The sequence below is a fragment of the Castanea sativa genome, chromosome 10, assembly GCF_040712315.1.
Source record: "Castanea sativa cultivar Marrone di Chiusa Pesio chromosome 10, ASM4071231v1".
In the NCBI taxonomy this organism is placed as follows: Eukaryota; Viridiplantae; Streptophyta; class Magnoliopsida; order Fagales; family Fagaceae; genus Castanea; species Castanea sativa.
Window position 1 is genome coordinate 140,785 of NC_134022.1, and position 72,089 is coordinate 212,873.

Here is a 72,089-nt window from a genome sequence, read left to right on the forward strand (position 1 = left end):
TTGCCGACACAACATTGGTTCTAGTATCTAGGATAACAAATTGAGGGAATCAATGGCACACTAAATACCCCAGGATTAGGAAGGTACTATAAAAGGGGGATCAAGCCATCAGCAAATGACAATCAGCAACACTTAATTAGAGCAAAAAAAGCCTTTAAAAGACCCATTTGAATCTCAGAAAATAGAGAAAAGAGGGAAATACTGTGAGGGATCCTGAGATAAGTGTTAGAGAATACATTTGAATTTAAGGGGATTCAAACCTCACAAGTCTTGAAAGCCTACAAAGAGCTATCCAAGTCTGTAACTTTTGAACTTATTTGAACCTCGTGGCATATCCCAGCAAGGAGTAGGACCCAATGTACTAAAACTCAAAATAATGACATATCACTTTATTTTCTGAGGATTCTTAACGTCCTTACATGCTTTTTTTTTTCTTTATTTCATTGCTGTTCTTTAGCTATTTATTTTACAATATGTATATGTTTGCATGTATGGATATGTATGTGTTGTAGAGCCCATGCTTTGAGCACAATTTGGTTCGTAATTAGCCCAATATAACTGCGGTGAACCAAGCCCAGTCCACCAAATAACAAGTAAAAGACCTAAGATCTTTGTTCCTACTTGAGCCTAGATACTGTCAAAAATAAGAACCCACATGCATTTAGAAAAATGATTTATTTTCCTAAAAACATTCTCCATTGAAATGAACTGAACACTATAATAAATTAATTATAATTATTTTTTATGCTTTCACTTTAATAATTGAACTAGTCAAAAATACTCGTAATGCATTAGCAAGTTTAAACATATATATATATATATATATATATATATATATATATATATATATATATATATATTTGTGAATACCCAAATTTATTATAGCCTTGTGAATACCCAAATTAATATAGCCTTGTAGGGGGGAAAGGTTTGAGCTATAGGGTTAGAAAACATTGTAACTATCTCAAAAAATAAAAATAAAAAACATTAAACCCATGTCAATAAATGTATTAAGCAACATTAAATGTGGTAGCAATATATAGAGAGAGATAGATATGTAGAAACTTATTTCTTCTTTTTTTTGTTATATACAAGATAGAAATTCTACTCTAGCCTAATTTAAGTGTATATATATATATATATGAAGCTCACTCCTAGGGACTGGGGACTGGGGACTAGAACCTTGCCCTTTGCCCCCCTACCCCATCACTTATACTGATGGCGTAATTATTGCGCTAAAGTGTGCGGTGATATGTAAAAACTTATTTTAGTTGCAAGCAACCCATATTTCTATCTTGACTGTAATAAACGTGAGCCACATGCGAGAAGGTGAAGTTTGAAGATTTGCACTAGCAAGTATGAAGTGTCAGCAACTAAAAAAGTTTGCAAAAATAGCTCCCACAACTTGAGAGAATTAGACGTTAGCTCCAATAAATAAGAGAAATAGAGAGTAATGAGTTGAAGGAGAGTATCTATATCTGTGTGCTCAAGAACTCTAGCTTGTTTTATACACCTATTGAATGTAATCAAGTGTTCCAAGATGCATGGCAAATTAAGGGGCTTCAAGTTGTAGAGTCTATTATGGAGATAATTGCACTCTGCCCTCATGATTCTGGGTCTCCTTGCATTTATAGTGATGTTAGAATCAATTTAAAACTTGCTGTAGTAGCCACTGGGAATTGGCCTGGTTTATTTTTCAGCAAGTGTTCCTCCTCAAAAGGAGTCGATGTTGTTGTTTTACCAGTGAACATGGCTGACCTAAATGCCTTAAAACCACTTCCATAAGAGGAAAGATCATCACTGAAATTTGTTGGCTCCAGTAGCCCTTCATTAATTGCTATTTGATCTTTGATTTAAGGAAGAAGTGATGGTGTAGGGTGGAACCAAATTGCACAAGAAGTAGAGCTTTGTTTGTTTTTATGAGTTCTTTGTTTACACATGACATAAAAGAACGAGTTCAATGGTCCCACAAGTGTTCAAAGATCTCTTGTTAGTTAGACTTTGTCGAGTGGACCCAAATTGACGTAGTAGAATGACCCATGCATGGTTGCAGTTTGCCTCTTCCTAATTTGCTTGTTTCAAATTCAATCAGAGGTATAAGGCTAATTTGTTGTTGTGGGCCTTAGCAAGTCAATTTCAGCAAGTGTGGCCTTATTGCTTTGACACTTAAAATTTTCGTTGTCCTTGCTTCTAATATTATGTGTGTTGGCATAAAGCCAATGCTGATGGCTTTTAGGGCCATTTATCTAATATTTAAGTGCCCACACCACACTTGCTAGTTTTGCTAATTCCATGGGCCATGTTGACCTTTTGGTCTTAATTGAGAGATTATTGTGAGACTTGATGAGTCACACCCACACGGGTGAAGCTCACAGCACAGGTTGTGGGCTTTGTTTCATGACCGATTTTAAGGCCTAATTTTAAACATGGGCAATGGGCCATGGGTCTGGGGTTGCCAATTTGGTTCTTTAAATGGGCAAAAATTGGTAAAGTCCTATAGGTGAATCTCACTATCAAAGGCTCTGCTAGTTTGGGCAATTGTCTCCAACAATGAGTAATGGTGGAACTCAAAAGTAAAAAAAGTATTAGGCTTCATATTCACATCATAATAATTAATGATACTTGAAAAATCCTTGACTAATAAGGCTTTAATTATTTTAGCTATGCATGTATTTTATCTTATTGGCTTAGTCGTCTAATAAAATCATAACAACAAAAAACTCCAACTAACCCACCCACCACTATAACCCTTACCCAACCTAAAACCAAGGCCCAGCCATCAATTTAGTAAAAATGTGAATGATTTCCCTATGACTTCCTAGCAAAGCAAAGTTATTCTTTAAACAAGACCCTTTTATATATTTTAGCTGAGCTCACTCGGTCTCCCTAAACTTTTTTATATAAAAAAAAATAAAAAAAAAATGGTGCAGTTGATGAGAGCCTTATCCGCAACCTTTATTCTTTCCCTCCTCCTCCTCCGCCTCAGTTTCATTCCACTGAGCAATTCATCTGTCATTGAAGTTGGTGCAGTTGATCACCTGCATCATGTCAAAGGAACTTCATCATCATGGCGAAGGAAGCTGCGGATCAATCATGGAAGCTTTCGTGGCCCCCGAAAGCACCTTGTCAACCCAACAGTCCAGCATCCATTTCAAGCACGCGACTTCCCAGTTTAGCTTAATTTTTATTATTGCAATGAAATTAGTTTCAATACTTTATGTTAATTATGTTTGTCATTATAAAAATATCTTGTAATGGTTAATATGTTCAACTACTTGTTTGTGAAATTGTAAGTTATAGTTGGTACAAGTGGATTTTTTTTTTTTTTTTTAGTTGTCTGTTCTATTATGTGTTTGTGGAGAGAGATAATTGGATCAAAGATGGTCAAGATTCAAGAGTAATACTAATTTATATTGAGAGAAAAAGGAATATAATTCAACAAAAGAATGATTGTGAAATTGCATAATAATATATTATATGCATTTGCAGGGTTACAAGTTACAAACACATTGATTTTCCAGGCTCTAATGGGGGCACTCCAAAGATGAAAATAAATAAACAGATACATGAACCCTTTTTTTTATTTTTTATTTAGAAGAGCAGATAGATACATGAGTTTGAATGTGCTTTCACGAATAGAATAATATCCATGATTTATTAACAAATTTTTGGTAATACCTTATATTTATCAAATCCAGTCTTAAGTCTATGTTTGATTGTTTTTTGTATGATATGCATCATTAAGAAAGTCTATTATTTCTATCTAAAAGATTGAGTGACTACATTCCTCACATGATATTGCGCCCCCTTTTTTTTTTAAATCACATACTATGCCAATAATCAAATTTTCTCTCTCAATTTTAAGAGCTAAATTTCTTTTGACATTCACTGTCTACTATTTCTTCATACCAGGTTTTGAGGTAGAAGCCCTGGCTATTCTATTTCTTTCATGCCTAACGATTTACAGTGATGCACGTTAAGCTACCAATATATAAGTAAATTACAACGTATCCCAAACTTTCAATTGCAACATTTGACTTCTCTGGGGTTCAGATTAACGTGAAATATTTAATTCCATTCAAAATAAACATTTTTTCACACGCGTGGGGCATGTGACCCCTTTACAATTTTATTATAATCTAAACTTTAAAAAATAAATCATGTAAGAATCGAAAAGTTTGTGATACTAAACAAGACTCCGTTTAGGAACAACTTATTTAATTGAAATTGAAAACTTTTTGTTGAAAGTATTGAAAATAAAACTAAAAGGGAACTAAAATAGTACAGTAGAGCCTACAAATAGTACCAAAAAGTGCAATGAAACTCATGAATAGTAGCAAAATAAGCTAAATAGTAAAAAAAAAAAACAGACTTTTTAAGCCAATGTCAAATGCAACCTAAATTTCAAAAAGACCCAATGACTACGAGCATAAATTGTAATTTATCCTATCAGCAAATTCAAGGGTAAATTTGCCCACATTATGCAAAATTTATTAATTTATGTGGGGGGTAAAAAGACCCTGATGGGGATGTGGGTCTTTGGGACATGTTAAAGAAGGCCGACCTGCTCTTGGGTTTAGAATTTGTTAGTACTACGGGTCGGCCCATACGCCGAGGATCCGAGGATCCAGCCGAGGGTGAATTTCTCCTCGGACGGACATTGGAGAACCAGGGACTTCATGGTAAAGGTTAGGGAATGACACGGTCAAGACCAATGGTTAAAAGGGGTGAACCCTTGAATGTCCTGGAAGCACCGATGTTAGAGAAATACAAAAGATAAAGGCTGCCACCTCCACATTAAAGACCCTGCACCTACCACCCTGGCCGCATTAATGGGGAAGTGACACCTAAACAGTGGAAGGGAAACTTCTGGTTACTATTCAAAGGCACTGAGAAAAGAAATATCTAGGCTAAGGGGGAGTTGGGGCAACACGTGTACAAAGTATCAAAAAGAGGAGTATTTAAGGGGCAACCTAGAACAGGAAGAGATATTCCCTTTTTTTTGTAATCTAAAGGAAAAAGAAAAAAGAGAAAGAGATAATATAAGAACAGCTCTCGGCTTGCGTCCGAGCAGGTTGATTTACAATATTCCTTGTTGTTTTCAAGTGTTAGCAATCTTTGACTTGTCATTTAATCCTTAGTCACTTCTAACCTGGGTTTCGAGCCCACACTCTACAAATTCATATTGTTTAAGGTTCATTGGGTCTGAGCCCGTAACTGTTCTTGGGGCCAGGTGCAATTGTGCGCTTACAATTTAGATAAATAAATTATAAAAAAACCTAAGGTTTTGATTGGTTAGGGGTAAAAAAGTAAGACGATAGAGTTTTTTCCTCATGTGTATTTGGTTAAAACTTTTTTATTTGATTGAAAAGAAAAATAAAAGGATAAAAAATGGTGTTTGTATAAATTTACTCCTATGCCCGGCCCCAATGGCATAAAAGAAAATTTCTCGTAATAGTTTATAAGGGGGGGAAAAAACTAAACATTAACATTGAAAGGGGGGAAAAATTGAGAGGCAGATGGATAAATACTCATCGAAATAAACCCCTTATTTCTCCCTTATTTTCTCTCTCTCCAATTTGGGGAGACACCAAAATAGTGGGTCTCATCCAAGGTCCACCAACATCACCTCAACCAAACAATCCCACTAGGGCTGTCCAGAAGACCCGGCAACCTGTTCAACCTGACCACTTGATTTGACGACTCCGGCAGTCAGACGCGAGTTTTGGACTTGCTAACTTGACCCCACGCAGGTCAATTGTCGATTTTTCATTTCGAAACCCGTGACACCCAACCTGAACCGAATCCTTTATTATTTTCAACGAATTATTACCAATTTCGGACCAAATCCAGCGAGATCTCGCTATTATCCAACAAAATCTAGGCCAGATTTTAATGGATCTAGCCATATCTCGACAGATCCGGCCAGATTTTGGCCAAATCTCACCGGATCAAGCCAGATTTCGACCCCAGTGACCTAAGACCAACCCAAAACCAATGAGACCCAAACCGAAAAATCCGACCAGATCTCCGGATCTATTTTTGGTCAAATTTTTATCCACCTGCCTCATTTGGGTCGAGTCCGAGTTGGGCACAAAACCCGACCCGGCCCGTGGATAGCCCTAAATCCCACTATTCAAAATCCCCCTCTATTTTCTCCTTTCCATTTTTCATCCCTCACAAATCATCCCAACCAAACACACTAAAGATTTCATTTTAATCCAAAATTTAGGGATCTTATGTAACAATTGAAAATTAATGAAATTTAATGGAGAAAATTGTGATAGAATCATGCCACAAGGTATATTGTAACAGAAAATAGTGGATCACACTGATGATCTTGATGTGCAGGGGAAAAAGTTAAGATTCCCATTGTTCAGGAAAATCTTGTTACACTTCAACTAATAAATATGCTGCGATACAGAAACTAAAAATCCAATGAGAATTTAAAATCATGTGTATATTGACACTTTAATATAATTCATTAATAGACATATACAAAGTGTGACTTGGCTATGACACCTTTAGAAATACATATATTTAAGCAATAATATAAAAAGGGGAAATAAGATATTACAAGTAAAAAAAAAAACGCATTTGAAATTGTATATGACTAAATGGAATTGACAATTCCAATCAAGAAACAAAACCATGTTTTAAATCCCAGATGGATTACACTCTTCAAGTAAGTTAAGAAGATTATGTTCAGGAGCACTAAGAGATGGTAGGATCAAGCGATTGGACTGAGTTGACCTTTGTTTTGTCTCAGCAGCTTCAGGTTCAAGAGCAACACCTTCCTTCATCACTGGCAAGTCAGCTCTCCTTCGTACACTTGCAGATACTCGCTCCTTCCAAATTCTTCCATCCTGATAACCATGAAAGTAAATTTCAGAATCTTAGAATTTAGAATGCAACTGTTTTCATTGATAAGTTTTATTTACCAAGTCAACCCACCCACAAACTTCATGCAAAACCTACTCCATTGATTCGATTCAACCATCATGTCATAGTTCTATACTAACTCCAAAACTGTCTTGGTTTTAAGAAGCAATATTACCTGACCAATGCAAAGTACTCATGAGTACAACAATTTAATATAATACCAGAAGTATGAGGGAACAGGATGAATTATATATTAGCCTTTTCTCATCTTCTTAATGACAGCTATGCCCATTATGTCTTTTCAAATCCTAATTTTAATGTGTGTATGCAGCACCAAGATGACCTCCCAAATGGTACCAACTCAATTTGATCTAGTGCTTTTCTCAGGTCATGGCAAATGGTATTGAGGCCAATTAAGTGACGACATGCTCAAGGGCAATATAATGCAACATGAGCCTTGATGAAGACATCAAAATTTTAAGTATGGGAGATTATGACCCCAGATTATGATTCCCTAGATTGTGTGGACCAGATTTTATTAATTTGCATGTGTGTTGTGTGGGTTTTGCTGAGTCCCACATTGGAAATGTACTAGGTAGTTCTAGACCATACAAGCGATTACAAAGAGCTCTAATTGTAAATAGAATAGTCCTTTTAGGGTATAGTTTCAGATGTGGCAAGTGCTTCCTTATGCCCTTCATTTGCCATGTATACACGATGCCTCATGTACATCATGAAACAATGAACATTTTAAAAATAAAAAAAGGAAAAAAAAATAATAGAGACATTCAAATTTTAGGTTACAATTTACAATTTAGAGCTATTGACCTAAACCTCTACATGGTACCCCTTAATCTCCTTCTAGTTAATAGACACAAACACGCATCTTAAAGGCAAGGTAAGAACAGCTCCACTGTTCTCATTTTGTGCATAATGACAAATGGAATCCACAATTTCAAAGCAATAATGACTCATTAGGCAAGAGAATAAGAAAGAGAAAGATATATACCTTTCCTTCATTGCATGGTTACAAATGGGCTTTGTCTAAGTTTTAGGTCTATAGAAATAGATACCACAGACTTCAACTTTTTATAACTGAGATTGGACTTGGCCCCAGGTGGAGAGTGTATTTATTAGATTCTTGTGAAGATGGCTAAACCAAGGGAAGAGGTTTGAGATAACTTGGAAGGGCATTGGATAGAAGAATTGAAAGAAATGTGAGAAAATATCCAAAAGGTCAGTCTATGAGTAGCTTAAGCGATTGCAACTTTGCAAAATGATGATCTTTCCACCAATCAAATATGACATACTTTGACAGCTTGTCACATGCACACAACCAACTTCAACATTGTTGCAATAACCACTTCAAAATAAGAAAGAGAAATATCTGCTACACATCTCTCACAAAGGGAAACTAGGGCCTACTGACTAGGAGTGAAATTAATCATACCTTCCAAAGGTAAATGGTAGTTAACTAACCTTTTAGCATATGAATTTTGAGTCAAATAATTAAAACATGAAAATACTTAGTTCAGTGACCATCCACCTAAACCAATAATCCAAGAATAGTAACTTTTTGTTTATTTTAGAATGGTACCTAAGGTTTTCTCTAATAGTATTTTAAGTTTGTTGAATGCGTACCTAAAGTTTCATTAAATGTACATTCTTTATGTTGGAATCAGAAGATGGAGTGTTATCATCAGTTTATTGCTGAGCAAAAAAGATATCACCTGTTTATTAGAAAGGTAATTACAGTTACCTCTAGTGGTACCTTCAATTATTGGACATGAGAAGCAGTACCATCTATCTATTAGAAGCAGTATCTAAGGCTGTCTCTAGTAGTACACACATAATATTGGACATCTACCTAAGTTTAATTAAACAGAACTTTCTTTGTATTGGATATGAGAAGATGGGAGTGATACCATCTGTTTATCAGGGGATACCTACAGTTAAGTCCAGTGGTATTCCCAATTTATTGGACATGTACCTAAAATGTTTTTTGGAGGTAACTTCTCTGTCTTGGAATGAGAAGTTACAGTGATACCATCTACTAATGAGTGCTACCTAAGGTTATCTCCAGAGGTACCTTTTGTAAATTGGATATGTGCCTAAGGTTGCCTCTAAAAGTACCTTCAGTATATTAAATGACCAATGAACTCCAGATTCTATTGTGTGAACTTAATCACAATTCAATTTCAAAAATTACCCTGAACTCTCATTATTTCTACTGCTGATCATTGAGCCCAAATTTTTCCTTACATAAAAATCTACACTTATTTTCAATTAATTTAAGCGAGATCCAGCAATAATTTATTTATCCTTAATTCATGAACAAAGAGACAATGACTCCTGGAAGTAACTAGCACAAAATTTTGTAGCTCTTCTCATATGCTTCATTCAAAATTGTAATAAATTAGGAACCAATCTAATTAATATTAGAAACTACACCTTTCTTAAGCATACAAAAATGAAGAAATGGTCTCATCAAATTTCCTCTTGTTCCTTTTGAATTTTACTTACTGATTGCATTAAAGAGAATGTCTATTCAAATATCAGTAAGCATCAATGAAAACTTGATCTGAGATATCAACACTATACTAAATCCAACAATATCACTTCCCAGAAATGTCTAACAATATCAATAAAAAACATAACATAGACAGCAGCGCAAGAAAATGGGTAGAATATGAAATGTGTGTAATGATCAGATATACACAACAAACACTGCTAAATAAGTTTTGGAAATACTATATTCAATATTTCAAATTTCACACTGATTAAGAAACCAAACATCATCCTTTTTCCTAGGCCGTTTTAAGTTCTTTTGGAAAAAAGTAAAATTGAAACTTCTTTAGTTAACACATTAGAAGATGTCTATCCAACAATTACACAAGCATTGCTCCACCTAGTGAGTTTATGTCTAATTGCCACTTGAAAAACACTGGTCTATCGTTCTTAAGAACGTGTTAATACTGGTCAATAACCTAGATTGGCAATACAAAAAATGCCAAGAGATACACTCAACGTGCTTGATTTACATCATTTGTACTTCCTTTTTTTTTTTTTTAATTTCTTTTGAATCGTATCTTGGAAAAAATATATAGTATAATTGGGGTATTAGAATGTTCATTGTTAGTTGTATATACAGTTTTTGAAATTACTATACTATTTTATTACATGGATAAAAATGATTGAGACCTAAAGTATAGGATAATTCATGCAACACCATGTTAACAATGTTGTGAATAGTAAAATGAAAAATATAGATAAATTTTTTTTTTAAAAAGAGCAAATGTTATTGTTCCAATTAGTAGACAGCAGCTAACACCGGTTTAAGAGTGTTTATGTTATTTCATATACACACACAAAAAAATTATAAAAATTTATTAAATTCTAGATTTTCTTTCAATTAATTATAGAATGATTGACAACAAAAATAATGGATTCAAATATGAAGCTACAAAAAATAATGTAAAGACACTATATATAATGAGTAAGAGGTGAATCAGCATAAATGCTTTAATTTTATTATATATGTATAATTATTATATGAAATTATAATATTTTATAAATTTTCAAAACGTCTGCACATTATGATGCACAATACCAAAAAAAAATTATAATAATAATAATTGATTCCCAATATGATTCTATATTTGACAACTACAATGCATTACACACACACACACACACACACACAAAGACACACAAATGCATCTATATTTGGAAATTCGTCTTACCATCTTTATTCATGTACTTTCTTTCATAAAATGTTCAAGAATATGTTTACCATACAAGAACTTCAAACAAAACAGAATGGACAAGTCATCTAATAATTCTTTCGTAGCGATGTTTATAAATTATTAATTGTTTCGTGGCAGTTTATTAATCCCCAGCAGTATATTTTTAAGAACCACATAAACAGGAAGAAAAATGACCAGTAGTTGCAAAAGTAAGTTTTAGGATAAAAATATATGATGAAGTTTTGGAATATAAAGTTTGTTATAAGCTTTATATGAACTATATTTCTAGTCCTTTGGGATTATTATAGTCAATATATTACATTATGTAATGCATTAATAATGTAAAAGTTGATTTTCTTAGCAAAAAATTTTGTTTTATGGCATAGGAGAGTATACTATACAACAATCTTTACTGTTAATCAAACTCCTACGAGCAACTGACCCCACCCGCTAGAACCATTTACAGGGTAATTCAGGGGCTTTTCACCCTTGATAGGCTAAGTAGTTTATCCTCATGCCCAGGAGACTTCTTAGCGAATTCTTCTACTACCTTAAAATTCCTTACCTGTACTGTGTTCTTGGATTCACAACAAATTTTAATGCTGAAGGAAAAAATGCTTTCTACAAAACTCTGATGATGCACAAAACAATAAGTAAATATGCATGCTGTTTTTAGTTTTCTTGACAATCTTTTGGTCAGATTTCCACTAGAGAATACTTCCTCTGCTAATAAGGATGACAAAAATGTCAAATTGAGACGCAAATAAAAAAAATGTATCTAATGTTAACTATCCAAACTAGTCTATCCAGAGCAAACCAAACCAACAAAGTGCCACAGACACACACACACACACATCTGCCTGCACCCTTTGCAATGTATAACAGAACATTCTAGAAGGCACACCAAGTTTTGAGCTTACATTAAGAATTGAAGGTTCAGGTAATGGACATTGAATTGGTTTATCAGTGTCAAGAGGTTCACTCGGATGCTCAACTGGCTTAAACTCCACTGCTACTTCAATCCCATGAGAAGCAGCAGTGACAGCAGTAGCTGCACCTGTAACCTCTGAATTTGGAGGCAAGACTTCCCTCTCATCCTGCACTAGATAATAGCAAATCATTATACAAATATATTTACTAAAACAAAGATGCAATCAAACGTGTGAATAAAGAAAAACAGCACCGATGAAAATAAACAAAGAAAACTGAGTTTACACAAAACTTAGATGGAATAAAAAGAAACATGGGATCCCAAGACCAATATAAGGTGTTAAACAAAAGATAACAAGACATAATAATTTCTCCACATATAAAATTGATGGGAAAAATATACAATTCAATAAATGGAAGCCACCGTCTTCAATTCTAGCAGACGAATACAAGGTCCGCAAACAGAGAAACAGCTCAAACCCAACCACCTGATGTAAGCTATAGCCAATAGTTAATTAACTACTAGCTCAATAGCACATTCATCATGCTAATTGTTCTTGCAAAATCCAATCCAGAATTTTTTTTTTTTTTTTGAGAACAATCCAATCCAGAATTAAATAGTCATATCCATAGAAAGTTTAAAAAAAAAAAAAATAGAAGCTAAATAACGATGGTCAGAATCAAATACAATCGTCAGATCCTGATAAAAAATCTCCAAACTTTAAAGACTAATTCCAACCCAACTTCACAAAAATCATAGGACCCACTAAAATGTTTTAATGGTCAACTCGAGTCCAACATCAACAATAAAATCTTCTACCAAAGAAACGCAAGATTATATAGGATTGCAAAATAAACATTAAAAGAGAAAGAGTGTGGTGTTAGTCTTACAAGTGCACTTTGTGTTCTTCGATGGCCAGCCCTGCTGGCAGAAAACCTTGAGAAAATTCCAACCATTTTTGCTTTTTTACTCAGAAACTAATAAATTCACACAAAAGGGTCCTCTGATCTTGGCTTTGTTTTACATATCTCTCTCTCTCTAGAATGCATGGACCATCCAAAGAATTGTTCACACGAAAGGGTATTCTATACTATTATTATTTTATTATTAATTCGTCCTATAATAAATAAACCACTCTCTCTGTTTCTCTTTGTAGACTAGAGAGAGAGAGTAGAAAAAAAAAAAGTGCGTAAGGTAAGGCAGTGGGTTTTTGTTTGCTTGGCGTGATGGGTTTTTGTTTGTTTGGATTCTTTTTTTTTTTTTTTTTTTAAAGGGTTTGTTTGGATTCTTTGTGTCTGTTGTTTGCAGTAAATTTATTGGATGAGTCAAACAGTGCAATAAAAGCTGTGATTGTGAATGAGAAGCAAAGGACGGTGCAGTAAGAACACTGTCTATCTACCAAATATTTTTTTAACTAAACCAAATAATAAATCCATCCAAATAATACTCCATTAATTAATTATTAAATTACAAGGTATGCACAACCCATTACAACAACAAGCATCTTTCTTGCCAATTGGTTATATAAAAAGAGGTAAGCCCCTAGCAAAGACTCTGACTTTTCACTTTATAGAGAGAGAGGTGTCACAAAATGCAAGAGTTGTGTCCCACCAGCCGAAGAAAAAAATACAATAATTTTATGAATAATGACACACAAAAATTGTATAAAATTTTAGAAAACTAGGTCTTTTTTTTCTTTTTTTTTTTGAGAAGTGTATCTTTAGGAACAATTTATTTAGCTGAAACTCAAAATTTTTTGTTAAAAGTATTATAGATAGAGTTAAAAGGTAGTTAAAATAGTACAATGTAACTCATGAATAGTATCAAAAAGTGCAATAGGACTGATGAATAGTATCAAAAATAAGGTGAATAATAAAAAAAGGTAACTGTTTGGGAACAACTTATTTAGCTGAAATTGAAAACTTTTTACTGAAAATACTGTAAATAAAATTAAAAGGTAACTGAAATAATGCAGTGGAACTTAAGAATAGTACCAAAAGTGTAACGAGGCTCATGAATAATAGCAAAAATAAGCTAAATAGTAAAAAAAATTATTTTTTAAGCCAATGACAGATGCACACTTATTCTTAAAATTTTAGCTTTAATTTAGAGTTATTTTTTAATCCTATAGGAGGAGAAAAAACTTTATGACAAAACTATCGAATTGGTGACAAATTATACTACTTTCTTTTCATTATAATAATTTCTTACATAGGAGGGATATAATAGTAATTAAAAAAAAACATATCTTTCTTTTTATTATTTCTTTAAATGAAACAAGTTATATTTATTTTTTACTAATCACTAACTCGTACGATGCATAGAAAAGTTATTATATATGAAGATTCAAATATTTTTTTTGTTTTTTCCTCTTTAATTGTACATTAGGATTCCAATCTCAAAAATTTCTATCCTTGATATGAAACATTAAATTACTAAATTAAGATACTAATTAAAATTAGGATTTCAGTCCTTAACATTCTCAATTATTCAATAGATGTATGAAAGACAAATTCAAAAAACAAATTAATCAATATTTCTAACAAACTAAAAGACAGGGATTGAAACTTACTGCATGTAGCTACTAAACAAAAACCAAATTAGACTCTTAAATTGCCAATTCAAGATGAACCACAACAATAGCAAATATGTTAAGCCATCCAAGAACAAAACCATAACCCATAAGTTTAAATTAAATCTAAACACAAACAAATGAAAAAAAGGTCTCGAATTAATACAAATAGAGCAAAAACTGGGAATTAAACTGTACATAGACAATTTCACTGCTTATTCAAATATTGTAAAATTGTAAACAAATTATTTTAGACATGTTTACACCCCTAGCATCTCAAGTAGTGACCTATTGGCTATACACATTTATGCCTTCATGGATAGCACACACTAAAACCGGTCTTGATCGAAACTCTAGAAACCAGAAGCAACCATCCCAAGATTTTGGTTGTTAGGAATTAATTATTTCACACCAAGAATCTAATGGCAAACCAAATTGTGCATAGACAATGTTACATAAATATTGGGTTTTAAGCTCCACAAAGTTCCAAATAAAACCAAATTAAACAACACAACAAAAATAAATAAGAACATGAAGAGAATTTTGTTTATAATCAGAATTTTTCAACCAACCTAAAACAAATAAAGAGAGCAATAAAAATTTAGAAATTTTCAGCCAATACAAACAAATAAAGAAGTTGCAATATAAATTCTGGAAAAGTTGGAATAGAAAACATAATGGGGTAGGTTAGGCGTTAACAATGTGAGACCATGCTAAAAACAAATACATACATACATACATCCTCTTTTATATATATATATATAAATAAAAGAGGATTCCCCTCTTTCTTTCTTTTTTTTCTTTTTTTTTATACAAAATAGAACTTTACTCTAGCCTAATCTAAGTGTATATGTGTATAAAATATATATATATATATACACACACACATATATATAAAGAGGATTCCCCTCTTTCTTTCTTTCTTTTTTTATTTTTTTTTATTTTTATACAAGATAAAATTTTACTCTAGCCTAATCTAAGTGTACATGTGCAATAACTCCCCACACCCCACAATCATTTATACTTATGGAGTGACCACCGTATGTCCGTACCAAGGGTGTGCGGTGATAGGATTTCCCTCTTTCAACTAGACTTTTATGTGATTAAAAAATACCTTCATTAATGAAGGGTAACTTTATTTAGAAATAAGGTCATAAATGTCAAATAACAAATTTTATTTTGAATTCGAAAAGAAAACTTCTAAAATTTAGGTTTTTTTTTTCCTTCACGTTCAAAAAAGAAATTACTGTCACTGTTTAATTTAAAATTTATCCTTTTTATTTGTTTGAAAAATAAAAATATATATTTCTAAATTATAATAGATTCAAATTATTAACCTTTACTCAAAAAAAAAATATTTCCTTCGCGTGTGAGCACGTGCTCAAATGCTCTTTTTTTGTAAAGGTTAATAATTTGGATCAATAATAATTTACAAATATTTTTTTCTCTCCCAAAAAAAGAAATATATATTTTTATTTTCAAACAAATAAAAATGATAAACTTCAAAAATAAGCAGTAACTGTAATTTCTTTTTTGAACACAAAGGGAAAAAAATTCTAAATTTTAGGAATTCTCTTTTTTAATTTAAAATAAAATTTGTTATTTGACATTTATAACTTATTTCTAAATGAAGTTACCCTTCATTAATAAGGATATATATATATATATATATGGTCGCAAATTCATATAAATGAATTTAAACTAATATATAAAAATTATTTTTATCAAACTAACTTGATCTCATTCAGATTCAGGTTTTAGCTGAAGAGGTTTTTTAGCATGGCCTTTTAATTCTAATGAAGCCAACTTTGTCTTCTCTCTAAGGACTTTAGCCAAATACATGTTCAGCAGCAAAGTCATGAATTTTTCTTATGGGGGACCAAGTTAAATATAACCAAAAACTAAAAATTATGTCTAACAAAATGTTTTATCTCATAATCTAATTTTTCCTCGATAAAGTCATCATGGAGTGGACCTTATAGCCTAATAAATTTGAAGTACTATTGTATCTAATAAAACTCTCTTCAAAAATATTTATAATTATTACTTCAATAAAATGAATAGATAAGTAAACTATTAAAAAATATAAATATATCATAAACTTACATATAAGTACAAACCAGTGAAACCACAATATATATTTATTTATGTGTGTTCAAAGAAACAAAACAAAAAACTAAATGTAAATTAAAGTTATAAAACTTTAATAGTGGTCATTGTAATCCACAAAACATATACACAGTTATTTATTAAAATCACTACTATCAAAAGAACTATCAAAAGAGATAGCACTATTATCAAAACTATTTATTTGTTTTTTAAATATTGTTGATGTGAAAAATTGTGGAAATTGCAAATCAGAAGCCAAGTAGTACAATTCATTTCCCAAGGTATAGGGAGTTAACAAGAAAAGAAAAATACCATAAATCATACTCTCTTCTCTAGGCTTTTTTCTTGACTCAGCCTCTTCTCTATGGTAGCCTTCACCCCTTTTATAAGCATTTTTCCTTCCCTTATCTTTCCAGCTGGTCCGCTCCCAACCGGACTTTTCGAAGATACTTGTCACATCCTCCGTTGCTTCTCTCCCTTTTTTCATCATGAAACATGACTTTTAGGGGTTGTTTGTATTGTTTTAGGTTATCCTATGTGTATTTAATGTGAAAAAAATTAGGTAGAGAACCTCTCATTAATGCAGAGATGACGATCTTTGTAATTCTTACCCTTTTAGGAGGTTTCCCGATGTGGTCTTGGTAAGAGTGTCACCTCGCCAAAAAATAAAAAGGGCAGGATTGATCACCTGTGGTACTTCTTTTGTTTACTGAGGGGTCACCCGTGCTTATGATCTCGGAAAGCGTCTCAAGGTTGGCGGCATACTTGGAACTCCGTAGGAATAGTCCTAGGAGGTTTCATGTTACTATTTATTGAGATGGGCTTGGCCATTTCCCCAAGCATGATCTTTTGAGCATTTGGGCTTCGGCCTTGAGTCAAGTTCACCGCCCCACCCCCCAACAATATATATATATATATAAATGTATATGTATATGTTAAAATATTATTTTAAGTCCTAAAGTTTGGTTGATATTCTTTTTTTTTTAGAAGGAAGTTGTAATTTATTAAGAAACATGAATCAAGTCGACTTGAAATTCAAACTAGATGTGTGTTGAGACATATTACATTCACGGAAGAAAACTTGTGACATAACTTGCACGTTTAGCAAAATTATGAGCTAAATTTCAATTTTGATGTACAATCGAAAAACTAATAGCAGGAAAAAAGTCTGCAATAAATTTTGCATTTTAAATTAAAAAAACCAAATAACGCCATCGAAATAGACTCATCCTAAAGAGCACTAATTGCTATCTCGAAAACACCTTCCAAAATAGTTGAAGCAATATTGATTTCCAGCGCCCTCACTACTGCAAAAGCTTCTAACTCCACCGCTAAGTGAGGTATAGTTATACTTTGGGACATTGAAGCAATTGCCATCCCCTTATAATCTCTAATAACAACCCCAATAATATTTTTATCTTCATCATTAAACACAACACCATCAAAATTAATTTGATGCAATGAGCAGGAGGCACTGTCCATGTATCTTGAGGTATGCTATGGTTGAGTTAAGGTCATGGCTAAGCATTTTGAAATTCTAATAGGCTTGTACTTGCTAGAAAAATTGATCAATGGGGAAGTCATGTAAAGAGGTTCTCTTTTGGATCGTCTCTATGATCTCTACACATCAATGAAGTCACCGAAGGAGATTTGGAATGCTTTGGAGGCAAAGTACAAATTGAGAAAGTAGGTATGAATAAGTTTATTATTCAAAAGCATTTTGATTATAAATTGCTTGATAATATCTCAGTTTTAAATCAAGTGCATGAGTTATAGATTTTGGTCAATGAACTCCGTGATTTGTCAATTAATATTCTTAAATCATTCTAAGTGGATGTAATCATTGTGAAACTCCCACCAAGTTGGAATAATTTTAGGAAGAAGCTTTTGCATATGTAGAAAGATTTCACTTTAGAACAATTCGGACAACATCTTCGAATTGAAGAGGAAAGTTGGGTTAGAGATGTGACTAACACCGATTCTAAAGTGAATGTGAACAATGTGAGCAATGTTCGAAGTGGAAGTTTGAGTAAAACCAATAAGTACTTGAAAGTAAACAAAAGTGGGAGTGATTTCCAGAAGAACAACTCCAAGAATCCCAACAAGGACAAGAAGAACTGGGCATGTTTCCATTGTGGAAAGAAATGTCATTACATTTGCGAATGTAAACTCTTAAAGAACAAGAAAAAGGATGAAGAAGGCAATGTCATTGAAACAAATTTCATTGAGGACATTGTTGCTATGGTAAGTGGTATACATATTGATATGATCACTGAAATTCAAATGACTGTGATTGCAAATCCTTTTGATTGGTGGTTCAATTCGAGTGCAATGGTGCATGTGTGCAACAACAAAGAGCAATTCAAGGCTTATGATGAGTCTTCCATTGAGCAACAAGTGCTGATGGGCAACCATAATATAGCAAATGTTCTTGGAAAGGGCACCGTTGAAGTGAAGATAAGTTTCAACAAGATGATGATCTTGACCAATGTTTTTCATGTACCCTATATTAAGAAGAATCTTGTGTTTGCCAATTTGTTATGTAAATGTGGTGTAAAAGTTGTACTTGAATTGAAAATCTTGTCCAAGAATGAGATATTTGTAGGAAAGGGATATGAAATTGATGGCATGTACAAACTAAATATTATTAATAAAGAAGTTTCTGTTTGTACTTATATTGTTAATTCATCATATTTGTGGCATGCTAAGTTAGGATATTTAAATTTCAAATATTTGAAATTTATGTCAAAGCATAGTATGATTTCATATAAGCATGATGATGAAAAGAAATGTGAAATTTGTATTCAAGCAAAGATGACAAAGAAACATATTTCTAAGTCAGATAGAAATTCTATTATGCTTGAACTTGTACATTCTGATGTATGTGAATTGAATGGTGTATTAACTAGAGAAGGTAAAAGATACTTCATTACATTCATTGATAATTTCTTTAGATTTACATATGTGTATTTAATCAAAAATAAAGATGAATCTTTTGACATGTTCAAACGCTATAAAACTGAAGTAGAAAATCAAAAGGATAGAAAAATAAAGATCCTACGAAGAGATAGATGTGGTGAATATTTTCTTAATGATTTTTCTAAGTTTTGTGAGGAATATGATATAATACACCAAATTTTAGCCCCTTATACACCCCAACAAAATGGTTTGGTTAAAAGAAAAAATAGGACTCTTGTAGACATGGCAAATGTCATGATCTTGAGTGCAGAATTTCCTTTTAATTTGTAGGGAGAGACATTGTTTCCAGCATGTCATGTGTACAATAGAGTACCTTCCAAGAAGATTAAAGTATTTCCATATGAGTTATGGAATGGAAGGAAACCAAACATTGATTATATCAAAGTGTGGGGGTGTTTAGCTTTTTATAGAGTTGTTGATCCGAAAAGAACAAAGTTAGGACCAAGAGTTATGAAAAGTGTGTTTGTAGGTTATGCTGAAAATTCAAAGGCATATAGATTATTAAACTTAAGCTCTAATATGGTGGTGGAATCAAGAGATGTTAAGTTTATTGAAGATAAATTTAGTAAAGATTCCATGGATGCTTTGATACCTACTCAAACACAACAAAGTGACTTTAATCCCAACACTACTTTGGGTGGTACTAAAAGAATTGAAAGTGGTTCACCAAGTGAACAAAGAAAGAATCAAAGGATAAGAAAAGTAAAGGATTTTGGTTCATATTTCATTTCTTATCAAGCTCAATTATACCTAGTTGAAGGTAATAGACAAGTGGTCCTAAATAAAATACCCATAATGTTTAACACAGTGGATGATCCTAAAACATTTGAGGAAGCTATGGTTTCTAGAGATTTAGCTTTCTAGAAAGAAGTCGTGATTGATGAGATAGACTCAATATTATCCAATAATACTTGGGTCCTAGTGGATTTACCTACTGGTTCTAAACCAATTGGTTGTAAATGGGTATTTAGAAAAAAAATATATAATATTAATGGATCAATACAAACCTGTAGACCAATGTTAGTGGCAAAAGGCTTTAAACAAAGGGAAGGAGCAGAGTACTTTGATACCTATGCATCGGTGGTTAGGATCACGTCTATTCGTGTATTGTTGGCAATTGCATCCATATATAAGTTGATTGTACATCAAATAGATGTTAAAACAGCTTTCCTAAATAGTGATCTTGATGAGGAAGTTTACATGGAACTACTTGAAGGTTTTGTACTTTCTAGAAACGAAAAGAAAGTTTGCAAGTTAGTCAAGTCTTTGTATGACTTGAAACAAGTTTCAAAATAATGACATGAGAAGTTTGACTCAGCAATTTTGTCGGATGACTTTGTGTACAATAGTTTTGACAAATGTATGTATTCCAAATTTACAAAGGAATATGGAGTCATTGTATGCCTTTATATGGATGATATGCTCATATTTGGTACAAATATGAAAGGTGTATGTGAAACCAAAAAGTATTTTCTTCTATATTTCAAATGAAAGATTTAAACGAAGTAGATACTATTTTGGAAATCAAAATTAAAAGACATAGTGAGAGATTTGCACTATGTCAATCTCATTATGTTGAGAAAGTGCTTCAAAGATTTGAACATCTTAATATAAAGGAAGCAAATATACCTTTTGATCGGAGCATAAAGTTGGATGAAATCACTAGAAGAGTAATAGCACGGCTTGAGTATGCTAGTGCTATTGGTAGCATGATGTATGCTATGCATTGTACAAGACCAGATATATCATTTTCAGTGGGCAAACTTTCTAGATTTACAAGTAATCCAAGTATAGATCACTAGAAAGCAATTGGTAGAGTTCTTGGTTATTTAAAGAAAACCATAAGTTTGAGACTCTTTTATTCCAAATTTTGAGCAGTGTTGGAAAGTTATTTGGATGCTAGTTGGATTACCAGTGTGAGTGATAACAAATCCACGTTTGGTTGGATATTCATTCTTGGTAGGGGTGTCATCTCTTGGGCATTAAAGAAACAAACGTGTATTTCTCACTCCACCATGAAATCAAAATTTATAGCCTTAGCGGCAGTAGCCAAGGAAGCAGAATAGCTAAGAAATATGTTGTTAGACATAAAGTTGTGGCCACAACCAATACCAGCTATTTCGGTGTACTGCGATAGTGAAGCCACCTTGGATAGAGCATACAATAAAATGTATAATGGTAAGTCTAGACATATAGGTCTAAGACATAATTACATAAGACAATTAATAGAATCTGGTACCATTTCAATTGTCTATGTAAGGTCAAATAATACTTTGACAGACCTTTTAATTAAAGCAGTGTCTCGAGATATGGTTGGGGTAATATCCATTGAGATGGGGCTAAAACCCTTCTATTAAGAGAATCACCAATAGTAGGAACCCAACCTCGAATTGATTTAATCTAAAGAGGTTTGAAGGGTAACAACAAGCTATTGATACGTGGTTAGTAAGAGCACTGATTTTGTATCTTATTTAGGATGGATTAGTGTAGAATGTTACGATATAATTGAGGATGAGTTTTAATACTCTTAATGAAGTTCATAAAATATAAATGTCTGTGTAATAGGGACATAAGAAGGAACTTCACCTTTGTAAACATAGAAGTGATGTCGCTTCTAGCAAGAGTAAAGAGTTTTCTCTTGTAAATGTTCACTAAACTAGGAAGAGCACAAGGCCATAATAGTACTAACAATAGTGGATTTCTAAATGTGTTGTGGATATTCTCATGTGTGTGTTGTTTCCGTTTTCAACACATAAGAGTTTTGGTTTAAGCACCAAGCCACCATTAACTCTGTTGATTTCTTGAACAACTATACTAAAGGGAAGTTTAAGTTGAAAGACATCTTCCATTATGCAAGATAGAATATCAATCAAGTGAGACATATATTATTACAACCTAGTGGGAGATTGTTGTATATACAAGTATATACATGGATAAGTTGTAATAATGATGTTTGAGTTTGGAAAATATTGTTTCATAAAGTGAAAATTCAAGTTTTGGAATTTTCTAAATGAAAATTTGAAATACAACATTTTTGATTGGTCGAGACTTTGGCTCAATTGATCGAAATGGTAAAGAAAAAATCCTAGAGTTTCTGGATGGTTTGATCGCTATTTGATTCATGTTTAATCGATCGAAAAGAGCATTTGATCGATCGAAAGGACCTCTCGACTAATCGAAACTCAAAAACTAAATTTTTTGCATAATTTTTCTGGTGACTGTTCGGAAAGGTCGAAGAGGTTGAAGAGGTTTCAAGCCTTGTGAATGGTTTTATGAAACATTTTAACTCTCCATACGTGCCTTTTGATGAAATATAACCTTATGGGTATAAATAGAGGCTTATTTGTAGAAACACAAGAAATTTTGTGGTTATTCTTCAGAATTGATATCTGTAGAACTCAACATCTTGGTTGTATTCTGAGGACAAATTTGCAATAACCCTTTAGCAACGATAATGTGAAGGGCAAATATTGTCTAAGGAAAACGATATAGTGCCTCCAAGTTATCTATTTTTTGTTTGTCTTTTGTTTTAACCTTGTTTTTTCATTATTACTTTGTATAATATCCCAACACATTCTTCTCTCTCGATATCCTTTCACTCTCAATCTCTCTCAAGTCTCACCCATTCATCATAGCATTGGATGATTGGACCTTTTTTGTTGAGTTCATATTTATTTAAACAATTTATTGTTGGGTCTGTAATTCATTCTATACTTGCTTTAGACTTGTTTCCATTATGGTTGTGATAATTGAAACTTGAAACTAGTGGACATGATTAGCGGTGTATTTGGTACACTATTATGAACCATATGTTTGTTGCTTATTAAGCATTTTTGTGTTATATTTTATATTTGTTTAACATGTGTAATTGTTAATGGTTTATTGTCGTGGATTATTTTTTGTTTTGTATATATTTGTGGTATTTTAGTTTCTATCAATTTGTCATGATTTTTTTTGTCTTATATACAGACTTCAGAAGGTACTGTCAACAAGTCTTTGAGACAAATATAACAACTCAACCGCAAGCCCAAGGAGACTAGAATACCCAAGGACCCTGAGGATATTGAAATGTCCTTGGAAGGGCCAAGACCTAGTTCTAAAGACCATTGAGCACAAACCGAAGAAAAGAAGGAAGATTTGTTGTTAAGCAAAAAAAGGAAGAATGCAGATAAAACACCCATCACCTCCGTATTCAATGCTCTGAACTCACTTAGCTAGCAGCATTAATAAGAAAATGACTATTGAACAGTGTTATCATATCTTATAGTTGGTGTAGAAACCTTCTAGTAAGGCTCTAATGAGACAAGTATTAAGGGAAATGAACCCTAGCCCTCATAATGGAAGGCCAAGATGCAATCTGGGTGACTATATAAGGTAGAGAGGCCCCTGTGAAAAGAAAAATCATAACAAAGAGAAAAAGAAGGGAACATCATTGCAATCTAAGAACAAGTGTAAATCCGTATCTCAACGAAACCTGAGGAACATAATACAAGCAATCCAAGATTATTGTTAATCAATTTCCTTGTCTCATACTTATTCTTAGCACTTATCCTTTCATTCCAAGCTTAACACAATTAAACAAGGGTAACAAATGTTGATTGACATCCCATCTCTATAAATTAATTGTGTGAGGTAGAAATTTAGTTTGACTTATTTTTGTCTGCCATAATCTATCTATCTATCTATCTATCTATCTATCTATCTATCTATCTATATATATATATATATATATATATATATATATATATATATATATATTTGTGTTACCATTTTTGTTTCACATGTTTTTTTTTGGAAATATACTATCATATTGTCATGGTTATTAATAATAACTAGTAATTGGCCTTGACATTTTGAAAAATATATTTGCCCAAACCAACTAAACCACACCTTGTACATCACAACAAACCTCACATGTGATTGAAAAAATAAGGTGTGGTGCAAAGGTGGTTTTGACCAAACCGCACTGAAAATTATGGTGTTAAAAATGGCCTAAAATCGCATTACTAACACCTATAACTACAGTAATGTTCTAACTTTAGATCGAAATGACCAAATGTGCTATAATATTTGGCTATTTAGTATTCAAATTTCTCTAACTTCTTTTAATAAAAAGGTCATGTTAATGGATGCCCTTAGGACAATTGTTAATAAACCAAAATATGAAAGTTTTAATACCACTTTCATGACAAATATAAAAAATTGTCAACAATATTTATTATTTTATCATTCTCCCAATAAAATATTTCTAAAAATAGTTTATAAAACAATGCCCTATGGACATTGGTTAACATTTCCCTTAATAAAATATCATTCTTTTCTCAGTTATCTCTCATCTCATTTGGTTGTCCCTCTCACTCATTCCCACTCTCTCTCATCTCTTCGCTACACACCCCACAAAGGACAAAGCCTTCGTTATGCTGACAACCATCGTGACTCGATGGCCACCATTAGGTTGTTTCTTTTGATATTCTTCTTTTAATTGTAGTTTTGGTTAGTTATGATTTTTGGGTTTTTGTTGTTGGTTTCAATGGGTTTTTGGTGGTTTTGGCATGTGGTGGTGGGTTTAGATCTCTCTCCTCTTTTGTTTTTTCTCACTTTTTCTTGACTCGATGATTGTTAGGTTGTGGGTGCTAGGTCGCAATTGGTGGGTTTGTTGTATTGCAATTGTGTGTTGTGTTGTAGCTTGTGGTTTTTAGGGTTTTTATTTGTAGATTGTGGTTGGGTTGTTGTGTTTTTGTTTTGTTTTGTTAATACTATAGGGGTTATTATTTAAGATATTATAATGTATTGTAATCCTAAAATAAAAGATGTAATATTGACTATTTTGTAAAGTGACGTGCTAAAAGAGCAATGCATATTTTTAAAACCATTGATATGACAAATCCTCTAGTTAGAATCTAGAGCCACTACTAACATCATATTTTTAGTGATCAATAGTTACTTGGAAAATAATGAAGTCACATTAGTAATTTATAAAAATATTGTAAAATAGTTTGTGACTTGTTAAAATAGATAAAATAATTTTTTGACTTGGCATTTTTATTTTTTTGATAGGGTATTTTTTTTTGGACAAGGAATACTTGTTGTAAAGAGGTAGGGTCCGTTTGGTACATGTATTTAAACACATATTTTCAGTTTTTAAACATAATTTCATGTATTTTTATACACTTTTTTACCCACATGTATTTTCAAAAAATATAAATGTTACTAGAATAACGTTATCAAACGGCCTCCTAATTTTCAATGATTTAGGAGGCGTTTGGTAATTTTTTATTTATTTTTTATACAAGATAGAATTCTACTTTAACTTAATCTAAGTGTATATGTGTGAAAGTTCCTCTTGGAGACTTGAATCTCGGCCTTTGCCTCCACACCCTACAAACACTTATACTTGTAGAGTGACCATCGCACCAAGAAGATGCGGTGGTATGTGGTAATGTTATTCTAGTAACATTATTTGTATTTTTTAAAAATTTATATAAATAAAAAAGTATGTAAAAATATATGTAATGTTATTACAACCTTCAAAACTATTGCTCAAATTTTGCTACCATTAAAAAAATACGTAGGAACCAAAAACACGTTTAAAAACAAATTTCACGTAGGAAAAAAAAAAAAAAACTTAAAATACGCTTTTTTATAGATGCTTTTGAAATTCAAAACACAAATTTCTGTGAGAGAGGAGAGAGAGAGAGTTGGATGGAGACGATGGGTGAAGAGGGGTTCGAAGAATGGGACGCCGATTTCTTGGATCAACTCATACACGTAGAGGAACTCGCACTAACCTCTACAAAACAACAACAACCGCTGCGTACAGCAACTTCTTCTTCTTCTTCTTCTCAAACTCACCATTACATTAACAACCCTGCAAATACAAATACAAATACAAATACAATGATGAGTTACTCTCCTCCGCGACAGCTCTCTCAAAGGGCCTCTTTTGACGATAAGCAACTCGAAATCGATAGGTTAAAGGTTTGCAATTCTTCTTCTTCTTCTTCTTCTTCTTCTTCTTCTTTTTTATAATTTGATTGATACATTACTATGATTTATCTAAATCTAAGTTTGTGATTGAAATGAAATTACAGAGGGAGCTCGGACATGTGTCGAAGCAACTCACGGACCTGGTACTCTTTGCAATTTTTCCTCTTTTTTTTTTTTTTTACCATCACTGTCTCTGTCTCAACTAGGTTAATTGTGTTTTTCCTCTTGTTGAATGTTGCAAATTAAGAACTAGGCTTTTTATTTTTTATTTTTTGGGTTTTGAAAATAATATTATTATATTATTAATTATTAAAAATCACTCTGTGGTTAAATTATTTAGGTTTTAAGAGTATAGTCTGTCTTTGAAAATTGTGTTTTGAAATCACGATTTTAGGGACTGAAATTTCAAATTTTGCATTTTATCACATTTTTTGCACTGAAATTGTGTTTTGAAAACACAACTTTGGTGTAAACACATTTTACATTGAAATTGAAACACTATTTCACTGCAAAATTTGAAATTTCAATGCTTAAAATTGTGTTCGCAGAACAAAATTTTCAAAGAGAAGCTATTTTCCAAAATCATTTCCCTACTGCACTATTTTTAATAATTATAAATCAATATTATTTTTCTACAAAACCCCTAAGAAGCATGGACTTGGACATTGTCACGTGAATTGGTAATTTTTGAAAAATTAGAACATGAAAAAGTGGGGATATAAAAATTCATTAATTGAATTAATATAGCTTTTGGGATATATATTTTTAATTTATTTTAATTTATATTTTTTTTCCTCTCAACACACTAAGGATGCGCATATAGGAGTGCAGCACCCAGCCCATGCCTATAGTATTTTATTTATTTATCTAGAAATTTTGGCACTTGCAGAAATGTAAATTTTATGATTCTTTTGAAATGTTATTATAATATTACAATATGAAGTGATTTACTATGGCTGTGGATAGGATGTTATGTTTTTATGCTTTCGTTTGCACGATGTTCCCATGTTAGTTTCTAATAGACCCACATTATTGCATGCAATCTAACATCTGTTTAGTATTCTAGTCTTCACAATTTCTGTGTGTGCACGCACAAAAGGTTTTTTTTTTTTTTAATGTTTATTTTTGGAACCATTTGTATACTTGCCATTCTCTTTAGCTGTTCCTCTTTCTTCTTTTTTATTATTAATAAATTTTCACTTTCTAAAAGAAAATTATTATATTCATTCAGGAACAAGAGTGCCTTGAACTAAGGAAGGAAAGGGGCAAGAAAGAGGAGCAGCTTCAAATATTTTCCAAGAATGGAGTAAAAGATGTTGATGCTCGCTCTTCAAAGAGTACTACCTTGTGAGTAAGAATTTTGAATTTGTCATGTGGTATGTTGTCTTTATATGGTAGGCTTGAGTATAGCATTCAGTTCATATGTACCAAATTTAACATGAAGAGACCATCATCCAAGCAGTGCCACCCTTTGCTTTACATCCTATCTACTTATTTGATAGTTATAGTAATGGGGGAAGGGGAATTTGAATCCTATATCTCTTAGTAAAGGAGAGCAGACTATGCCATTGAGCTACAAGGCTCTTGGCAAATCCTATCTACTTATTACAACAAGAAAAATCTTTCATCTCATCTCTGTCCATCTACACAATATCTCACTCACTCCCATTTTTTTTGGCATTATTAAACAAAGACATGCCCTACCAAGGAAAGGCCATATTGAGCAGCTCCAAAAGGGAGAAGAAAATGATCCACTGTTTTCACACTTTGATAATGCCCCCCATGTTTAGATAAGTATTGCCTCTTTCGCAGGGCAAGTCTGTTTTCCCATCTTTGCACTATAACAATTCACAAAGTTGTTGCCTTGCATGAAGGGCAGACAAAATAGGTTGTAGGAAGAATGCAAAAACAACCCAAAGAATTAGCCAATATTTCAACATTGCGCGCACACACACCCTCAGTGGGTATTGCACAATCTCACCCTTCACTTTGCTCTTATAGGATGTAGAGGTGCCATTTGAGCTATAGCTTCAAAAATTTTATTTTCGCGGGATCTTTTGTATTTGGTTGAGTCATCATTTTCCTCTTTCAACTAACTTGATTCTTAGAGAGCCGTAAGGGAGCCACAACACGTTTACCTTTTATTGTATTTTTTCTTTGATAAGTAACGAAGAATTATATTAGCAAAAAGCAAACCTAGTACACCGACGGTGTTCTAAAAGAGAAGTGCAATCAATTCGAAAACAATGATCAAACAAGTGCAAGAGAGAAAAGCAAGGGAGAGAGAGAGAGAGAGAGAGAGAGAGAGAGAAGCAGCACTCCAGCCCAACAATGTACAAAAGAAGAAGGCTTTAAATTCTAGGATATTCCATTCATATCCCTTAAAACTCCTGAAATTTCATTATTGCCAAAGACACCACATAGTGCAATGTGGCACAACCTTCCAATAAACAATGTTTCTATGCTTTCTGAAAGACCCCTGCCAAGTTGCAAACATATCGATGACTATCATTGGCATAACCCAACGGAGGCCAAATAAACAGTTTACCATAGACCAAAGCTCCAAAGCTATAAGACAATGAAGGAGCAGGTGATCCACAGTCTCCCTACTTTTTTTGCACGTGCAGCACTGATCCATGATCAACATACTTTTCTTCCAAAGATTATCTATACTTAAGATCTTCCCTAGAGTAGCAGTCCAAGAGAAGAAAGCTACCCTAGATGGGACCTTTGAGCACCACACCATCTTCCATAGGAACGACATGCTATCAATCGAGGATGGTGAATAGTAGTAACCACGCACCTCAAACCCCCAACTCTTGGCAGGTTTTGAGCAAAGTCTATCCATTCCCTCACCCTTAACAAACTTGGAATAGATAAGATCCATAAAAGATACTAGACTCCAACTCCCAATCTTGGACCGGTCTAGAAAAGTGAACATCCCAATGGGGCACCCCATTAGAAAGGCGTAAAACATCAACAATTGAGGAGTCTTTGACACTACTGAAGCTAAATAACTCCGAAAAAGTCTCCTTGAGTGGACAATCGCTGCACCAAACGTCATGCCAGAACTTCACTCCAGTGCCATTACCCACCTCAAATTGAAGGTTTTTGGAAAAGGTCTCCCATTCCTGTCTTATTGATCTCCAAAGACTCGCACCATATGGACTTGAAATAGCCTTGGTGCACCGTTGTCCCCATTCATTCCCATATTCATCTCTCTATCCCTTTTCCATAAAGACTCCCTCTTTGTCCCGTATCTCCAAAGCCATTTTCCTAACAAAGCTTGATTAAATCTTCTTAGGTTCCTTATACCTAACCCTCCATTACAAATTGGATTACAAACAGTAGCCCTTTTAGCTAAATGAGATTTTCGTCCCTCACCAATCCGTCTCCCACCAATCCCTCTCCATAAAAAATCTCTGTATTTTTTCAATGTGATTGGCCACCTTCGCCTAGGGAAAAGAGAGAGGAAATAAGTCAGCAAACTTGAGAGTGTGCTTTTAATTAGTGTGAGCTTCCCCTCTTAGATAAATAAAGGCGCTTCCGACCCGCTAATTTTCTTTCCAACTTCTCAAGAATAAGGTTCCAGATTGTCCTTTCCTTCCCAAGTATTTCAGTGGAAGTGTAGACTGTTTACATCCCAACACAGCCACTAAATACCTCATGTTGCTCACTTCTCCAACAGGTACCAACTCCTATTTCCCCAAATTAATCTTCAGCACTGAAACGGACTCAAATTGCAAGAGAATATCCCACAATTTTTCTATTTGACACAAATCGGCATCACAAAAAATTAAGGTATCATCCGCAAATAAAAGATGAGACACCATCGAAGGCATAGTTGTGGTACTTTTTGAGAAGCTTGATAGAAGCCCTTCATTTACTGCTATAACCACCAAACGACTTAAAGCCTCCCTCACGAAATAACATCGGAGAAAGAGGGTCACCTTGATGAAGACCCCTAGAACTCCCAAAAAAATTAGTGGGGCTACCATTTATTAGAATGGAAAAACGTACCGTAGAAATACAAAACAAAATCTACTTCCTCCATCTTTTAGAAAACACACACCTTTGAAGCATATACATAAGAAAGTCCCATGATATGTGATCAAAAGCTTTTTCCACATCCAACTTAGGCAAAACTCCTGGAATCCCTGCTTTTAATCGACTATCTAGACATTCATTTGCAATTAAAACTGAATCCAAAATCTGCCTATCAAGTACAAAAGCATTCTGGAACTTTGAAATAATTCCATGCATCACTTTTCTAAGCCTATTAGCCAAAACCTTAGAAAGAATTTTATAAACTCCACCCACCAGACTAATAGGGCGGAAGTCCCTTACCTCCAAAGCATCCACTTTTTTTGGAATGAGAGTGAGGAAAGAAGCATTAAGACTCTTCTCGAAATTGCTTGGTCATGGAAGTTTTGAAACAATTCCATAATTTCTGGTTTTAGAATATGCCAGCAAGACTGAAAAAAGGCTATAGAGAAACCATCTGGACTTGGAGCCTTATCACCATTAAATCCTTGAATCACCCCAAACACTTTATCCTCATTAAATGGCCTATCCAACCGGGCTGCTTCCTCCTCTGATATCCTAGAGAATTCCAAGTCATTCAACACTGGTCTTAGTCCCCTGGTCTCTGAATATAACTGCTTATAAAAGTGGGAAATACATTCTGAAATGGAACTAGGACCAGACGTCAGTTCTCCAAAGAATCTATGGTGTTGAACCTTCTATGCAAATTTGCAATCCGATAGAAGAATTTTGTATTTCTATCACCCTCTTTAAGAAAGAATTTGAGATTTTTGCCTCCAACAAATTTCCTCCAAAAGAGTTGTCTTTTCCAACTCGCTTGTGAGGCGCTTCTTTTCCAATTTCTCAACATTAGACAGGGGACAAGTTTCCTCCAGAGAGTCCAAATCATTAAGACTCATCCATAACCTGTTTTTTTTCTCCTCCACATGACCAAAATCTTCCTCATTCCATTTTTTCAAATCAACCTTCAAAGCTCTCAGTTTTTTAGCAATTCTATAACTGGGAGATCCCTGAAAATTATAGGAGTCCTACCAAGCATGCACTTTCTCAACAAAAACATCTACCTTCAACCACATATTCTCAAATCTTAACGGCTTTTTTCCCTTATGAAAATTCCCCCCTTCCAACAGAATTGGAAAATGATTCTAGACCAGTCTAGCCATTCTACGCTGACGAACAGAAGGGAACTTATCCTCCCAATCAGGTGACAAAAGGAACTTGTCAATCCTAAGATCTCAATGCCACAACATGAGAATTAGACCACATGAAAGCACCCCCTTCCAAAGGAAGATCTAGTAAACCATGATCTGCTATAAAGTCAGAAAACTTATGCATAGCAGGGGTAAATGATTCTGCACCAAGGCACTATGATGGGAACCTCACCACATTAAAATCACCTCCCACACACCCAAGGCACATTCCACCAAATTCTAATCCCAGCCAACTCATCCCATATTCTATGTATCACCCTTCTTGTGATTAATTCCAATTTTGTTTCCTGCAAGCAAACAATATCTGCCTTCCATGTCTTAATGATATTTCTGACTCGAAGCCGCTTCTCATTATCATTCAGTCCCCTCACATTCCATGAAATAATTCTAAGATTCATTGATGCACCACAAGGTCCCTGTCCTTACTAACACTTCTTGTCTTGGTTGATCCGTCCATATGGTTCCGAGAATTCAACAAATTCTTCAACTCCTGCTTCCCTTTCATACCCGCCTTTGACATTTTCTTCTAAAGAAGTGCCCACTGATTTCTTAAAAGCTTTGATTTTTCTTGTGACCCAAAGCGATAACTGAGTACTGTCTTATTTTTTACTCATCCTCAACATTCTGCACTGTCGACATTGATTCTGCTGTTGGGCTTGCTGTTTTTTTTTTTTTTTGGATAAGTAAGAATGATATATATATATATATATATATATATATATATATATATATATATATATATATATTTTGAGAAGAAGTAAGAATGATATAAATACAAAAGGCTGTTCTATGCAATAAAAGCACAGAGCATACCAACAATTACAAGAAAAGGAAAAAAGAGAAAAGAAACATAAGAAAACCCAGCAGCAGACTAATTACAAAAGAGCAAAGAACTAAAAAAAGATGGGAGAGAATCACTAGTCATAAGTCCCCAAGCTCGAGACCAGTTGAATAGAGTTCCACTAAAAGAAGCGAGCATCTGATCTTTGGAACTATCCAAGTCCTCAAAAGTTTGCTGATTCCACTCCTTCCAAAGACACCATAGTAAGCACGACGGAATTAGATTCCAGATGTTAGACGAGTGCTTTCCCAACCAATTCCTCTAGCGAAAAAGTAGATCTGGAATCGTTCTAGGTATGACCCATGAAATTCTAGGGGATGTAAAAATAGAACTCCCCAACTAATGAGCCTTCTCACAATGAAGTAGTAAGTGATCCACCGTCTCCCCACAATGATGACACATAATGCACTAGTTCACAAAATCAAAGCCCCTAAGTCTCAGGTTATCACCCGTAAGGATTCTATTCCAAGCAACAGACCAAACAAAAAAGGAAACACGCCGAGGAGCCTTAACTCTCCAAATACCTTTCTAAGGAAAGACAGCAGAGGGAGAACCTTGCAACTTGTTATAAAATGATCAGATGTCAAAATTTCTGTTAGGCTTTAACTTCCAAGGCTCCTCATCCCTTCACCTTTTATTGTTTAGTGTCTAAAGTTTACTATTGTCAAGAGATCATAGCATTTTGGTGTTGTCTATAAGGGGTAATTGACTGTGAGTATATGGAATGGGGAATCACAATCGATTATGTGTAAATGCAATGGGGAATCAGTTAATCACCACTTATTGCGTAGTCCTTTTGCCACTGATTTATGGTCTATGGTCTTGGAATTATTTGGAGTTTGTTGGGTGATGCTAAAGACGGTTGTGGAGCTATTAACTTGTTGGTCAGGTCACTTTCACCATCATCGGAATGGACATTTATGGATGGCTGCCCTGCATTGCTTGATGTGGTGTATATGGAGGGAGAGAAACAATAGGAGTTTGGAGAACATAGAGGGGACTATGCTTGACCTTAAATTTTTTTTTCTTAGAAATTTTTTGGACTGGATGTCACTCATCCTAGTCATTCTCTATGTTTTGTTCTTGACTTATTAGATGCATGTTATTTGAGTGAATGATTGTATAGTCCCCTGTTGTATATTTCCTGTGTATGGGGGCAACTCTGTTTTTGATATCAATAAAGATTGCATCACTTATAATTTTATATATATATATATATATATATATATATATATATATATATCGAAGATTATGAAATATTTTGTATTATCAACAGTTCATGTGTATAAGCCAGAAAAAAAAGTCGGGAATAATTGTTGCCACAATGGCAGGGAATATGGAGCTCTAAACCATCATAGGGTTCATCGAAAATTTCAAAATGCAATATCTTTGAATAATCAGGCTGGCTCTCAGATTGATAGAGGTGAGTAATAGCCGGTCATCATTGTCTTCTCACCTAATATGCTCTTTTATAATTCTTTTGACATCCTGTAATTTGTCTTTTGTTGTATGCTAGCTATGCCGGCCTATAAGGCCATTGGAATTCAAACTGAGAAGGCTGGTGATCCTGCCCAAGTAACCATGGATATTGATCCAGCTGCTTGTCAAGCTCTCTCCGAGAAGTTGCTAGCCATCTGGGGCTCTCCAAGAGACCAAAAGCTAGGAAGAAATCTGATTACCAAGTTGCTTGTGACTTGTCAGACAGATTTCCATGTCCTTTTTGCGTGGATGAGCGTGAGTGTTCCAAAAAGGACAATGGACTCTCTCAAAGATGGAAGTTTGTCTGAAGTAGCTTTGACATCTCACCTGCACTCTTTTCATACTCCAGAAGCTGCAAAAGTGTCTCATCTCTACTCTGTATTGACAAAGGTACCTTCAATTTATGATTGCATTTGCCTGTAATAAACAGGAGATAGCTGTGGGCTATAAATGTATTGCCTTTTGCTCACAAAGGTAGTGCCAAAATCAACAATTTATAAACTTTGCTAAATAATGGTAGTAATTTAACTTTTGTCCCCCCCCCCCCCCCCCACAAAAAAAAAGAAAAGAAAAAAAAAACTGAGAAAGATAAATACTTAGGTTTGTGACATGGGGGTTAAGACATTTTGCTTTATTTTCATTTTCAGTATAGGCGTTTAGAAGTTAGGTTATGGGGACATTCAGACATGTCAACTTATGGGCTTATTAATTCAAAAAGTTAAACAGAGAGTATAAATGGCAAAAGAGCGTCACAAATAAATACACAAATGCGAGCCACTTGGTATTTATTCCCATTATTATGCCACATTGTGTTGGGGACTTGGGGCTGATGATTCTTCGACCAAACTGTCAAGTCATGGTCAGTGGTTTTTATAGGTTTAGGACCACAGATTCGTTAGATTTGCATTTTTGTTTCTCATCCTTGTTACTGATCAGGTTTTGTGGGTTGCTCCCAATAGCTGGGGTCATTTTATTGTGTGTATCCTTGTAATTATTTTTTAATAAAACCGATTTTTATAATGAAGATTTCTTTCAAATATCTTTCTTTTCTATTGTGAAACTACAGTTAATACTATCATTGAAACTATTCATGGGCCTTATGGTAATTGAGTTTATTTCTTACTTTTGACTTTAGTTCAAGATCAGCTCTCTCTTATTTTCTTTATTACATACATACTTATTTAAATAGTACCATTGACATGTTTTTTCTTCTTTTTAAACTGACTTGCATTAGAAGTATTTGATTTGGTTCATATTTGTTACATTGAAAAAAAAACTTGCTTTATTCTCTCATGACTGATTCTTATTTCAGATAAGTATTGGGACGGTACAGTTGGAGGCTTTGTTTGAACCATTGCTTGACCTCTGTATTCTCAAAAATGTGAGTTGGTGAACAAATTCCTTTTTTCGTTTCTTTTGGGGCTTTGTACAACAAAGGGAATCTCATAGACTTAGTTTTTCTAATATATATTTCAAAATTTTAATGAACAATTCAGTGCTTTTATATGGGATTGAATATATGGAATCATAACTTTTAACCCTAGAGGAAGTATCCTTCATCTTTACTTTATAAAAGGAGCTGGATAAACTCTTTAGAGTGGCCTAAGAAGCAGCAGCAGCAGCCTTGACTGTCAGCTCACAGCCTTGATGGGTGCCAATAAAATTTTTGGTTTTGATTGATAATATTTTCTTGATGTAGTTTATGTTGTGAATGTGGTTTGTTAACATTGTCATTCAGTTATCTGAAGATTCTTATGGGCTCTCGGAAGACTTGGTTTGTTGAAATTGGAATTTCAAAACATGTTGGGGTGTGCTTACTAGACGGGTGAGGTTTTCCTTTTTTCCTTTTTTTGGGGGAGAGGGGGGGGGGGGTTGTTGGGGGGAGGGGTGAGGAATTATTTTATTCTTTTGCCAAAAAAAAAAGGGAAAGAGAATAGAGCAAGATCGCATTGTACAGAATTTGAAACTTTTGTTATGTAGTATGGGCAGAGGATTGCAATAGACAGTTAGACATGCCTTCAGAATTTGAAAATAATTTTTTTATTAACCTAATATTATTATTATTGACATTGTCATTTTGTGGTGACAATCAATACCATACTTAGAACTCCTCTTGTATCATTTTTTCGAACCCTTCATTTCATCTACAATACATTGGCAACCCCTGTCCTCAGTTTCTCCCCAAAAGAAAAAAAGAAAACATGTATGGGATTCTTAAACTAGCATTCTTTTAGTAGACATCTTTTGCTACTTGGTTTAAGTTCATTCGTCTACCTCTTTTACTGGCTATAAGATACTTTTGTTGGATTCAGTGGTTTTGGTTGAGAACTACTGAATTGTGCATATTATTGTATACTTAGCATTATAAAATTTATTTCCTTATGTCTGATTATTCTACTTGGTTGCTTTTCTTGACTTCACTTTACCATTGGTGGATTTTTCATTCTCTTTTATTTTTCTGTCATGTCTCTTATTCATGAATTTGCCCTTTTTGTTTCAGGTTGTCATTGTTCATAGATCTCTATGTATACTGCATGTTTTTTTGAAGCACCTCTTGAGTTTGGAAAGGAAATCTGAAAGAAGGTATGTTTTAGGCTAGCACCTCTGGCTTACTTGTTATTGTTTTAATTTCAGTTTGGTTCTACAAAAAATCGATAACATATAAATGTGTATGCCTGATGGTCCATGTGTTGGCTTGATCTGCACACCTTCTGTTGTCCCACGGAGAGAGTTTTTGTTCTTTTACTCTTTATTTTTTTTAATTAATTAATTTTATAAACATTAGAACAAGATCTAGTGGTGTTGTAATGGTTTGAGAGGGTTTGAATGCTCTCTGCTGGTTAAGTATCTTGTTAGTTCCATGAGAAATATAAATATGGCACAATATTCTTCAATTCTCGTATCTGCCAATTGCCATACTTTTTTTGTTTACATTTTATGTTGAAATGGTTCCCAAGAAACTCTAGTTAACAAATATCAAATGGACAAGAGAAAATTTTTCTAAATAGCCTATATATACTGATATAATTAGGAGGACCTGATATTTGCTTACTGTTTTAGAGAAAACATAAGTATCGGGTTATTAAAATTAACCCTAACACATAACATATTATTGATATATATAGGTATACATTGAGTTTACTCTTTTGCCCCTAGCTTTATACTCATAACACTCCCCCTCAAGCTAGAGAGTATATATCATACAATCCTAGCTTGTTACATAATAAACCCAAACGAGTCTTACATAAAGCTTTGGTAAACGTATTAGCAATTTGGACTCTTGTAGAAACATATGGAGTAGCAATTACACCATCTTCTACTTTCTCTCGAGTAATATGACAATCAACTTCTATATGCTTGGTTTGCTCATGGAACGCAAGATTGGAAGCAATGTGGATTGCTACTTGATTATCACAATGCATAGTCATAGGCAACTTCATAACAAATTTTAATTCCTGAAGTAAATGCTTAATCCATATAAGATCACATGATGTGTGTGCCATGGCTCTATACTTGGCCTTTGCACTGGCAACAACAGTTTGTTTCTTACTTGTTCAAGTAATCAAGTTTCCTCTTGGAACGTGCAATACTCAGTTGTGGATCTTCTATTTGACGGTGATCCTGCCCAATCAGCATCAAAAAGGCTTTTACCTGTAGGTGACCATTAGCTTTATACAAAAGATCACGGCCTGGATGTGCCTTTAGATACCTCACAATTTGAATAATTGCCTCCCAATGCGGAAGGCAAGGATCGTTCATATACTGGCTCAAAGCACTGGCTGCAAATGATATATTTGGGTGAGTAATGGTGAGATAGTTTAGTTTAGTTTAGATTAGATAACTGCTACCCCTGATCTTCATAGAATTTGGCATTAGGATCCATAGGAAGTGAGCAACATTCATGGAATCTCGTTGTTTCTTCAATGTTTAAACATCAGAGGAGATGGGTTGATAAATATTGAGTTCTTCACATATACCCTTAAACTAATTATAGTACCTGTGATAGATTTCTTTTTGCTAGTACTAGAGATAAGGTTCTTGGTGATCCATGACTGGCATTGTAATACTCAATGGTTGCAGCAATGATGATGGTAGAGTTGTGGTTGGTGGTGTTTATGATGTCACTAGCTTCTGGCTATGATGATGAACCTGCTTGGTGTTTCTATTTTCAGTCCTTTTTATTTTATTAAATTCTTTGTAGTATTCTTTGGCAGGAGAACCTTTGTTTGAGTTCTTTTATTCTTTCCTCATTGCGTTGGAGGGAAATTGAAAAAAAAGGGGTTTTGGGGGGGGGGGGGGGTGTTGTTTGCTTTGTAATGAAGTCATTTTTTCCTCTTTTGGGTTATGTTTGTGTGCTTATGAACTTTGATTTGATCTTTCCAGTGAATCTACTCAGGGACAATGTCACGGTTGGAGGACTTCTCTCGGGGAGCAACATTGTGGATTTTAATGGACTTGATAGAGTCCTTTACTGTGCGAGCAGAAATGAAAAAAATTATGCAGGCTATACACCACTTGGGATTGGATTACCTAATGCAGAAATTCCATGCATGAAGGGACCCTGCAATCGTGATATTGCTATTTCAGTTTCTCGTGTGGACTGGGTTTCTCTATTTGAAGCAATGCGTCAAATTATAGTGAGAAACACTGAAGAATGTGTGAGATTAGAGGCAGTCTCAGTTATGATTGTGATCCTAATGAGAAGTAATGCTTATATGGAGAGGGAAAAGTATGTTTTGAGCATTCTGTTGACTCTTCTACCATTATACGTGACTTTCTTTCGTCTCCTAACTAAAATTTTTCTTGAGACAGGTTTGGCAAGGCAACTGTGTTTGAAAGTCTTTCACAATTGCTTAGAAAGGATGCTGGCTTGCGGGTGCAAAGGCATGCCGTGCATCTTCTATACCTATTGCTAAACTGTAAGTTCACATGTTTTGCCTTTTCCATTTCCTTCCTTTTTTTTTTGAAACAAAAAAAGAAGGGGATCATATGAACTTGCAGTTTCTGCTTATTTTTATTAATATATCCTGAATTTATTAGACAAACCTGCTCTTCTTTGTCTATTTCCTACTCATGAGTATGAAATTCTCATTGAAGCTTCAAGACTTTGCAAACTAGATTGATTTTAGTTTAGCATAGGCATGTTGTAATATATTTTAAAATGTTCTATCTTTACTTCTATGATACTCCTATTTAATCTTATACTTGGAATTAACGATGTGGTTGAGTGGTTCCCTTTATTGCTGAGATAGAACTAGAGAGACTTGGCTTAATTGTAGTTTGACAAGACTGGACATAGTATCTCATTAGAATTGAACTTAATAGCTACTACTTGTCTCATCTCAGTTGTTTGCACCTCTAGTTCTATAGTTTGATATTCTGTGTACTTGAACCTATTTTACCTTACCTTACAGCTTTTGGTTCTTTGTTTATTTAAAGGTCCAAAACTATTGGTGATGTTCTGCTCTGGTAGTAATGAGGGAGGGACTGCTGCTGTTCCTGTTGATGATGATGCCAGACCTCAGAAATTCATTAAGGTTCTTCAAGGCTTGGCAGATTGTGTAGCATGCTCTGGAAATGGTATACAGGTAGGCATGATATATATCCTCTGCTTGTGGATATTTGATATTGTTCCTGTTGGGAACTTCTATAAGACTCACCATATCATTGTGTAGTAATAGTAATTGCATGGACAAGGTACTTTCACTTTTGAGAGGAGTAGGTGACAAGAAGTGGGACAGTATTTATTTGATTTGTTATGTAGGGGAAAAGTAAGAGGGGTAGGGGAGGGCACTGTGGAATGGAGGTAACCTATATGGAAAAATTGAGGTCTACTTGTAACAAGAAGCTCAAAGTGAAGTGTATAGGGAGTAAACAGGGAATTTAGAATTTCCTTTAGGAGAGTTAATATCTACATGTACCACATAAGGTTTTTTCTTGTTGACTGTGCATCAAAACATTACGATTGATAACTTCACCAAGAGGAATACTATCACTGCACAACAAGAAAAAGGGCCAATGAAGATTTTAGTTTGAGTGGTGGTAAATGTGCAAAATATTTGAAAAATCATTGTATCACGTTACTTCACTGTTTTCTTGAAAGAGAGTGTGTTAGGGGGCTCTGTTTACCTCTTTGTAGTGATGGTGCTTCTAAAATATTTTCCAAAAGTTCTCTCTCTCTCTCTCTCTCTCTCTCTCTCTCTCTCTCTATTATTATTATTAAATTGGTACAAGAGTAACAACAAAAGAGGGATGGGCTACTCTGCTCTACTCTGCTTTAATTAATGTCTTCCTTTCCTTTTTGGGATGTTCTAGAACAAGTGTTCACTTTCAAAATGTCAAAACATGAAATCTTTATCTTCCCATATTACTGTCACTTATTTAAAAACAAATCAAGACACTCATTAAACAATTTGCCATCTTTGGGAGTGTAACAATTTTTTCTTCCATTAAACATCATTCCATTTCAAACCTACAAAATTAAATTAAGATGGAGAGAGTAATTAGTTTTTTGTGATTTCTTTTAGAGTTAGTGTTTTTGAAAGCACGCATAAAGGTCAAAGGTCTAAGCATTTCGCTTGGCTAAAGTGAAGCTTGTTTAATGAAGTGCACCTTGGGTGCGCTTTTTTATTTATTTATTTATTTTTATGCTTTTTGAAGAAGTACAAAACACACCTAGGCATGTTTTTTTATTCTTTGCCAACAAATATACGAATCGTTACAATTGATCAAGATCTTGAGGAAATGACATGGGTCATTGATTATTATATAAAGATTATTCTTAAGGTGTTTAGATCACACAAATAATTTTTGTTACATATCAAAGGAAATGAAGAAGGATAATTTAATATTCTTGTGCTTTTTGGTTGTTGCTTTGGATGCGTTTTGATTGAACCCTATACTTCATTTTGATCATGGTTATTGCATTTATATATATTTTTTTATGAAGCAGAAGAGAATTATATAAGATGGTATGTGTAATCTCTTCTTAATCCAATGCTTTTTTCCTTTTCCTTTTCTTTTTTGGGTGTTCCTTTGTATACTCCTCGTCTACTAAGGTTAGGTAGCAACACTTTTTAAACAAGCTATACCTATATCAAAATTTTATATTTAGAGTCTGTTTGAGATCCGTTTATTTTGCTGAAAATTTTTTGCTTAAAGTAATGTGGATAAAGGTAAAAATTAGCTGAAATAGTACAACGAGACCCATGAATAGTACCAAAAAGTACAGTGAGACCCATGAATAGTAGCAAAAATAAGTTGAATAGTAAAATAAGTTGGCAAAATTAATCATGCCAAACAGACACTTAGTATGTGTTTGGCTCCAATCAAAAAGTCAGTTTATTTTATTATTTAACTTATTTTTGCTACTATTTATGGGCTACATTGTACATTTTAGTACTATTCATGGGTCCTACTGCACTATTTCAACTAACTTTTATCTTTATCTACCGTACTTTTAGCAAAATAAGCAGATCTCAAATAGACCCTTAAACTTTAGATTACTAGATTATCATCATTGATAGTCATTTTCAAATTTACTATATTTTTTGAACTTGAAATAACTTAATGTAAAATTTGAGCTTACAAGCTTTGTGCAATTGGACTATCCATTTGATCTAATTATTACATTATATCACTATTATGAGTTTATTAACCTTTTTTTTTAAAATTATGAATCTCTTTATTAGAGGTTTGTATACACTATACGCTATGTTTGAAAAATATGAGTTTTACTTCAATCAGGCGTATGCTGGTTCTTTATGCCTAGGCTCAAGGGCCTGCACTTAATTGTAGACTGTAGAATGCTTACTTATGGATTCAATTTAAAAGAAATACTGAAATGATATTATTGTACAATTGAATCACCTGAAATGATAATCTTCGATTTTAAACAATTGTACATTCAGGAGTTGACACTTCGGAGAAATGCCATTACTGTGCTAGCTTTCTTAGCCTCATCTGGAAAACCTGGCTTTGAAATTTTTGTTCGTTCCAAGCTTTACAGAGAGGCAAACTTTCTTATGTTGATTTTGCAAGTACTTGTGTCAGAGATTGACATAGAAGAAACAGCAGTCTGTGTTGAGTCACCAGAGATTTTCAAAGAGAGGTAAGTTTTCCCTGGTCAATGGCGATTTCCAAACATGTGCTGAGTCACATGTTGCTTCTAAGATGTAGATTTTGCTTTACTTATTTATGCTTTTGTTGCATACAAGGTGTGTCAATGTGAATCTTATGGAACATTTTTTGAAGATAAGGTGAATTCAGGTTTATGGGGATATGACTTTCTAAGCCCCCTCTCCCCTTTATCTTTCTTTTTTGGGTAATTACACGCACACCTAGTAGGTTCAAGACCTTAATCTCCCTTGTTCTTATGAGGGGAGATGTCTTTTGAGCTAAAGTTCATTGGCTTAAGTTTTATATTTGAAAATTGAAATGCAATTTGTTATTTACAAAATAATATTGGTTATTATGGTTATGACTCTACATGTCAATTAGTTTATTTTGAATTGAAAAACTTCAACGTGACTTGGTCCATGGCTGGTCAACTTACATTGTTAAAAACTTACTACATTTTTACAATACAACATTTAGATTACCAAGTGATACCATCTTATTCACTATAATATGGGAGTTTTTCTGGACTTCAGATATTTTCAAGCACTGCCGAAAATAATAATAATAATAATAATAATTTTGTGCTACCTATCAACCTACTTTATCTCTCCTTTTTGCTGTGAACATAGTTGCATTGTTAATATTTGCCTTTCTTCTTTTTCCTGTGTTTAATTTATTTGTTGATCTTACCTTGAGGTTCTTTTATGTAGGACATTGCTTATACGGGAGGCGCTTATATTACTTAACAGACTTGTGTCCAACCCTGCATATTCTGTTACTGTCTTGTGGGTGTTGACAAATAACAGAGATATGGCGAGCCTGACCATTGACATTGCCACTAGGTTGTCTTGGGAATATCAAAGACATGGGCATTCTGACTGCATAACTAGACAGATGAGGGAATCTGAAATTGTGAACTTAGCTAGAGTATTCAGGAAAAGGGTGTTCACGTACTTAGGACATAACATATCCTAAAAGAGTTCAAAAGTTTATTTAGATTGTCCATATCAGCGGTAGTGATGTAAGAATAGCCGCCAGAAGTCTCCAAAGATGAAGGTAGCCATAAACTCATTTTACTGATATTTTCTTTTATCTTGAAAATTTTGAGTGGCCCCCCTTAAGCTTACCTAGAGGCTTAAGCCAGAAAATTTTGGATGCCCTTGACAGTGTATCATGAAGATGATGTGACATACAGATCCCAAGTTTTGATAATGCAAAGAAGTTTTCCTCTGCCTTTGCTTTTAATGGTCGTCTGTGCGTATTATTCTCCCTCGTGTAGCAAATCTACTGTACAACTTTGACATATAAAGTATCACAATGCCAGAAGTTTGGTTGAGTTGATTGGCTTTGGAAGTGTGGGTGTTTTGCAAAAATTATTTATTTATTTATGTTTTATACATCTGTTTGGTATGAGGTACTTTCTTAAAGAAATTAGCTAGTTAACCTCTACTTGCATTCAAGCAATGAAGAATGTCTTGCACTCTCTCTGGAATAAGAATAATGTCTATGGGGAGAATATAAACAAGCTAGTAGTAATAGAAGAAAGTGTAGTCTAGTGGATAAAATTGTAATGAACAAACCCCCATACAGAGTGCAGAAAGAATATTTGGGATGAGATTGTGAACTGTGAAGTAGATCTACTGGGGTTTGGGATGAGATGGGAGCAAATGATACGATGTGTCATAACTTCTGCAAATTTTACCGTTCCACAGTGAGAACGATGATGTAAAGTTGGGAAATGACATCTAGGTTGATCCACTCGTGAAGAATATTTTTAGTGTTTTAGGGATGACAACCATCTTTTTTTTTTTTTGGCACTCGTTTCTTGTTCACCTAGAAATTTTTTTCTGTTGCTGTCCTCTTTCTAACAAGAAGTTGAATTAGCAACATTTATTAATACATTATCAGGTCACTGGGACACATTACAATTATTCAAGAAGGAAAACAACGAGCAGAAGCTCGTTCATGATAATTAGGCCAAGTCTACAGAGTAATATGTAATACAACATAATAAAATGCCCAAAGCACAGCAAGCAGAAATTACTATTTCCAATAAGGAGGAAGTTCAAGGCTCCTTGTGGGTGCTGAGGTTGAACCCTCTCCCTCCATTGATGTGTATAATGAGAAGACATCCCAACCGCCATCTTTCCAATAGGTAGAGTTAATTTCAGGTACATGTTCAACCTTCCAATAGTCCCCACCATCGATGTCTGGACGTAATGTCATGATTAACTCATCAGGCATGTCGTAAAACTCCAGTGATTTCAGCTTGCTTAGGTGTTCGATACCTGATGGCAGGCTGTGCAACAATTTGCAGCGCTGGAGGATTAACTTTTCAAGGAAAGACATTGCTCCCTTCTCAACTATTGCCATCTTCAGTTCATCCAATTTATCAAGGCTTAAAACCTTAAGCTTCTGAAATCCGCCAGCCTTAAAATGCAATATCTCTCCCTCATAAACCTGTAGAAATTCAAGATGTACCAAATTGGGCAAATCTTGAAGATATTCAAGTGGATCATCCCTTAACTGACTCCACTTTAAAGATATCTTGGCCAGACTATGAAGAGAAGATATCCAGTGTGGTAACTTCTCCAAACGTCCTATCAAGTATAGCCGTCGAAGAAATGTGGGGGGCCAAGATAGGCTTTCAAGATCGAGGACCTCGTTCTCTTCTATTGAAGTTATAGACAAAGCACGAAGTTTTTTTAGCTTTTCAATGGAAGAGCACAGAGCAACCCCATGTTCTCTTCTGAACTTTACAATGCCTAGCCTCCGCAGTTGATCCAGCTTTCCAATTTCTCTCATTAGATCATTGCTGCCATGATCAGCCTCTATAAAGCAGAGCTTTTGCAAGGAATGGAGACATCCTATTTGTGCCATGGCCTTGAAGCCATATTTGGAATTTATTTGTGCATAAGATTGTATTTCATACCGATACACCAGTAGGTGGCGAAGTTTCTGAAGCTTCAAGATCTCAACAGGCAATGCAGTGATGCATGTGTGTTTAAGATCCAATGTCTCTAGGTACCGAAGATTCCCAATTGCGGGTGGAATTATTTTTATCATTGTGCTCCTCAAGCTTAGATATTTCAAATGGAACAATTTGATGATCTCTTTTGGAAATACCTCTAGAGGTGCACCTTGCAAATCTAAGACATTAAGAAGCTTAAACTCAAGGGGAAATGAAAGGGATTTTAAAGACTCAGACAGTGAATCTACCCTCCAAAACATGTGCAAAGAACGAAGATGAGAGATGCTCTGGCTTTGTAGTACATCTGGCATGGTTTTATGTATTGACAAACGACGAACTTTTTCAGGCCACTCTGTGTTTTGTCCCCGAGCTATTGTTACAAAGTTTTGTTCTCTTCCCTTGGAAATGATTATTTCACGTAGCAGGTCATGGACGCGGCATGTTTTGATCCTCCCTTCACTAGTTGTTCCAGCCACTTGGATCAGGCTTCTGTGCAAGAGCTCGTAGAGGTAGCCTTCTGCAACTTCTTCCAAAGTCATGCCTTTTTTTGTTCTCACAAATCCTTCTGCTATCCATAATCGTATTAGCCTCATTTGGTCAATGACATGATTTTTAGGAAAGATGCTAAAGTACAGAAAACAAGACTTGAGATGGTAAGGTAAATCATTATAACTGAGTGATAATATCTTGTCCATACTACTGAGTCTAGGATTTTCCTTAAGTTCATCAGCAAGACTACGTTTGATCATATCCCATTCATCTACCCTGTCCTTGGTCGCCAAAACACCACTGATTGCCACAATTGCAAGTGGCAATCCTTCACATCTTTTGAGGATACTTTCTGTGAGATTATTCAAATAAGGGGGGCAAGAGTTTTCTCCGAAAGTCTTCCTGCAAAATAAAGTCCGAGACTCTTCAAGAGGTAAAGGGTTCAAAGAATAGATGTTACCATTGAATTCCTTGACAGAGGCAGAGGCTATGTCAGAATGGCGTGTTGTGAGCATTACTCGGCTGCTGTTGCTGCTTGGCAATGCATATTTGACTGCATCCCACTCATCTATATGCCACAAGTCATCTAATACAATCAGGTACCTTTTAGTCTTATGCTGCAAAAAGCTGTTGATTTTTGTCCTTAGCTGATCGTTGGTCATGCTGTCCAGTTCTTGAGGAACTGGTTTCCTCTTCACCCGGTAGAGTTGCTGAAGCATGTGTTTTAGTCGCTCTTCCATCTTAAAAGATTGAGAAACAGTTATCCAAGCACGGTATTTGAATTGTAGCTTCACTTGTGCATCATCATAGACTTTCTTTACCAAGGTGGTCTTGCCCAACCCCCCCATTCCAACCACGGAAACCACTTCTCGTCCAGTATCATCCTGGATTAACCAGCTGACCAGCTGTTTTTTGGGATTTTCGATGCCCACTAGATCAGCTTCTTCTATCAGAAGGGCATTCTGTCGATGGTCATCCCATGTCTTAACAGAAATCTTGGCATCGATAGTTTTGCTCTGGAATCTCTCGTGTCCATCTGAGATACTTTGGATTCTGGAATTGATGCGTTGTATTTCTGCAGCCATCTGATGGCGAGCTATAAATTTCTTTATTGTGGAAAATTTTCTTGTAAGAAAAGCATGGGATTCATGGTCAGGATGATGCGTGAGAAGCCTGAATTCATCAAGAGCATCTTCAATATCATAAGCGACATCTCTTAGTTGCTTAATCAACGCGTCAAGTCCAGGACTCCTGCCTTCCATTTCATCTGCAGCGATTAGTAGGGCGTTGATGTGCTCCAGTTTGTCTTTGATCCACACAGCTTCTTCCTTCACCCCCCTCAACTGTTGCACCTCTTCTTGAATTAAGGTGGTCAACTTGTCCATTACAAAATTTACCACAATTTCAGCCATTGTGTGTGTTACTCCAAAGAAACAAGGATTACTTTTTTCTTTTCTTTTTCTTTGGTTGAAAACAAGGCTGAATGGAAATGATCTTTCTGTGAGTTTTGAGTACCTGTTCTTACTCCAAAAATCAAGACTGGCTTTTTCTTTCTCAAACAAGGCTAATTGGATATGAAATTTCTATCTGATTTTTTTTCCTTTGGTGGAAAATAAGGCTAATTGGAGATGAGGATTCTTTCTGAATGTTGAGCTGCAGTTCTTATATTATACTAGCTTGTAATCCCATACATATGCATGGATACAATTAGAGATATACAATAAGATGCATGATATAATTGTTATATATATAATTTAAATACTATTGATAGTCATTTTTAAATTTTGTTAATTCTTTAAAAAATTTTGTAAGTATATTATTAGGTATAAAATGTAAATTGTCCATATTTTTTTTAAATTATTGTGAAGCACTTTTTGTTTTACAATTTATTTATTCTAAACTCTTTGGTTTTTGTACTCAATAACTCACTTAAATGAATATTTATAATGTGGTCTTATATTTGATTCTAAAATTAAGAAATAAAACTTTTTAAGAATAAATAATTTTCGGCACATGGCGCCATGATTGTCAAAATCGCGATTTGGATCGTAGGATCATGCGATTTTACGATCCCACCTCACCAAAATGTTTAGGATCGCACTAGGATCGTAAAAATGATAGGATCGTACGTAGGATCGTGTAAGATTGTATATGATCATATGGGATCCTATCGATCCTACCAAAAACATAAATTTTTGGTTTTTTTTTTTGGTTTTGGGATAAATTTTTTGTTTTGATGAAGCTTTAACGGTTTTTTCATGTGTGATGGTATGAATTTTTATTTTATTTTTATAAAATTATGTTAACCTAAGCAAATGTTTTCTAGTTTCTAGTTCACCTGTAATCAAAATTAAGGAATGCTTCTAAATTAAGAATATGATGTTGGCTTTGCTACTTTTTAAGCTATAATGTTGTTAAATTTGTTTGATCAATATACTCATTTGTGTTCTAATATTACTAAAATATTTTTTTTTATATATAATTTTATCAATTATGCTTGTATTTGTATATTGATTGATTGATTTTTTTTGAGCATGCTCTTTAATTGTTGCTGAGTGGTATAACTTGAATAGTTGAGTGTAAAATTGTATCTTGATATCTTTTGCAATTCTAGTATACAAATATATAATGTCTACATAGATAATGAAATGGATGATGATGATTAGGAATTTAGGACGGTAGTTATAAGAATATTAGAATGAGAATAATTAAATGTCCACTTCACCATATTCATCTTGCTTTTGGATTTCATATTGTAGTTAGCTAGTTTCCATTTGCTAACTTATTTTGGATTTCAAACTTGGAAGTTAGAACTTGGAAAATATTTTCCATATGTTTTGACAAATATTTTGGTATTTGGTTGCTAATTAAACATTTATTAAACTTTTTAGATACATTGGATTAAAACTTAAATATATATGTTTCGTTAGTATATGACTTAAATATATATGTTTCGTTAGTATATGACGCAAAATTGAAACTCTAATTTAGAATTTTAATTTGAGTTTCTCTCACTTTCATCTATTATTATGTATATAGATAACTATTCAATCATAAAATTGCGCCTTTGGTTCTATACTATGTGCCAAGAGGCCAACTGGATCAGATTGTAACAGGAGAAATGGCCAAGTTGCCCAAATAGATTTTTTCTCCTATATTTTTGTCCCCTACAGAATATAGATAAACTGATCAATGTTTTTTTAACTTGAGCTCCAGGCTACTTGAAAAAACTCATAAAGAATATTATGTTATCTTGGTGTACATAGGTTTTAATGAATTGCCATGACCTTCTTTCCAACTACTTGCAAACAAGTCAACTTTGGCAAATCTCTTCTAGTATTGATTTTGATTTATAACGTCTTGAGACCATCCTAGTAGCCAAATTAAAGGCAGAAAGTACAAGGGCTAAGCGCACAAATTTATCATTTGGCAATAAATTTTATCATTATGTGAGGAGAGTCTCCAATGATCATCCAATCATTTCATTATCAACCTGCTTGCCAAGAACTGTAGCCGTATGATAAATCATGACTCTTATCAACTCTTCTCAATCACTAACAAATTCATTACTTGTATTTTGAAACTTCATAGTGCCTTCATATTCAAGAATGATTTGGAGTTCTCATGTTGCACACGCAAAGACAAACTGTAGTGGAATATCCCATGGCACCAACTAGAAAAACTTCAACATGTTATTGTATATATCACTCTGACTTTGCGTACATGGAATTAGTAAACAAGACCATTAGTCGTGTACTTGCGTATCCTCTCACATCTAATGGTTCAAAATTTCTAATGCTGGTGAAGGAAAAATTAATCAAGGAAAAATCATATCATGTGAAGGTGTTAGGAAAATACTTTAAAAAAATAGTAATAATAAGAAAGGAAAAAAGAAAAAGAAAAAGCATTTCTATATTTAATGCTCAAGAGGGTGGGTTTAAATTTGCTCAAATGAAAAGTTTCTTGTGTTGAATAAGAAATTTGAGTTCAAACCTCTTATTCAATTAATAGGATAAGAGAAAAGAAAAAGTATTCAATGATCTAATTGAAGACTTTTTCAATCATAACTTAGCACAATCTTTTCTATACTCAAGACTCAAAAATGTGAATTTCAGATAGCTCAACTGATAGTGTTTCTTATGTTAAATAAGAGATTTGGGTTCAAACCCGCCTACATCAAAAGTCAATTGGTGTCATGGCTTGATAATAAAAAAGCATTACGAAGCGAATATCATGAGAGAGAGAGAGAGAGAGAGAGAGAGAGAGAGAGAGAGAGAGAGAGAGAGAAGCAGGGGGTGAGAGAGAGGGGTGCTTGACCTCCCTGAGTATGCCAAAAAGTTCAATGAGTATCTCTAGGTTAGAGATTTTTGACCCTCTCGAGATTAGAAATAAAAAAGTACCTCCTATAGTCTTATTCTAACTTTACATGGTACAAATAAAAACAAAAAAGAAGTAAAACAAAAAGGGTTATGTTAATGGGTGCCCTTAAGGCAATGGTTAATAATCTATTTTGAGAAAATTTTGACACCACTTTTATGGGAAATGGAAAAAGCTGTCAAAATATTAATTGTTTTTTGGGATAATTACACTTTTCCCACTTGTGGTTTGCCTCTATTTCGATTTGCCTCCCCGTGGTTTAATTTTTGGCACTTTACCCACCTATGATTACCACCGTTAGTCTCCCGTAACCCACCTCTGTTAAAAAGAATAGTAAATATGTATTTTTGCACTATTTTTATGTCTCTTTCCTCCCAAAATATAAAAAACATAAAAATTCAAGAGAAAACAAGATCAAAATGTGCTATTGGTAAAAAAATTATGCAATTTCTTAGAACTTCAACTTGTATTTGAACCTATCATCTCAACCACAAGCAAACAACAAATTATAAATCTGAAAGCATGATAAAGTTGTATGAGAAAAGAAAAATAACAACTTAATATAAATCCAAATTTAGATCCAATTTTTACAGAGCAATGAACTATTCATATACAATTGCTCTAGCGAAAATATGAAAAAAAAAAAAACCTAGAAAAGTTCCTGCCAACAAAATTAGAAACCCAGAAAAGTTCAAAAACTAAAAACCCAAAAAAGTTCAAAAAATCCCAGAAAAATTAACAAACCCCAGTCTTGTCGTAAAAATAAATAAAAAGTAAAAACCTAATCTTGTTTTGGAGTCCATTGCAATCAAAAAACCCAAATAAAACCAACACAATTTTCAAACCCACTCTTCACTCTCTTCCACCTCAAACCAAAACCCAGAAAAGATCTCACCCATACCCACCACCATCTGACCACAACTTAGCCAACCCAACAATGGAATCGACCACAATCAACATTTACCAAACCAAATCATATCAAAATCCAATCAAATCTCAACAACACCAAGACCAGACGGTGGTGAAGGATACGATTAGTTTCTTTGGGGTGCATCAGACGGTGTCGCATGAGTCTCAGATAGCGGTGGTTGGTGGGACCGGGAAGTATGAGATTGCAAAAGGGTACGCCACGTTGGGGTTGCTTCATCAGGAGGATTTGCACACCACAGACGGCGTGGATACCATCTTGCAGTTCAGTGTTTACCTTTCTTATTAGCAGTTTGTAGTTTGTGGTTATTGTTGATTGGTGTGGCTGTTTATATATTAAAAGAAAGTTTGGATCGTTTTGGGTATCGATTCGAATGAGTCTGAGCAATGCAGTAATGCTTGCTTACATTTTTTTTAAAAGGTTAATGTTGTACTTGTTGAAAATTCCTAATCTTTTTGATAAAGAACAAGTGTACAACATAAAATGTTTTTATCAATGGAATCAAAATTTGAAACAGCCAGATCCATTCCTTTATGGGTTCCTGAGATCTTCGTTTGGTGAGTAAGTTGGGTTGGATGGGAGTGAGTGAGTTTTGGGAGTGAGTGTGTTTGATCTGTTTGGGCTTTGGTTTTTTACATTTTCTTTGTTAGAGTAACGGCGAGGAGAGAGGTGGGTTACGGGAGATTAACGGTGGTAATCACAGGTGGGTAAAGTGCCAAAAATTAAACCACAGGTAGGCAAATCGAAATAGAGGCAAACCACAGGTGGGCAAAGTGTAATTATCCCTTGTTTTTTTTTTTTCCATAAAAATTTTCTTTAAATGGATTATCAAAAACATTACCCTAAGGGAATCCGTTAGCACTTCTCAAACAAAAAACAATAGCCTCTTGCATCTAATTAAATGCCATAAAACTTTCATTCTTTTTAAGCTTTTAGCTAAATTGACACACTCCAAAGTGTGTTTAGCTTCAGCTTTAGTTTTTAACTTTTATGTACAACATTTTATAACCTCATTTTTTTTCCCACTTTTTCTCACTTTTTTCACTTTTTCTTAATTTCTTTTAAGTACAAGTACAAGTACACTTTGACACACTTTTAGCAAAAAAAAATTCAACAAAATTTAAATAAGTTGTTTCCAAACGGACACTAAGTCCATTCACGCCACTTCTTCTTTTCTTCTCTCTTATTTTTTTTCTTTTGTTTTTTCTCCTTATCCAAATTTATTTAGCTTTTCTAAATTATTCACACCACTCTTTTTTTTTTCCCACTTATTCAAACCATTTTTTTTACTCACTAAAACTTAGCCCATGTGACTCAAAAACAAAAACAAAATCTAAAAAAAATAATACAAATAAAAAAAAGGAGTACATACTTGTGCAACCAAAACCATACTGCCTCTCCCATAAAAAAAAAAGTTTCAAAATTTGAATTCTTTCTATAAACCCAAAATTTTAATATTTATTAAAATAGAGAAAGAAAGGTTGAAAAGCAATTACGCCCGTAATTTTCGTATGTTCTTTTACTCTTAACACCTTTAGATTGAATTCTTTTCTCAAGTTATTTTAAGCAATCAAATTAGATTTATAAACTTTATGTCTTTAGATTAATCTCTTACTTTGATTGTTAGTAATTATAAATTAGTTGTTTTTGTTTTATTGTTTTAATACATGAAATATGTATTTGTAGTATTTTTTAGAAGCATATATTTGTAGTTAATTGAGATTATAAAGAATCCCGAAACGTAATAATAAGTTCGGATCGAATTCTAAACACACAGCGGTTTTAAAATATAAAAAGACACCGAGGTCTATTGAGTAAGAAAAACTAGGTATGAAAAATTAATTTAGTTTGTTTGTATTAGATTTTGCATGACAATTGCAGTTGTTTGTAATTATTTATTTTACTAATAATATCAATTAATATTATTTAGTTACACACACACACACACACAAACACATATGTATATAGATCGCAGGTTATAGATGTACATTTTGCTTCCAATAATTGAGAATTTTCAAGAATATGCTAAAAACATTAATACATTGTTAACAACTTGTAATCATTGACCAAATTGATACATTAATTAGATTAAACGATCAGTTGAGTTTTGGCCATAATAATAATGCAAACAGTCTATTGAAACAGCTAAAAGATGCCTAAAACTTCAGTATGCGTGTATGATCTTGAATTTGGTTAATAACTCCTCTATAATAATAGCTAGTAAGTTGTTAGTGCGATGCATATATAATGTTGGAATATTTTATATAAATGATTTTGGAGAATGTTGTACATATATATTATAGCATAATTGCTATAGAATTTTGTTAGTAATGAGTTCATCATAAGAAGCAACAATTATTAATCACACACATATCCATTATTATTATTCAATTTATGTAATAAGAAATTCGCAAAATTTTTTTTGGAGGAATATAGTAGAATAAAATTTGATAAAGAATTTATCTTTCTCTTCCTCCTTAATTCTAAAACGAAATACATATCTCAAACATTCATAGTCAATTACAGCTTTTACAAAAACCCACTAGTTCACAACGTTCGACCTTAAAACAAAATCATAATTGTTGATAAGGGTATTTTTAGACCTACAAAGCTGACGACATGACAAGACTGACAAATACATTTCCATGGGCAGATGGGTCCAGAGGAAGTGAACCTCAGTTAGGCGAACCTCAATATGGATGGACCCAACAAAGGGGACAGACCCCAGGCGGACGAACCCAATAGAGGGGGACGCATAATACTCACATGGCTCCCATGTGGCTAGAAGTGCTCATCAAGAATCTTGATATAGAAAAGCCATACACCCTACGCCCAACCATAATTGAGGGTCATCTACAAGGAAAACTATCCTGAAAAATCCAGAAATTTGATGGAGAGATCTCCCCATAAGGAAAGACCTTCCTCCTCAAGAAATTAAGGTCAAATCTACACCACTATATAACCCCCAAAACCCTCTCTCATAAAGGTACACATAATTTACCCCAGCTTTGATACTCGAGAGTTGTGAAGAGTTCTCTAACTTAACCTTCAGAGGGTATTTGGCCGGTACCACACCGGTACTCTCTATAAGGTCTTCTTCTTCTTTTTTTTTGTTGTGCAGGTCTGGTATCGAGTACGTGAGGAACGTGCGACATACTAATGATTTTTTGGCATCATCAGTTGGCGTCGTCTGTGGGAAATAAGAGTAATCAGTCATTGCTTTATCCCTGAGACAAAAGGTCGTACGGTCCAAACTCGATCGATGACTTCAATCAACCAAGAAACTAGAAATCCCCTCACTGTTGTAGAATGGCAACTGTAGACATGCTCGGCTGCGATTGAGCGACTTACTCAACAAAATAAAGCCCTTACACTACAAAACCAAGCATTGGAACTGCAAATTAAGCAACTGCAAGAACATCAAGTCTTATCGCATGATCAACGTAGAAGTGGTCATAATCACTATCTACCCTTTCGAAATATTACAAAAGGGAAGAGCAAATAGAAGAGAAGTAGGAATGACGAATACAATACTGTAGGACGAAGAACGATTGGCCAAAGAGAAGGCAAGAGGCCTAGACACTCTACTAGCCGACCCGTTCGTTTCACCCCACTAAATGATCCTATCGACCATACACTAGTCAAAGACGACCCCATGTTGGAATGTCCAAGGAGGATGAAAGGGGATCCGAGCAAGTGATCAAAGCACAAATATTGATATTACCACCATGATCATGGACATGACATGAAGGAGTGTTATGATTTGAAACAACAAATAGAGATCCTTGTAGGTCAAGGGAAGTTGCAGCGATTTGATAGAAATGGACTTGGGATACAACATCCGCAAGAACTGGAGCAACCTAGCAGGGTGGAAGACCAACCCTCCACGCACTAAGAGCTATAACCTCAACATACCACCTCCTGGTTAAGGTCCCTATGGAGTACAATATAGGATAAACTAGAGGAGCTCAAGCTGATACACAAGAGTGCTACATGGCTAGGCCGAATGTGGATAAACAGCTGCCCACCATGAACATTGAAGACCAAAGATTAATGGTAGGACCAACTAATGAACTGGAGGATGACCCTTTAGACGACGACCACCCTACAAGAGACACTTAACAGGCAGAAGCTACCTCACCCTTAGAGCGACGAACGCTTGAAGAAGTACACTTCCTGCAACTATGTTTACATTTACTCTGCATGCATTTCCTTATCATACATTTTTTTTATAAGTTTCACATTTTGACGCAACGTATAGTTTAAAGTTATTTGTTTATTTGAGACTTAAATTATTTTCCTACGAGCTTTACCATTTGAATAGAAGTATTTTCTTTGCTTGCGATAAAAAAAAAAAAAAGCGAACGACCAATACCGCCTACCCTTCTACAATGTCTCTGAGGTGGTGAATGATCAGCTCAAGTTGCCAAGGTGACGAACAATCTGACAGATCTTCCATAGATGATCAACTCAAGTAACGAAGGCAAACATGGACGGGGGGGCAATAGACGAGGAATATTTGTACAATGCATTGGCTCAAAATATCACCTCCCAAGGTGAACATCACCTTTCAAGGTGAACCCCACTTCTCATGATGGCCCTAGCTTCTCAAATTGAATATCACCTCTCAAGGTAGACGCATGGCCAAAGTCGCCTATGGGTGGACGGTCACTACACTAAGTCACCTACGGGTAGACGCATGACCAAAGTCGCCTATGGGTGAATGGCCACTACACTAAGTCACCTACAGGTAGATGCATGACCAAAGTCGCCTATGGGTGGATGGTCACTATACTAAGTTACCTACGGGTAGAGGCATGGCCAAAGTCACCTATAGGTAGACACATGGCCAAAGTGGACGACACAAAATTTTGTCACCTCAATTAGTCCACAACCCCAAGTGGATGACTAACAAGGTAACAAAGTACCAAAGTGGACAACTCAAAGTGGACGATTGACAAGGTGACGAGGTACCAAAGTGGCCGACCCAAAATTTAGTCACCACAGTTAGTCCACGACCCCAAGTGGACGACTGACAAGGTGACAAGGTACCAAAGTGGACGACTCGGTACCAAAGTGGACGACTCAAAATTTAGTCACCTCAATTAGTCCACGACCTCAAGTGGACGACTGACAAGGTGACGAGGTACCAAAGTGGCCGACCCAAAATTTAGTCACCACAGTTAGTCCACGACCCCAAGTGGATGATTGACAAGGTGATAAGGTACCAAAGTGGACGACCTAAAGTGGACGACTCAAAATTTAGTCACCTCATTTGTCCACGTCCCCAAGTGGACAACTGACAAGGTGACGAGGTACCAAAGTGGACAACCCAAAATTTAATCACCAACACTTACCCAAAGCAGATGACCAAAAAAAAAAATCATCACATGAATATACCACGGGCAAGTGCACAACCAAAGTCTAGATTAGTTGTTGGACTTGCCAGTGATGTTGAAGGAGCAAGCTAGTCAGACGAGTAATTTACAAAGTGGTGCTCATGATCCAAGTGATGAGGACAAGCCCCAGAAGATCTACTTGATAAATCATGTAGAAATTGCTATCCAAGTGAAAGAAAAAGCAAAACATCTACTTGACCACAATCGTTTGAAAATATCAAGCAAATGGAGCTCAAGACCCAAGTAAATACGAGCGCCAAGAAACGCTGCTAATAGGCTTTCAGAATGACTCTCTTCTCCACAACCACTTGAAAATAATCAAACTTGTAGAGGTTATGATCTAAGTCAAAGCGAGCATTCACAAAAAATGTTGCTTGGTCCAAATGACTTTTCACATCTGACCATACACAATCTAAGTGTAAAAGTCATGCATTAATATTCTTAACTTCTAGTTATTAGGTGTGGCATTGGAGTAGTAAATTTGGGAGCCATGTGTCCGTGTGGTGCTAAGGCTTTAGGCCATGTGTTCAATGATCCAAGGTTATCACATGCAACGTTGGTGATAAAGGCCACAAGGCCTACAATAGTGGAACAACGTAGACGCATATGAACAAGAAATCCGGTGTTTGTATATAGTGTTCACCTTGGGAGAATGCAGAGATTAACACGAGCCGACTGCTTTTGGAGCTTGAAGGATAGCACAACTCCTTTAACTTTGCAAATACAAAAAATAAACATGGAAACACGTGGCTTTAGTACGTCACGACTTGGAGAGGAACACCAACAGTTGTGAGGTGAAGATGAGTACGCAGACGGAGCTTACACACCAAATAGCCGCAAGATGAAGGTAGTGAGAAGGATACATTGATGAAGCTTACGCACCCGTTGTTCAGAGACCGCGAAAGGACCACCGATGCTCGAATCCTTTGGATGCTGAGACAAGAAGATTAGAACCCCACGACTCGTTCTGGACCATGGCGCAGAGGACACCGACTCATAGCGCAGAGGACACCGACTCATAAAGGAGGACGGCTGCAACAAGGTCAAAGATGAAGCCGCTGGTACTTCAATCTGCAAGGCGTTGAAAGAAGAAGAGCGTAGTTCAGAGATGAAACAGAGACCTCACTACGGTATCGCCTCCATGAAATGACAATTGGTGCTTGAATCCATTTGTGGTTATCTCTATGCTCCGGCGCCAACAACTGCGAGGTGGAGACGACGGATGCGTGAACAAAGCTACGCACCTATGGTTGTGGAACGAGGGCAGTAAGTGCAATCCGTTGGATGCTAAGATGAAGAGCAATGCACGATGACTCGCTCTGAATTTAGTGCTGACTCAAGAAGGTTTTTCGAAGACGAAGCCCCCAACGCTCGGATCTGTTGGAAGCTAAGGCAAGAAGATCATAACACTAAGACTAGTTTGGGGCATTGACACAATGGAGAATTAAAGCAACGTCGATTATGCCACCGCCATAAGAGGACCATTCGTGGTTCAAAGAAGATGCACGGGCACTGTTGATAAGGCTACGATGATAATCACAAGGGGCTTTGACTGAATCTCAATGCACCAATGAAGTATATGTGGCATTCAGATTCAAACTCATTCAATATTAACATTCAAATTCATATGTACGTGTTGAGATAACCATATGTGCATGTAAAGGGAAAGATAAGTGGAGCTTTGCATGCTCTCTACTAAGTGTAAAGGTCATGTGTGTGCCAATGATTCATTAACCACTAGATATAGCATTTAAGTGCAAAACCACAAAGATACCATGCTTCCCCATGGAAAATCAAAGCTTCAGGACATGTTCAATATGTGGCGTAAGTAGTAACACGCAAGACGACGGAACTAGTGCATGCATGTTTGTGGCTGGTGCATGTTTGTTACTCTTGGGGGCATCAAAGACATTGCGATAGTTTAAGCCCGGCAAACACACGGAATTGGAGTAACTAAAGTCAAAAGGCTCAATGTGTCACGTTTTAGAGAAGACCGTTGATAGTTGCAAGACGACAGTTGTGGGAATGATATGAGGACGAAGCTCTTGCACTGATGATCGTGAGACGAAGGCAAGGCAAAGGCAGATAGAAATTATTAAAGTCCACAAGTGGACGACTTTACCAAGTCCACGAGTGGACGAGTTTATTACGAAGCCCTTCAGTGGAAGAATTCATTACGAAGTCCACAAGTGGACGAGTTCATTATGAAGTCCACAAGTGGACGAGTTCATTACGAAGTCCTTAGGTGAACAAATTTGTTACCAAGTCCATAAATGGACGAGTCTGATACTAAATCCTCAAAAAGAATGAATTAAGTCCAAAGTGGACGGGTTCACGCCTACAGGTTGTTAAGTGCTAACAAACAAGTTACTAAGTACTACGTGGATGGGTTCATTCCTAAAATGCATCAAGTCCTCAAAAGGACGAACCAAGCCACCCATGGATTCCTTCGTAAAAATATAAGTCTCCTACCCACAGGTGGATGGATGAACCAAGCCACCCATGAGTGCCTTGGTAAAAAAAACTAATTCTTTTTACCTATGGGAGGACAGATGAACCAAGCCACTCGCAAGTGCCTTGGTAAAAAATTTTAAGTCCTACCTATGGATGGAAGGACAAACCAAGCCACTCATGAGTGCCTTGGTCAAAAGTCCAAGTCTTCCTACCTACGGGAGGAAGAACGAACTAAGACACTCCTAAGTGCCTTGGTCAAAAATCTAAGTCCTTCTACTTAAGGGGTGGACGGACAAAACTAGCCACCCATGAGTACCTTAGTCAATAGTCCTACCTACGGGTGGACGAACAAACTAAGCCACTCACGAGTGCCTTGGTAAAAGATTTAAGTCTTCCTACCTACTGGAGGACGGACGAACCAAGCCCTTTATAAGTGCCTTGGTAAAAATATAAGTCCTTTTACCATAGAATGAACGGATACAAACTAGTATTCAAAATTTACTGTCCACATGATGGACAGATATATGAACTAAAGTAGAATAAAAGCTCGCCAAAGCAATGATATAATTCGAACATGTCAATGTCAAGATAGCTTATTGTGGCCACTTTCTCTTTAAGTAATAAACAGATATGCATGCATTGCATATCCCCAGTCATAGCCAATATGATATATGCATATATGATTATATTCCATATTCTTACATGTTTCTTTCTCACTTCCTTATTTTCTCCTTGAATCTAGGACTATTTACTTGATCATTAACACAAAGTGGACGGATGCCAACTCATGTTATAAGTCCACAAGATGGACGGATATATGAACTAAGTCCACAAAATGAATAGATGTGTCAAAAAGCAACCAAATTTGTCCACAGGAAGGGTGGATACATTGACTACGTCCACGAGGTGGGCGGGTCAAAGATATACAATGTAGTTCATCTAATTATTAACAAATCCACAATTCCACAAGGTGGATGGATGAAAGATGTATAATGAGACGTACCTAAATTATTACTAAGTCTGCAGGAAGGATGAGTTAAAGCACTTAGGAATTTTTCTTGACACAAAAGACAAAGGTCAAACACAAATATATAAGGGCAACGGAAGCAAAGAAAGCTCAAAAAACCAATGAGCGACAATTGTTATCCTTACAAAAAGCTGTTGTTCTCAAAAGAGCTTAGCATATACGAAACTACTGTTCTCAAAATAAACTTAAAAGTAAAAATCCTAAGGCTGATTAGCGGGTACATTTTCTTCGACGACCTCAGCGCCACTCAGAATACGCTGCATATACCCTCAACTACCCCATCAGTCAAAGCGTAACTCCCGAGGAAAGATACAATAGTTGCAAGAATCTATCACCCCATAAGTCCATTCAGGGTGAAACTGACGGACACATGGGCTGAGGGGGCAACTGATAATAGTATTTTTAGACCTACAAAGCTGACGATATGACAAGACTGACAAATACATTTCCATGGGCAGATAGGTCCAGAGGAAGCAAACCTCAGTTAGGCGAACCTTAATATGGACGGATCCAACAAAGGGGACGGACCCCAGGCGGACGAACCCAATAGAGGGGGATGTACGGTACTCACGTGGCTCCCACGTGGCTAGAAGTGCTCATCAATAATCTTGATATAGAAAAGCCTTGCACCCTACGCCCAACCATAATTGAGGGTCATCTACAAGGAAAACTATCCCGAAAAATCCAGAAATTTGATGGAGAGTTGTCCCCATAAGGAAAGACCTTCCTCCTCAAGAAATTAAGGTCAAATCGACACCACTATATAACCCCCAAAACCCTCTCTCATAAAGGTACGCATAATTTACCCAAGCTTTGGCACTCGAGAGTTGTGAAGAGTTCTCTAACTTAACTTTCGGAGGGTATTTGGCCAGTACCACACCGGTACTCTTTATAAGGTCTTCTTCTTCTTTTTTTGTGTTGTGCAGGTCTGGTATTGAGTACGTGAGGAACGTGTGACATACTGACAATTTTTTGGCATCATCAATTGTCATTGTCACTCAATATAAAATGCAATCCCCTTCCCTTGGTTGTAGCCAACTCATATGGGTTAGAATTAGGTGGGACAACAATGTTGAAACTAGGTAGGTGTCATTGAAAAATTGAAGATAAATGACATCATTTTTTGTCCGTGTATATTTGACATGGAATGTCATGAAGGCTATAAGTAGGTATATATAAAGGAGTATAAGTGCTGTGGGGAGTAAAAAGATCTTGATGGGAATATGGGCCGTTGGGTCTTGCTAAGGAGGGCCGACCTGCTCTTGGGTTTAGGGTTTGTTGGTACTACGGGTCGGCCCATATGCCGAGGATCTGAAGATCCAGCCGAGGATGTTTTTCTCCTCAGACTGACGTCAGAGAACCCGGGACTTCATGGTAAAGGTTAGGGAATGACACGGTCAAGACCAATGGTTAGAGGGAGTGAACCCTTGAATGTCCTAGAAGCACCGATGTTGGAAAAATGTCAAAGATAAAGGCTGCTACCTCCACATTAAAGACCCTGTACCTACCACCCTGGCCGCATTAATGGGGAAGTGACACTTGAACAGTGGAAGGGAAACTTCTGGTTACTGTTTAAAGGCACTAAGAAAAGAAATATCTAGGCTAAGGGAGGAGTTGGGGCAACACGTGTACAAAGTATTAAAAAGAGGAGTATTTAAGGAGGAACCTGGGACCGAAAGAAGGACGGACTTTTTGTAACCTAAACAAGAAAAAGACAAAGAGAAAGATATAATATAAGAACAGCTCTCGGCTTACATCCGAGGAGGCCGATTTACAATATTCCTTGTTGTTTACAAGTACTTGCAATCTTTGGTTTGTCATTTAATCCCCACACACTTCTAACCTGGGTTTCAAGCCCACACTCTACAAATTCATATTGTTTAAGGCTCATTGGGCCTGGGCCCGTAACTGTTCTTGGGGCCAGGCGCACTTGTGCACTTACAAGTGCAAGAGTTGAAAATTGTGAATTGAAGTGTAAGGGAGGAAAAGTCTTGGAATATTAAACCAAAAGAAACAAAAAATATTTATTTTTTAATTAGAGTAGTTTTGAAACATTGAACTAAATGAAACAAAAAGTCAACATTTAATTTGTTTTTATCTCTGATGTGCACTTGAGAATATTTCAATTCTCTTTGCAAAGAATGTGCCACTTAGCAAAACTCCATGCTTTCCAACATGATATGAGATCTCTGCTTTTATATAGATATATATATATATATATATATATATATATATATATATATATATATATATATATATATATATATATATATATATATATAAATCGATTGTCAACAGAAAATTAGTCTACTCATACAATTTTTCTCATTAAGAAGTGGATTAAGTTATTTAATAAACTTCATTGGTACTTAGTGTCTGTTTGGCTAACTTATTTTTTGCCAACTTATTCTACTATTCCGCTTATTTTTGAAACTATTCATGGGTTTCACTGTACTATTCAACTAACATTTACCATTGTTTACGGTACTTTTAGCAAAAAAATTTCAGTTTTAGTAAGATAAGCAGATTCCAACTAGACCCTTACAATATTTCCACTACTTGCAAGTCACCATACAAAGAGTGCTAATAATCTATCCCATTAGTATGTGTGGATTAAATAAAGGAAGAGAGGGGAAAAAATGATCTGTGATAGATAGGGTTGATATTTTTTTTGGCAATAAGCCTATCATTATTGACTCTTGGTCCGGACTTAAATCCAGCTAAAATAGTAACCTGACTGGTTTAGTCTTGTTTAGTTTTTTGGTCCAAAGAGGTAAAAGTAAATATTCTTTAATCTCCATGCAGTAATTGGTAAAGGAAATGAAAAATAATCAAATACAATTTAACAAGGCTGACATTATTCAGCATGTTAATTACTCCACCATGGAGTTCAGAAAATAATATAGAAGCCTCAAGGTAAAAAAAAAAAAAAAAAAAGGCATATTCAAGGTAAACCTTACCTTGCCGCAGTTGTTGTGGAAGGCTCAGTTGGGAGGGTACATAGGGTAGGTGGCTAACTTCAATATCACTAACTTCAATATCAGCTCTCTATATATATTTTCATCTGTGCATACAGAAGAATTAGTTTGGAATATTACCCCATCATTCAGATTCAGTCATCGGAGTTTGAGTCGTCAAATTGAATCTTTTTAGCCTTCGGAGCATCTAGAGAAATTTCCTTGAAGTGAGCTGTGAGCCACATAAAGTTTGTACTCTCGTGGGGTTTAGGTGAGATGATTGGTAGACAGTCTTACTCTTATGCTTAATATTGGAGAGGCGAATTCCTACATCTAGAGCCATAAATAAACTTTAATTATAAGCAATATTAGTACCCTTTAAAAGAATAACTTGGATTAATTTGCCATTTCGACCGATGTCTAAATAGATGCTTGTGCATACTATATTTATTATGTCAACTATTTGACAGCAGCTCGTTCTGGGAGTGCCACTCTATCAATTGCCTTAATATTATATGGTGAATTCTTTTTTAGCTGAGATTTTCCTCATAGCCTATGAATTTTCTCATGTATGACAAGAAGATATGACCCTTAAAGCTAAACAAATTATTCAGGTAACTGGAGCACAAAATATTTGGTATTGGGTTTCTATTAGCGAGTTTCCATATCTAATTTTGTGTCCTAATCCTGTAGACTTTTTAGGAGGTGATGTTGCTTGGTTTATTTTATTATTGTCAAAAGATATCTAGAGTCTGATAACTCTGAACTTGTGGATGCGTATCATTTACTTAACAAAAAAATTTATTGTAAAAGTCTTTCATTTGTAATGGTGAAGCAGTTTGGCACGTCTAGTTTAGGTTGCTATGGATAATGATAGGAACATGATTGCGACAACGATAAAATCAAATAAAAAAAGAAGAAAAGAAAGAGCGTGAACATTTAAGAAAAATCAGTTCACATGTAATGTAAGCAAGAATGCACGGGTGTGGCTCCAGGGTCGCCGCACCCGCACTGGACTCGTTCCGACGCGGCGTCCAGTGTCCAACGCGCCAATATGCCTCTTTTTTTTTTTATTCGCGTCGATTCGGCCCGATTCCGGTGGAAATGGGAGCCAAATCGGTCCGATTCCAACAGAAACGGCCGCCAAAACAAATTGATACGGCTAATTCCGGCCAAAACAGCTATCGAAACAGACCGATATGGCCGCTGAAACAGGCCGAAATGTAGGGTGCAGGGACTCGGTAATTTTTGAAAAAGTAGGGTGCGAGTGCGGTGGGGTGCGACGATTAAAAAATTATTAAAAATATTTTTTGATGATGCCGAAAAAATCACCAATAAGCCACATGTTCTCACCAAACTGAAACAACACCTATAAAACAAAAAGAAAAGACCTAACAGAGAGCACCGGTGTGGTGCTGGCCAAAAACACTTTAAAGGTCAAGTCAAAACTTTTGACAACCTTAGAATGCCAGAGTTGAGTGAATTATGTATACCTTTGATTGAGGGTTTTGGGGTATTTATAGCAGAATCGGCCTCCGTTTCTTATGCATCAAGATCTTTCCTTCTAGGGAAGATCCTCTTTGATGAGCATATATTATGGAATCTGTTACTAATTCGAATTCTTCTTGTATTGGGTTTCTTCAAGATTATCGTGAGGCGCAAGTCGATTCCATTTAGGAATCCCTAGAGCCTAATCAACACAAATGGATGCCGCGTGTCACATACAACCGTCCATCATGTGTCCGCGTAACACTGACCCGTTGACAATCCACCCTTCAATACCACATCGTCATGTTTCCAATAAGTGATTCGTCTCCTATTTTTATCCTCTTCAGCTGCCCTTTCACTCCTTGAGTCCGTGACTACAAATTGGACGGACCCATGGAGTAACAGTCTTCCTTTCCCTTGGAAACCTATCGTGACAGGTTGGCTAGGGTTATTTATGATGCGGGACACGTGGCTTTCATCTATTAGCTGTTCACCCTAAACGAAGCGCCCCTTCATATTCCGTTCCGTTTGTTCTATAAAAACTTGCCTTCTCTTCCTTCATTCCCAGCTTTTTATAGAAATTTTGCAATCGGAGCGCCACCTTCGTTCTTGGAAGGGAGTTTGTATTGTCCAGCCAATTTATCCATCGTCTCATACTACTCAATTTCAACCGGTATGTACTCCTTTCACTGAACTTTTTCTTTTTTGAATCTCCGTACTCTATGTAGATCCGTTAGTGTTTTAGGTTTTACTGTCACATGTAGGTAATGTCTAGTGCGTCGAGTAATCATTCGTTTGTCCGCAACGGGGTGGGCTACGATGAAGGATTCCCATCAGGTCAAAAAGATCCTAACGCTTCAAGTGAAGAAAAGAATCCGTCCGCTACGTCTCCTTCCTTAGATGAAGAAGGTTTGGAGTCGGATAGTCCAGAGGAGGTCTCTAGTGAAGGCCTAGACGGCGTTGATCCCCCCATCCAATCTGTACTTGGTCTTGACGGCTTTAAGGAGTTTGTAATGCTACCCCTGTGGACTGTCAATGACTTTAGGTCCTCAGTCAAAGAATCTTATTTCAAAACCATTAGGGCCAAGTACCAAATTCCTGATAACATCCGTCTCTGTCTACCCCATAAATTCGAGAAATGTTACTATAAGGGTGTTGAAGGCGTTGGGTTTATGAGCAAATGCTAAAGGTAAGGCTCAAATTTCCCCTAAGCTCTCTCCATCGTCGCCTTCTTCAGGTATCTCGGTTTGTCCGTCGCAGAAATCGCCCCAAATGCCTAGAGGTTTTTCATAGGCGTGGAGGTCTTGTATGGGGCCATGTCTAACGGTGCACGAAGGCTGACAGTGGAAGAATTCTTTCACTGTTATCATCCCATTGAGATTACAAAGTCAAAGGGTATGTATAGCTTTGTGGCTAGGAGCCCGTTGTTGAGGCTCGTGCGCGATACACCCGACTCTAATAGGGACTGGAAGAATAGATATTTTTTCATGGAAGGAGATGAGTGGATGTGTCGTCCAGGTAATAACGAATATATGCCCGTTGACACAACATGGGGCATAATGCCTCCGTCGGGTATGCACTAGTTTAGTTTTCCCTTGTATATGTACAACCCTTGCTATATTTTTACAAAGTTACCCTAACCGTCTTCTTTTGTAGATCGTGACTGTCCACAAGTCTCACTAGAGCAGTGGAGCTTTCTGGAAAAAAATTTTAACAAGACCAAGCTCGAAGAGAGGACGTGGGCTAAACTAGTTACTCTTGACACACTCTGTTGGTATTGTGAAGGTCCTGAGCCAACTTTAGCTGCCTGTCGCTACGACACCAGAGTTCGCAAACGTAAGCCCGTCGTTTAATGCTTTAAATTTTTTTGTTTCATATTTTCTAATGCTAAACATCCATCTATTTTTTGTAGAAATGGATGATGCTAAAAGAAGGGCCTTCATTAAACACCAAGCAACTAAGAAGAAATAGGAGGCCAGTCAACAAATCAAGGGGATGGGTTCAGCCGTTCCGTCCAAACAGAAGCAACTGGAGAAAAATGACCGTCACTAAAAGAAACCGAAAACTACCCCTGAGCCCGTCGTAGTGTTGGAAGCTGAGATCAAGAAAACAGTCACTCCCATGGGGCCTGGAAAGGGCAAAGGCTTGATGAAGGGTCCAACCTTCGTCGGTGAGAAACCACCCATCCTCCTATAAGAAGATTCTGAGTATGTTTTGGAAAAGCTTTCGTCCATCCTTACTGTCAACGACTATGAGGCTCTTAGTAACCATGCTATCGAAGCGATGGGAGAGACGAGTCTTTTTACCATTGCGCAGGTATCTCATCTCCGTCTTTCCTTATTTATTATTTTTACTGTACTTATACTGAATTTTTTGCTTTCAGGCCATGTTGATGGTGAAAGGGCTGATGGGTCGCTGTCTGAATCATGAGACAACCTTGGACCGTCTCAGGAAGAAATCTAAGTCGATGGAGGAAGAGCTTCATGATCTGAAGGCCTGGAAGGTTAACATGGAGAAAAAACATACCTGCTCTGAGTAGGTCAGGGGAAAGCTAGAGAAGCAGACAGAGCAGCTAACACAGATCTTAAAGGATAAAGAAAAAGAGGTCACGGACGCCATGAATCAGCTCTGTCAAGCCAAAGAGGAGGCGATATGGGAGTACCGTGATTCTAACCTCCTCATAGCAGAACTTGGTAGCTCCTTTGCTGAAAGATTCAATGATGCCCTCCGTCAGGTCAAGGCCTCGTATCCAGATCTGGACGTGTCCCACGTCTTTATAGACGTTCAGGGGCAGACTTTAGCCCAATCCGTCCATTCAAAGAGTACAGAAGACTTGTTTGCCATCAATGTCCCTCTTGTAAATGAAGACCAAACTCCTGTTGAAAATTAAGAGAAGCCTGTGGACAGTGTCGTCCATTAACTAGATAATGAACAGAAGCTTGAAAGCAATCCCCTCCAGTAGTAGTTTTTTTTTTTTTTTTTTTAAAGGATGTTAAGGACAGTTTTTAACCGTCGTGTTTTTGTATGCGGACATAATCCCTGCTGTAGGCTTATTTGCTTGCTTTTATTCGTCTACTTATATTTTTGAATGGCTCTTATCTGATATGCATCTCCTAATTCATGGTCCGTCCAATAGGTATTCTGATAAGGTCGTAGGGGTCCGTCCAAATGTGGACTTATATGTACGGTTGAATTTCGTTCTCTTGTAAGGCCGATGATTCACCTTGTTGGTGGATCTGTCCGAATAAATTGCATCCTTAGAGGATGATCCATCCACATTGTGGACATTTATTTAATTCATCCTTTAGAGGATGATCCGTCCACTTTGTGGACTAACCTAATTCATTCTTTAGAGGATGATCTGTCCACTTTGTGGACATTAACATTTCATCCTTTAGAGGATGATCCGTCCACTTTGTGGACTAATTCATTTCATTCTTTAGAGGATGATCCGTCCACTTTGTGGACTAATTCAATTCATCATTCAGAGGATGATCCGTCCACTTTGTGGACTAATTCATTTCATCCTTTAAAGGATGATCCGTCCACTTTGTGGATTAATTCAATTCATCCTTTAGAGGATGATCCGTCCACTTTGTGGACTAATACATTTCATCCTTCAGAGGATGATCTGTCCAATTTGTGGACATTCATTTCATCCTTTAGAAGATGATCCGTCCATTATTTGGACCTTAGTAGAACTTGAGCAAGAAATTTTCATATGCTCTGAATAAACTATTCTTAGTATAATGGATAAGTAGAATATTGTTCATTAAAAATAAGCAAATTGCCCTTTAGGCTCTAAAAGTACTATAGAAAATAAAAAACTATAACTATCTATTAGAAAAGATAAACTGGAAATGAGGAGTGATGTTATTGTTGTCTTCGTTCATCGTCTATTGGTAATTCTTCTTCAAGTGCTCCATGTTCCATGGGTGACTCAACTTTTTCTCGTCCAGTGTTTCTAGGTAGTATGTTCCCTTCCTGTGGTACAAAGTGATCCTGTATGGTCCTTCCCAATTAGGTCCTAACTTCCCCTGAGAGGCGTCCCTTGCGGCGCCGATAACTCTCCTCAGTACAAGATCTCTAACTTGGAAGTCCATGTGCTTAACCTTGGAATTGTAATGCTTTACCATGAGGTTCTGGTACCGCGATAATCTTTGCTCAACCGTCGCTCTGACTTTGTCCACCAGGTCGAGCTGTAAGCAGATGGCTTCATCATTCTTGTTCTCGTCGTAGTTCTTAACCTAGTAACTTGTAAGCCCTACTTTTGTCGGTATGACAGCCTCGCTACCATATGCCAGTCGGAACGGTGTTTCTCTTATTGGAGTCCTTGTCATTGTCCTGTACGCCCATAAAACACTTGGCAACTCATCCGGTCATACGCCCTTTACCCCCTTGAGCTGAGTCTTGATGATTTTGAGCAAGAATCGGTTCATGACTTCAACCTGTCTGTTGGCTTGCAGGTGGGCGGGTGACGAGTAGTAGTTCTTGATCCTTATTTGTGAACAGAAATCCCTGAATGGTGTCGTTGTCAAATTGCTTTTCATTATCTGAAACGAGCACCCTTGGTATGCCATACTTGCAAATGATATTTCTCCAAACAAAGCTTCAGATATTCTTCTCCATGATGGTGGCCAAAGCCTTTGCTTCCACCCATTTAGTGAAGTAGTCAATGCCGACCACTAAGAATTTCAATTGTCTTACCGCAGTTGGGAATAGGCCTATAATGTTTAACCCCCACTCTGCGAACGGCCATGGGGCCGTCATAGTGGTGAGTTCTTCTGTTGGTAGCCTTATGAAGTTGCCAGAACGTTGGCACTTGTTGCACGCTTTGACGTATGCGTTGGCATCCTTCTGCATTGTTGGCTACTAATATCCTGCCTAGAGTAACTTGTGCACCAAAGACCTAGATCCAGAGTGGTTGCCGTAAATTCCTTCATGGACCTCCCTCATAACATAGTTTGATTCTTCAGAGGCGAGGCATCTCAAGTATGGTCGAGAGAAGCCCCTCCTGTATAGGATTTTTTCGATCATAATGAAACAGTAGGCTTTAAACTTCAACTTTCTTGCGGTCTTCTTGTCTTCTGGTAGTTTGCCATCCCTTAGGTATGCGGCTATTGGAGTCATCCAGCAATGTTCATCGCTTACCTCTTGCACACTAGTACCATCTATCAGTGAAGCAAGTTGCACGAAAGATAATACCTGGTCAATACCACATCGTCATGTTTCCAATAAATGATCCATCTCCTATTTTTATCCTCTTCATTTTTATATAGTGAATTTAATATTTTTTTTATATAAAAAAATTCACAGATCTCTATGTATACTGCATGTCTTTTTGAAGCACCTCTTGAGTTTGGAAAGGAAATCTAAAAGAAGGTATGTTTTAGGCTAGCACCTCTGGCTTACTTGTTATTGTTTTAATTTCAGCTTGGTCCTACAAAAAATGGATAACATATAAATGTGTATGCTTGATGGTCCATGTGTTGGCTTGATCTGCACACCTTCTGTTGTCCCACGGAGACAGTTTTTGTTCTTTTACTCTTTTATTTTTTAATTAATTAATTTTATAAACATTAGAACACGATCTAGTGGTGTTGTAATGGTTTGAGAGGGTTTGAATGCTCTCTGCTGGTTAAGTATCCTGTTAGTTCCATGAGAAATATAAATATGACACAATATTCTTCAATTCTCGTATCTGCCAATTGCCATACTTTTTTTGTTTATATTTTATGTTGAAATGGTTCCTAAGAAACTCTAGTTAACAAATATCAAATGGACAAAGATAAAATATTTCTAAATAGCCAATATATACTGATATAATTAGTAGGACCTGATATTTGCATCCTATTTTGGAGAAAACATAAGTATCGGGTCATTAAAATAAACCCTAACACATAACATATTATTGACATATATAGGTATACATTGAGTTTACTCTTTTGCCCCTAGCTTTATACACATAACACTCCCCCTCAAGCTAGAAAGTATATATCATACAATCCTAACTTGTTACATAATAAACCCAAACGAGTCTTACATAAAGTTTTGGTAAACATATTAGTAATTTGGACTCTTGTAGAAACATATAGAGTAGCAATTACACCATCTTCTACTTTCTCCCGAGTAATATGACAATCAACTTCTATATGCTTGGTTTGCTCATGGAACACAAGATTGGAGGCAATGTGGATTGCTACTTGATTATCAGAATACATAGTCATAGGCAACTTCATAACAAATTTTAAATCCTCAAGTAAATGCTTAATCCACATAAGCTCACATGATGTGTGTGCTATGGATCTATACTTGGCCTTTGCACTAGATCTGGCAACAACAGTTTGTTTCTTACTTTTTCAAGTAATCAAGTTCCTCTTGGAAAGTGCAATACTCAGTTGTGGATTTTCTATTTGACGGTGATCCTGCCCAATCAGCATCAAAAAGGCTTTTACCCGTAAGTGACCATTATCTTTATACAAAAGATCACGGCCTGGATGTGCCTTTAGATACCTCACAATTTGAATAATTGCCTCTCAATGCGGAAGGCAAGGATCTTTCATACACTGGCTCAAAACACTGATTGCAAATGATATATTTGGGCGAGTAATGGTGAGATAGTTTAGTTTACCTACCAGACGACAATATCTCTCAAGATTAAATAATTGCTACCCCTAATCTTCATAGAATTTGGCATTAGGATCTATAGGAAGTGAGCAACATTCATGGAATCTCGTTGTTTCTTCAATGTTTAAACATTAGATGAGATGAGTTGATAAATATTGACTTCTTCACATATACCCTTAAACTTGTTATAGTAGTTTTCCAAAGACAAATCACCAAAACGTAAGGTGAAATAATTTTGATGAAGATCATAAATTCGCTTCAAATTGTTAACATCAGAGTAAAGCTCCTTAGCTTGTTCCCAAACAAGTTTAGCAATTGGTATGAAAACCAAACTACAACTGATCTTAGACTTTATGCTATTCCACAGGCAACTCCTAATTTGTGCATCTTCAGCTCTCCAATCAGCATTTTTAGAATTCGTAGATATTAGGGGGTCACTAATCACATAATCAAACTTCTTTCTACCAAGAAGAAAGACTTAAACTCCCTAGGCCCCAGTGGCGGCGCCACCTTATGGCCAGGGTGGTCCCAGGACCACCCTGACCTAAAAAAAAAATTTTAAAATTTTAAATTTATTTACCTTTGAAATTTTTTTTGGGACGACCTTGAATTTTTTTTTACCAATAAAATTAAATATTGGTCTATAATTTGAGCAACTTAACAATATATTGAGGTCTTTCAAGGAAAAACTAAAAAAAAAATTGAACTAAAATCTGGAAAAAAAAAATTATAATAATACTATCATAGACTGGGCAGTGACTTGATTCCTTCGACTAAGCATACTGCCCAATACAACACAATTTTCAATATTTTATTATTTTTTTATTATAGTATTATTTTTCCTCATCAGACATATATTACTTACTTCTCATTTTTAATTATTTTTTCTTATTTATTCTTAACCACACATGTCTTCTATCTCCTCGATTTTTGCACTTCGTACTTTTAAATTTTATCACATCTTCATCTACACTTTTACATCTATGTTTTACCTTCCTCTTTGTTCGTAACTTCTGCGTCTTCTACTAGTACCAGTGCGGCAGTGCCTCTTCTCAAATTTTGAGTCTCAAATTTTCCAATACGATTTTTTTTAGCTGTACAAGTACCTTTGTTCATTTCTTTTCTTTTCATTTTTTTTCCTTTTTAGGTTTTTTAGTTTACAGAATGCAAATTTGTTTTGGTTTTAAGAACAATTTTTTTTTTTAAGCACAAACTTCATACCGGCCGAATCTTGAATTTCGTCTAGTATTTACCAAAACACCCGAAATAAACCAAAATGACCCAAAATATTTTCCGAAGTGGAATAGGGTGGGTTATTGTTCCAATTTGTTTATCGGCACGGTATTTTCAGGCTGTTACAGCCGGAACAGAATTGAATTAATAACATTGAATCAAATCTAATTACCTAAAGACTAAAAAGAAATAAGATTGTGTAACTTATGCTTCTTAAGGAATACTCGGAACCAAATTCAG

The 72,089-nt window shown here is 35.5% G+C and overlaps 3 protein-coding genes across 4 annotated transcripts; 1 reads left to right on the forward strand and 2 right to left on the reverse strand.

Annotated features, from left to right (window-relative positions):
• Window positions 1–6,443: 6,443 nt before the first annotated feature.
• Window positions 6,444–12,806, reverse strand: LOC142613212 (uncharacterized). Its single transcript, XM_075785450.1, has 3 exons — window positions 12,450–12,806; window positions 11,549–11,725; window positions 6,444–6,866 (listed from the first exon to the last, which is right to left on the reverse strand). Exons 1-3 carry the CDS (start codon window positions 12,513–12,515, stop codon window positions 6,657–6,659), a joined length of 453 nt encoding a protein of 150 aa, XP_075641565.1. The 5' UTR covers window positions 12,516–12,806; the 3' UTR covers window positions 6,444–6,656.
• A 13,099-nt stretch (window positions 12,807–25,905) lies between these two features.
• LOC142611692 (protein SENSITIVE TO UV 2) lies at window positions 25,906–43,252 on the forward strand. 2 transcript variants are annotated; one of them, XM_075783795.1, is made up of 12 exons: window positions 25,906–26,197; window positions 26,311–26,349; window positions 27,438–27,553; window positions 33,579–33,725; window positions 33,819–34,171; window positions 35,094–35,162; window positions 36,282–36,364; window positions 38,178–38,510; window positions 38,594–38,700; window positions 39,221–39,369; window positions 41,692–41,891; window positions 42,610–43,252. In XM_075783795.1, the coding sequence occupies exons 3-12, from the start codon at window positions 27,520–27,522 to the stop codon at window positions 42,872–42,874; spliced, it is 1,740 nt and encodes a 579-aa protein (XP_075639910.1). In that variant the 5' UTR covers window positions 25,906–26,197; window positions 26,311–26,349; window positions 27,438–27,519; the 3' UTR covers window positions 42,875–43,252. The 2 variants fall into 2 exon arrangements, with proteins under 2 accessions (XP_075639910.1, XP_075639909.1); XM_075783794.1 differs by having other exon boundaries at window positions 25,911–26,197; window positions 33,634–33,725.
• Window positions 43,253–43,830: 578 nt separating this feature from the next.
• On the reverse strand, window positions 43,831–46,972 carry LOC142612970 (disease resistance protein RPM1-like). Its single transcript, XM_075785145.1, has one exon. The coding sequence runs from the start codon at window positions 46,769–46,771 to the stop codon at window positions 43,943–43,945; it is 2,829 nt and encodes a 942-aa protein (XP_075641260.1). The 5' UTR covers window positions 46,772–46,972; the 3' UTR covers window positions 43,831–43,942.
• Window positions 46,973–72,089: the final 25,117 nt, after the last annotated feature.

What these genes read in the sequence shown, in the direction of transcription:
- LOC142611692 (XM_075783794.1), top strand. Translation starts at nt 25,922, where the DNA reads ATGGAGACGATGGGTGAAGAGGGGTTCGAAGAATGGGACGCCGATTTC. An exon ending in TCTTCAAAGAGTACTACCTT is followed by an intron (nt 27,554 to 33,633) that starts GTGAGTAAGAAT and finishes CCACAATGGCAG; the next exon opens with GGAATATGGAGCTCTAAACC. An exon ending in TGGCTCTCAGATTGATAGAG is followed by an intron (nt 33,726 to 33,818) that starts GTGAGTAATAGC and finishes GTTGTATGCTAG; the next exon opens with CTATGCCGGCCTATAAGGCC.
- LOC142612970 (XM_075785145.1), bottom strand. Translation starts at nt 46,771, where the DNA reads ATGGCTGAAATTGTGGTAAATTTTGTAATGGACAAGTTGACCACCTTA.
- LOC142613212 (XM_075785450.1), bottom strand. Translation starts at nt 12,515, where the DNA reads ATGGTTGGAATTTTCTCAAGGTTTTCTGCCAGCAGGGCTGGCCATCGA. An exon ending in GAAGAACACAAAGTGCACTT is followed by an intron (nt 11,726 to 12,449) that starts GTAAGACTAACA and finishes TATCTAGTGCAG; the next exon opens with GATGAGAGGGAAGTCTTGCC. An exon ending in CTGAACCTTCAATTCTTAAT is followed by an intron (nt 6,867 to 11,548) that starts GTAAGCTCAAAA and finishes CATGGTTATCAG; the next exon opens with GATGGAAGAATTTGGAAGGA.